Here is a 69021-nt window from a genome sequence, read left to right as displayed (position 1 = left end):
TCTCTCTCCCTCCCTCTCTCTCTAAAATTAATAAACATATCCTTGAGTGAGGATTAAAGTTAAAGAATTAAAAGAAAAACAGGAATAATTGGATAGAGTGCTGGTAGGAGTAGCTTATTACAAGACCATCTCTGAAGTCAGAATAGAATAACTCCCTCCACCCCACTGAAGTACAGCTAGGTGTGTAGGCAATGCCCTTGAGAAAACTGGTTGTGAATGGGCACACTGCTCAGAGATACAATGTGATGATAGGAGGATGGTCAAAGAATAATTTTTGTAAAGATGGGAGATACTAGACTATGCTTGTTTGCTGCTGGGAATGATCCAGTAGATATGAAGAGGATGAAGACAGGAAAAAAAAAGGGAATAATTCAGGGAAAGGAGGGGCTAGGATCTGGGGCACTGGGTCTGAGAGAGGAGGTGAGGTCCTTGGGGGCCCTCATTGTAACAGGAAGAAAAGAGGAAAGGATGAACAGAGACACTGGGAGGTTTAGAGATCCAGTGGTGGGAAGACGAGGGCCCTGTAACAATTCTATGTCTGGGGGCTTCTATTGTGTCATTGAAGAATGAGGTAAGGTCATTTTCAATAGAGAGAACAGAAATAATAATCAGTCTTTCTTGACAGCATGGTTGATAGAAATTTGTTTTTCATTACTGATAGTTTAGAATAAAGTTTCAGCCCTGGCTGGCGTAGCTCAGTGGATTGAGCATGGGCTGGGAACCAAAGTGTCCCAGGTTCGATTCCCAGCCAGGGTACATTCCTGGGTTGCAGGCAAGAACCCCCAGCAACCACACATTGATGTTTCTCTCTCTCTCTCTCTCTCTCTCTCTCTCTCTCTCTCTCCCTCCCTTCCCTCTCTAAAAATAAATAAATAAAATCTTTTAAAAAAAGAATAAAGTTTCAGCTTCACACTAATGTACATTTTTAGGACTGTTATCAAATTTGGGAAAATTTGTTTGGTTCCTTTCATATAGGAGCTGTTAAATTTCAGGGCAGTTCAATTTTCTCATACAGTGACAAATCTTCAGCACTCTTTGATCTTTCACTGTTCATTAACCAGGGGCTTAGAAGGGACCCGTGCAAATGAGGGGCTCTGAAATTTCATTGACTTCTACAAAAATCTTCCTCTGACCTCTTAGAACTACCTCCTCTGGCAGAAAACATTCTCTGCTTTTCTCAAGCTGAGATCCTCCCACAGGGCTTTATTCCTGCCACTCAGTGGGCTTTTCCCTTTCTCTCTGAGCAAGGTAGGTCAGTCTCCTTCACTATAAGGAGGGAGCTCCAGAGTAAGGAGTCAGGACACACTTACCTTGGCCTGGGAGTCAGGCAGACTGGAATTTGGTATTTTGCACCTTGGGTGCACAGACAGAATAGGATTTATCCTGATCCTCAGTTCATGATATACCAGTACTCTCACCATTGGTCCAAGCTAGGGCTTCACTCCTAGCTCTTCTGTGTGACCTTCAGCAAGTTTCTCATCACTTGGAGTCTCAGTTTTTCCATCTATAAACTGGGGATGATACTAATAATACCTACTAGATCAGAGTTGTGAGGTTTCAATGATATAATCCATGTAATGCGTGCAGTCCCTGGTACCTAATGTTTAATAAAAGCTAGCCCTCCATGTGATTGAGATGGTGTTACCAGTGTAGGATACAGTAGTGAATGACAAAGGCCTAGACCCTGCTTCCTGAGCTCATAGTTTAGTGGGCACCATACAGAAGAGTGCAGCCCTGATACATCAAAATGACTTCATCATTTGTTTCTATTTCTCCTTTTTCTTTTTTACTCTCTTCCTCCAGTTCACCATCACTGTCACCACCTCTCAGATATCCATCTATCTCTGTCTCTATTTTGCTTTCTCTTGTCTTTCTGTTTATATCTCTCTGGCTGTTTCTCTTTCCTGTTTCTAATATTCTCTCTTAATCTCTCTCCCCTTGTTCTTGCTCTTGCTTTCACTCTCACTATGTTGCCTATGTTGGGGGTATCACCTTGTCTCCATCTAACTTATGGTTCTCATTTGGTCTGTCTCCATCCTCACACATATAATACATTTCCTCATTTGCTTCCGAATTTCTGTGTTCCCGAATTTATATCTTTTCTGGTTCTCTTTCGATTTCTTTTGTCTTCTTGGCCTCTTTTCTCTCTGCCTTTCTGTCTCCATCATTCTCTATTTATTTTACCTTTGGCTGTTCCTGAGTCCTCATCTATTTGTGTTGCTGCATTCATCTGTCTCTGTTCCCCACCTTCCTTTCTCTGTTCTCACCTTTCTGTTCTAATCTCTGTCTTTACCACCCCCCAATATTTAATTTTTTCCCGTCTCTCTCTTGTGCACATACACACACCTATTTTGGTCTTCTTGCTCCCCTTTCTCTGAAAATTGATTCTCATTTTTTTCTATCACCCATTTTCTCTCTCTGTTACCATCTTGTTGGGTTTCTCTCCTCAAGTGCCTGTTTCTGGTCTCTCTCTCTCTATCCTTCCATGTATTTCATCTGTTTGCTATCTTGTCCCCAGCTCCCTATCCCTCTGTCTCTATCTCTGTCACTGACTATGTAGTCAAGAGTATGGCTGCTTGTGCTAGGTGGTTTGGATGCCAATCCAAGTTGTGCCACTGACTTGCTGTGCCTCAGTGTCCTCACCTGTAAAACAGGGATAACAGTATTTGCTTCACAGTATGACTATGAGCATTGCATGAGCTAACACGTATACAGCTTGTAAAACCGTCTCAGACATAAATGCTCAAAAGTGTTAGTTTCTATGTCATTAACCTCTTCCTCCCAATCTTCATCACCCTCTTTTCTATCTTTATTTAATCCCAGTCACTCCCGTTCTAGCTACCTGGCTGTTATCATCTCTGTCTCTGTCCCATCTCTTCTTTGATTCCTCTGTTCCTTCTGGCCTTATTTCTGCTAGTACCTCTTTCTCTGAACAGTCCACTCCATCTTTCTGTCTGCATCTTTCTTTGTTTCTTTATCCCCATTTCTGACTGTCTGCTCCCACCTTTCAGGCCCTATGTCTTGGTCTCTGTGTCTTTGCTCTCATTTCTCTATCTGTTAGAGAAATATATCTGTTCCTATATCTATCTTTATTTATCTATTTCCTTTAAAAAAAGTCTTATTCTATTTCTTTATCCTCATCTCTGCATCTTCCTCTGGCCTCTCTAGACAATTTAGATTGGAATTGGTCTGGTAGATAACGTGGAGCTATAAAAAGGTTTAGGAGAAAGAAGTGGGCCTGGCAAGAAGTGAGTGGCAGGGTGTGGAATTTCATGGCTCTGCCAAATCCTCCTGAAAGACGTGGCCTCTGAGGTCAAGGTTAGCATAAACCCCTTCAACTCAGCCTCCTGAAGAAAGACAAAGAATGCTGCAGTTATTGGGAGGACCAGGAAGGGGTATTTTTCTGAGTGAAATTCCATCCGGAAGCTGGAATCCAGAGCATTTCCTGTTGTAATGCTTATTCCAGACTTGGAAAGTCTGAACTTGCCACGTAGCATGTGCAGTCTATGCATATATTTCTACAGTGAAACACAGAGATGCATGCAGAATCCTCTGCCTTTAGAGATGCAAACATGTACAGAGACATATGGATACACAAAGAATCCCAAACCCTCACAGTTGCAGATACTCCAAGACATGAAAAAGCACACAGAATAAATCACCCACTGGTGGAGATGCAGATGTCCACAGGGACATTGAAAGACCCATGGAATTACCCCCTCACAGCTCAGGGACCCAGGCAAACAGATTAGAAAAATAGCTACATGGAGAATCATCCAGCTGATTGCCCTTTGAAAAATTTTTTTCATTCTTATATTTTTATATAAACAGAAACATACCAGAGAATTATGTATAATACACATTTATAGAAGTGTGAACATTCATATACAATCGCAAATATCCAAAGCAACAGAGAACCACTCATAGCCATTGCTTTGCTGGAAGTGCAAAAGCAGTCAATCTCCCTCTGGCTCCCAAATGACAGACATGCCGTCCTTTGGCACCCTCTCTTTGTGAAGGCACCACCAGGTACTCAAGCTAGAAACTTGACTGTTAGGAACTATACTGAAATAATTGTAAAACCAAGGTATTTTTCTTTCCTCAAAAAATATAAAATGACAAAAATGGTATAGGAAGGCCCTGGCTGGTGTGGCTTAGTTGGTTGAGTGTTGTCCTGCAAAGCACATGACTGAGTTACAGGCCAGGTCCCTGCTTGGGGCGGGGTTGTGAGAGGCAACTGATATATGTTTCTCTCCCTCTCTTTCTCTCTCCCTTCCCTCCTCTCTAAAAATAAGTATTTAAAATTTTTTTTAAATGGTGTAGGAAGAACTTGAATACTAAATATTAATGAAATTTAAATAGTAGGCAAGGACATTGTTTTCCCCCAAATCCAGGCCCAGATGGGTTTATAGGTATATTTTGCCAGACTCTCAAGGAACAGTTACTTTTCTTCTTACAAAAGTTATTGCAGAAAATGGAAAAGGGGGAAAAGCTGTCTAGCATATTAGTCTAGTATAATCTTGAAATCTTGACTCTAAAATCAGATGAGTCAATGAAAGACAATGAAAGAAAAAAAATTATATAGACTTATTTCACTTACTAATATAGACACACAAATCTCAAATGAAATATTAGTTAATCAAATCTAACAGTATGTTAAAAATATATCACGATCAAATGAAGTTTATTCCAAGAATGCAAGGATAATTTGTTCAGCCTCAGAAGAATCTATCAATGTAATTTACCTTAATAGACTAAAGGAGAATAATCATATGATTATTTCTTTTTCTTTTTTTTTTATTGATGTGTGAGAGAAACATTTTCTTTTTTTTTTCTTAAAGATTATATTTATTTATTTTTAGAGAGGGAAGGGAGAGAGAAAGAGAGAGAGAGAGAAACATCAATGTGCGGTTGCTGGGGGTCATGGCCTGCAACCCAGGCATATGCCCTGACTGGGAATTGAACCTGTGACACTTTGGTTCACAGCCCGCGCTCAATCCACTGAGCTACACCAGCCAGGGCTGATTATTTCAATTAATGTAGGAAAAGTACATTACATGCCTACTTATGATAAAAGCTCTTAGTGAACTAGGAATAGAGGGCAAATTTCTTAACTTGGTGAAGTTTACATAGCCAAACTTTACAGCATATTTTATACTAAATAAGAAAACTTAAGAAAATCTCCTTGAAGACTGAGAATGAAACTACATATTTACTCTCACCAACCACTGTTTAACATTGAACTGAAAGTCTTGGTCAATACTATAAAGAGGGAAAAAGAAATGAGAGGTATAAGGATTAAAAGAGAAGAGGAAAAACCAACAGATTGAACAGAGACTATTAGAATTAAAGAGTTCAGCAAGGTTGCCAGGTACAAAATCAACTTATAAGAATCAACAGCACAGAGGGGAAAGAGGAGGGAATTTCAGGAGAAAGGGGGAAGGGTTTATAGGAACAAGTATAAAGGACACATGGACAAAAACTAGGGGGGAGTGGAAATGGGAGGGAGGTGGGGAGGGCTGGGGTGGGCTGGGATGGGAGTAAAAGACAGAAAACTGTACTTGAACAACAATTAAAATAAATTTTTTTTAAAAAAGAGCCACCATATAGAAAAAACTAAATGAACTATTTGGCCAACCCAATATAGAGGAGAAATAAATGTAAAGTAATTTATAACACAATAAAAAAGAATCAACAGCATTTCTTCTTTTTTAAAATTTTATTGAGAGAGAGAGAGAGAGAGAGAGAGAGAGAGAGAGAGAGAGAGAGAGAGAGAGAGAGATACTGAGATTGAATTGTTGCTCCACTTATTTTATGCATTCATTGGTTGATTCTTGTATGTGCCCTGACTGGGGACTGAACCCGCAACCTTGGTGTATCGTGATGGTGTTCTAACCAAGTGAGCAACCTGGCTAGTACATCAACCATATTTCTTTACATTAGCAATAAACAACTAGAAAAAAAAGTAATAAAAATAAGATACCTAAAATTAATCACTAGACCAAAATAAAAACTTTTCTTTAGAAATGTTACGATAACTAAAAACAAACAGAACATATTGCATGGTAAAATGCTTTTAATATATAAACATATAACTAAAAAAGAAAAATACTTAAAATAATATGACTGTATTAACACCAAAACATCTTTTGTATCAGTAAGTATAAATAAAGAAAAACATTTTCCACTGGATCACTGAGCAAAATCCAACTGCTGTATTCAAGAGAGTCAACTAAAACAAATCTATTCAGAAATGTTAAAAATATAAGAAAGGGCAAAGGTATACTAGTCAAATGCCAATAAATAAAGCAGGGGCAGGGGTTGCAGTCTTAATGATCAGACAAGTTGAAACCTCAGAATGAAAGGCATTAGTTAACTGTCAAGGTCCTTATAAACAAGGAAAGACTAAGGAACTGTCACAGATTGGAGTAAATATGATGACTAAATGCAACATAGGATCCTAGGTTGGAGCTTGAAACAGAAAAAAGTAAGCTAAAATCTGAATAAAGTTTGGTGTTTAGTTAATAGCAATGTACCAATGTTAATCTGTTAGGTTTTTTCAAAAAAATTTTACTTATTTATTTTTAGAGAGAGAGGAAGGGAGGGAGAAAGAGAGGGAAACATCAATGTGTGGTTGCCTCTGGCACACCCACCACTGGGGACCTGGCCTGCAACCCAGGCATGTGCCCTGACTGGGAATTGAACCAGTGACCCTTTGGTTCGCAGGCCCGATTCCCAGCCAGGGTACGTGCCTGGGTTGCAGGCCATAACCCCCAGCAACTGCACATTGATGTCTCTCTCTCTCTCTCTCTCTCTCTCTCTCTCCCTCCCTTCCCTCTCTAAAAATAAATAAATAAAATCTTAAAAAAAAAAGAAAATGAAGTTACATTTACATGATGGACAACTAGGTGACGGGTATCTTTGCAACTGTTCTGTAAATCTAAAATTATTCTGCCCTGGCTGGCGTAGCTCAGTGGATTGAGCTTGGGCTGCGAACCAGGCATCACAGGTTCGATTCCCAGTCAGGGCACATGCCTAGGTTGCAGGCCATGACCCCCAGCAACTGCACATTAATGCTTCTCTCTCTCTCTCTCTCTCTCTCCCCCCTCCCCTTCCCTGTCTAAAAATAAATAAAATTATTCTAAAATAAAAAGATTAAAAAAGCATTAATTGAGGCAAAAAGGGCATGATTCACACAGTTATGCCTTTTTTTGTACCAAATAACAGCAGTCTTACAAAGCTGAAATGTTAAAAGGTATAAGGAGAAATAGAGAATGGATTGAAACACACTAAAAACAGGAGAAACTTAACTCATCTTTCTCATTCCAGGACAGGTCAAATCAATAACAACAAGAACAAACCAATGAAAATGTAGAAAACCTAAACAACAAAATCAATATTAAGAAGTAAATCTCAATAAATTTCAAAAGTGGAACTAATACAATATTTTCTGATGACAAGTGGATAAAACTAGAAATCAATGTAAAATGGATCTTCCATCTGAATATGTTCAAAACTCTATCAAACAACTCTTGGGTCAAAAGGGAAATTCAAACCAAAGTTGCTGAATTTCTAGACAATAATGATGATAATTAATAATTAATAATTAATAATAATAATTTCTAGACATGACATATCAGAATCTGTGGATACAGATAAAGTAGTGGTCAAAGGAACGTCCACAGCCTTAAAATACTTACATTAAAATTAGGGGAAAAGAAAAAGCAAGCATCTGACTCAAAAAGTTAGAAAAAGAAAAACAAAATAAATTTAAGGGGAATAGAAGGAAAGAATTAACAAAGAGAAAAGTTCAAATAAAGGAGTTAGAAAACATAACAGCAGAACTAATAGATGAGCCAATTCTGTGAAAAAGAAATACATAAGCCATTAAATACCATAATCAAGAAAAGGAGAAAGCACAACTATACAAATTCAGAAATGAAAAGTTGGACACAGCCATAGTACAAGGACATTTTAAACAGCATAAAATACTTCCTCATACAATGCCATACAAATTGTTTTAAAGACCTAAAAGAAATGGAAAACATCCTAGGAAAATACACCAAAAGCAAATCTTTTTAAAAATCTTTATTTATTTAAAAACTCCTCACACAAGGTTATGTTTATTGATTTTAGAGAGAGAGGGAGGGAGGGAGGGAGGGAGGGAGAGAGGGAGGGAGGGAGGGAGGGAGAGAGAAAGAGGGCGAGAGAGAACATTGTGTTGTTGTACTTATTTATGCATCCATTGGTTGATTCTTGTATGTGCCTTGCCTGGGAAGGGGATCAAACCCACAACCTTGGTGTATCCAGATGATGCTCTAACCAACTGGGCAACCTGGCCAGAGCCAAAAATGATTATAAAAGAGAGAAGTTCATATAGACCAAGTTCCAAGGAAGAAATAGAGATAGTTGTAAAGAGTTACCTTCCCCCAAAAGTACCAGACCATGATGCTCTTACAAGAGAGGTCTATTAATGCTGAAAAGCAGATAATATGAATGGTACTTTTATTTTCCTAAGCCCAGATAAAGAAGGAATACTTTCTAATTCTTTTTATGAAATAAGTATAACATTGATACCAAAATCTGACAAAGATTCCACAAGAAAAAGAAAACGATAGAGCAATCTTCACTTATGAGTATTAATACAAAATCCTCCATAAAATATTAGCAAACAAAATCCATGACTCTGTGGGGTTAATTCCAAGAATGCAAGAAGTATTCCATAGTGAAACTAATATATCACTCTGGCTGGTGTGGCTCAGTGCATTGAGTGCAGGACTGCAAACAAAAGGGTCACTGGTTCAATTCCCAGTCAGGCCTGGGTTGCAGGCCACGTCCCCAGTAGAGAGTGTTCAAGAGGCAACCACATACCAATGTTTCTCTCCCTATCTCCCTCCCTCTCCCCCTCTCTGTAAATACAAATAAATAAAATAAAAAAGAAACTAATATAAAATACTATTTAATGTCAACTGTAATTGAAAAATAAATAAGTAACCCTCCCCCAAAGAATCATTCAATATTAGGAAATTCATTAATAATGTCTAACATTTTAAATTTAAGGAGAAAAATCTTATTTTCAGAGATGCAAAAGAATCATTTGACAAAATTCAACACCCATTCTTTATTTAAAAATGTGCAATTGCCCTGACTGGTGTGGGTCAGTTGGTTGGGCATTGAATTGCAGGGCACAAAGTTGCCAGTTTGATTCCTGGTCAGGACACATGCCTGAGTTGCAGGTTTGGTGCTGGTCTGGATGCATACAAGAGGCAGCTAATCCACATTTCTGTCCTTCTTTCTCTCTTCCTTCCCCACTCTCTAAAAATTAAATAAATAAATAAATCTTTGAAACATTCAATAAAAGAGGAACATATGGTTTTCCCTTGATATAATTACGTCTGTGCGTGCATGTTTTTATGTGTCCCCAAATCCAGCTATCCATCATTTCACTTAACCAGGAAACACTAGCAGCATTCATATACTAAAATCAGACACCAGGTATGAGTATATACCCTTTCCACTACAGTTTAATATTCCTATTGGAGGCAGTAAGCATTGTAATTAGAAAAGACAAAGAAATTAGGAAGTATACCATTGGAATGAATGAGGTAAAGCTAGCATTATTCATAGATAAGATTTTATAGCCAGAAAACCCAAGCAAACTAATTGAAGAATTGCTATAAACAAGATAATTCAGTAAGGAAGAAAGATATAAAATTAATATATAGAACTCACGGAAGAGAATTTATTAGAGCAACAAATAAGATAAATACTATCTTAGACCATTGGGGCTGCTGTAACAGAAAACCACAGACCGAGTGGTTTATAAACAACAGATATTTATTTCTCCCAGTTCTAGAGGCTGGGAAGTCCAAGATCAAGGCATGGGCAGATTCAAATGTCTGCTGAGAGCCCGCTTTCTGATTCACAGACTGCCTTCTTCTACCTGTATCCTCACATGGTGGAAGGGGCAACAGAGCTCTCGGGGCATCTTTTCTAAGGGCACTAATCCCATTAATGAGGGCTCCACCCTCATGATCTAATCACCTCACAAAGGTCCCACCTCCTATTACCATCACATTGGGGATTAGGTTTCCAAATATAAATTTTGGGGGTATACAAACATTCAGTGTATAGCAGATACTTAGAAATGTCCAAAATCTTTTTAAAAAATATTTTATTTATTTATTTTTAGAGGGAAATGGAGGGAGACAGAGAAGGAGAGAAACATCAATGTGTGGTTACCTCTTGAGTGCCCCCTACCGGAGACCTGGCCTGCAACCCAGGCATGTGCCCTGACTGGGAATTGAACCAGTGACCCTTTGGTTTGCAGGCCAGCACTCAATCCACTGAGCCACATCAGCCAGTGCAAAATGTCCAAAATCTTTATGAGAAAACATTTATAAAACTCTGGAGGAACAAATGGAAAGACATCTCAATTCTTAAATAGGAAGACTCAAAGTTATGAAGATATCAAAATAATTTATAAGTTTAATATAAGCTTATTAAAATGTAATTTTCCCTTGAAACTAGACAAGCTGAATTCAATTTTGACTGGAAAAATAGCAAGCAAGCACAGCCAGGATATCTCTGAAAAGGAAGAACAGTGATGGAGGACTATTGCCACAATATGCTGTGTAAAAAACCAAAATGAACATTTATGTACCAAAACTTAAAAGAGTCTATGGGTCACTTGGGAGGTTCTACAATCTGGATCTGGCTCTGTTGATCTCAAGTGGGCTATATCCTGAGTTGGTATATCCTTGAGTGCTGGAGATTGGATGCTATAGGACGCCTTGGCTGGGAGGACCAGGCTCATTCGTACATGTGTCTCACATCCCTCCAGCAGGCTAGCCTGCATATGTTCTCATAGCAGTAGCAGGGGTCCAAGAGAGGAAGCAGAATATGTAAGAGCTTTTTCAAGTCTCTGCGTATATCAAGTTTGATATTATCTTGTTTGTTAAAGCAAGTTATATGGTCAAACTCAGAGTTAGTATGGGAGGGAAATACCAAAGGGTGTGGATACAGAGACACATGACAAATTGGAGTCATTAATGCAATGCATTGCAAAACTATCTCCTCAAAATCTAGAATTCATAAAAGAAAACAGATAATTTTTTACATAAAAATAAAATTTGCTTGGAAAAATTCATTAGCAAAGAAAAAGAATGACAAACTGGGAGAAAATACTGACAAGTGATATCATTCATAGTTTAACATTCATATTGCAGGTAGTAAACATTGTAACTATATAACAAGATTCTAGAAATCAAAGAAAGGCCAATGATCCGACAGAAAAATGGAAGAAGTCTTCAATAATACACTTTGTTGGTGAGGCTGGGGTGAAACAAATAACTTCATACATGGGTGGTGAGTGCAAAATGGTACACCAATGGTGGGAAATTTTTGGCAATATCCACCAAAGGTACAAATGTAATTGTTGGAAGTTATCCTACAGAAATATGTCTGTATGAAATGTCTAATGCACCCAAGAATTCATCAATAGGGGACTGCAGTCATTAAATAAAATATTGTACATCCACATAATGTAACATTTTGAGGAGGTACTCCACCCACTTTCATACAATTACTTTCTTTTTTTTTAAAGGAAAGAAGACGTTTGTTTGTTTTTTTAAGATTTATTTATTTTTAGAGAGGGGAAGGGAGGGAGAAAGAGAGAGAGAGAAACATTAATGTGTGGTTGCCTCTCACATGGACCACAACCCAGGCATGTGCCCTGACTGGGAATCGAACCTGCGATGCTTTGGTTCACAGCCCGAGCTCAATCCACTGAGCTATGCCAGCCAGGGCTCATACAATTACTTTCTATATGTACTGGAAGCTCTCTAATGCTCTGATATGGAAAGATCTCCAAGAAGTATTATTAAGTGAAAAAAAGCAACATGTATAACAGTAATGTGTAGTATCTCACCATTTGTGTAAAAACATGAGGGAAGTAAGAATGGGAAGTAAGAGTTGAAAGTGAATTTAAAAAATAGAAAAAACCTCCCTAAACTAATAGCTATTCATCGAATATGTGAACACACAGAAGCCCTGGCTGGTGTTGCTCAATGGATTGAGTGCTGACCTGTGAACCAAATGGTTGCCGGTTTAATTCGCAGTCGGGGCACATGCCTGGGTTGGGAGCCAGGTCCCTGGTGGGGGACGCAAGAGAGGCAACCACACGTTGATGTTTCTCTACCTCTCTTTCTCTGTCCCTTCTCCTCTCTCTAAAAATGGGTAAATAAAATATTAAAAAAATGAAAACAATGCTAAATTCACTGATATTCTCATTTTCTCTGTCAATAGTTCTCAAAATGTGGCACCTGGACTAGCATCAGCAGCTTCATCACCATTACCATCACCTGGGAACATGTTAGAAATGCAAATTCTTGGGCCCTATTCCAGACTTACTGAAACACACCTCTGGGCGTGGAGCCCAGCAACTGATATTAAAAAAAAATTTTTATCCTTATCTGAGGATATTTTAGCATTGCTTTTAGAGAGAAACACCAATGCAAGAGAGAAGCAGCAATCAGCTGCCTCCCATGGGTGCCTGGTCCTGGGATCATGTGCTCCCAAATGGGGAATCAAATCTGCAACCTTTCGGTTGCAGGATGACTCTCCAATGGAGCCACACCAGAAAGGGCAAGCAATTTTTTTTTTAACAAGCCCTTCCAGTGATTCTGCTGTTGACCAAAGTTTGAGAATCAGTTATTTAGATTTAGCCACTATTAACTTCATTGTAGATTCTTGTAGTCTTCCTAAAAAAATTATGAAATCTTTTAGGCATGCAAGTAAGTATAGAGAATATAACACACACCTGTGTACCTACTACCTAGATAAACTATTAGACAAGTAGTTAAAGTCCCCTCTGTGTCTCTCTCTCATTCTGTCCCTTTGTTGCCTTCCCCAGAGGTCATCACTGTTCTGCATTTGGTATTTATTGATACTTCGTTTTAAAAAGATTGTTTATATATTATATAATTTATAAACAACATAGTACATTGTTTTCTAGATTTTAAAAAATCTGTATGAGTAAATGGTTTAATATTTCATGTAGCCCTACCTGGTGTGGCTCAGTGTATTGAGCACCAGCCTGTGAACCAAAGGGTCACCGGATCGATTCCCAGTTGGGGCACATGCCTGGGTTGTGAGCCAGGTCAGGCCCCTGGTAGGGGGCACATCAGAGACAACCACACATTGATGTTTCTCTCCCTCTTTCTCCTTCTCTTCCCCTCTCTCTAATACTTCATGTATCCTTTTACAACGTGTATTTTATCTCAGCATTGATTTTAAAATTTACCTGTATTGATACATGCAACTGTCTTATTTTTTTCACTGCTGCATATTATTCTGGTGTGGGGCTATACCACTATTTATTTATTAATTCTCCCATTGGTGAACTTTTAGATTGCTCATATTTTTTTTCTCTTATTACAAACAATTCTGCAATGAATATTCTTGCACATGCCTCTTTGTGCATATGTATAAGAATTTCTCTAGGACTTAAAAGTCTAGAGGATGGATATACACACATACATACATATATAAATCTATGACAGTAGAATTGCTGGGTCCTAGGGCTATCTTCAACTATTCTGGATACTTTCTAATTGTTTTCCAAAGTAATAAAACCAATTTTCACTTCCATGAAAAATTTCATTACAATTTTTTTCTTATAGTTTGTGCATTTGAAACTTTGTTTAAAAATCCATACCTGTCCTGGGTTACAAAAATATTCTCAGCTCTCTTATATGAAAATAAGTAGCGATCCAGTTTTATTTTTCTCCTTATGGTGAGCCAAATTTCCCAATGCTATTCACCAAAATATCCCCTTTCCTATTGCTTTGTGGTGTAGGCCTATAATTTCACCCATTTAACAAACATTTGCTTAAGTCTTGCCTCGTACCAGTCTTGTGCTGGGTCTTGAGGGTTCGAGGATATATAGTCCTTAGTCTTAAGGGTTTCACTCTCCTGTGGAGATTCAGCTATGTAAATGGTTCCAGTATTAAGTGATTAAGTGCAACAAAGTGACTTGGGTTTCTAAGTCCATTGGGAAAATTCTTCGTAGTGACAAGAGTAAGGTATTAAAGAAACACGTTTGCTAACCCCGGGGGTAAAGGTGAAGGTGACCAGGGCTGGCTTGGGGTTCATAGGAGTTTTGTGTGTTGTCTATGGTGAAAGATCAGAAGCCTTCTATCGATGTTGAGGCAGTGAGTCCTGTGTAAGTAAGGCGTATAACTAGGCAGAAGGTGTCATTTTCTGCCTGGATTTGGTGGTGGTGGGGGCACAAACCTTGGTGTTAGAGGGGCTCGGCCCCACCCCAAAGTTTAGGCTAGAGTAAAAGGAGGAGCTGCAGTTAAATAGTCAGAAAAACATTTTCAACCTTGTATTTATGGTTTTTAGGGGGAGACCTCATACTACAGCCAGGTCAGGAACTCCTTCAGATAGTTGTTAGAAACCCTTACTTGCTCCCACTCCTGAGATACAAAATTCATTCCCTTCTGCAGGCACTCCTCCAGGTCCTAAGAGAAGGAGTGAGTAGGAGGGGGAGAGGGCAACCGGGTGGGAGAGGCTTCCAGGTGTTCAGCTCTTGGGCCTGGCCACGGACCTTAGATACTACAGAAAGAGCAGGAAGTGGATGCCTACAGGTTTGTCTGGGGTTCTGGAAGCCGGGAAGGTTACTGGGAACAGCTAACCTACTCACTTCAGGAATACTCGGCAAGACGTGTGACTCAGGCGGCCATTTTCTCACACCCTGCCCGTCGCCATCTTCCAATGTAGACAAAAGCACTGACCCCCATTCTTGTCTGATGCTGTCATGGTTGTCGCCTGGTGTTAAAATGTCGGCAACACGCGTATTTAGGCCTAAGCAGAGGACAGCAGAGAAGATTTTGGTTTACAATAGCTTATATGGTCACACCGGTCAAAACGCCGTTAACCCTTCTCGCATCCCCACTTCTCCCCTCGACTATTTCCTACCTTATGGACAAGTCGGGAAGGCGGGGCTATTGCGGCTGCGGGGAAGGGACAGGCAGGCGCGAGATGTCAATCCTAAGCTCCACCTCCAGTAGCGCAAGGCGGGCGGCGCTGCCCTGGGAGGCTGGGATCCGGAAGTCGGAACCCAGCGGCGCGAGTGCTTGCTTCCGGGCAAGAGTGTTGTGTCGCTGTTTTCTCCTCTCAGATCCCCGCCGGAAGTGGAGGTAAGAGATGACTCTTTTTTAGCGGTGAGCACTGAGGCTGCCGGCCGCACGGGGAGGGTCGCCTATTCAAGGTGAAACAAGAGGTGCACTCCACTCAGGAATAGAGAGGTAAAGAGCCAGCTCCCTTCCCGGTAAAGGGCCCAGATGAAGGGCAGGGATCGTTGCGCACGTGGACACGCGCCCAAGTGCACTCTTTCGGGGTAGAGGGGCATGGCCACACCCCATTTAGACAGCTGTAGACCCGGTACACCATGTAGAGTCTTAGACCCCCACTTGTGTGGAGAGGCGTCGAATGACCTCCTCCCTTCATGATAGTGAGGCTCCATTACGCACTCTCCGGGTGTAGACTTCCCCCGCCCTGTCCGAAGGTGTGGCGATGTCGACCCCACTCGTGTCTCTTCTCCAGGAGGCTGATAGGTGCAGACCTCTGCTGGCGCTAAGGCGCGCACAGATCCGCCTTGACGCGCCTCTACTCATAGCTTAGGACAAGAGGCTTTGATGTATTTTCCTCTGCACCCGCCCTTGGCCGACCACCAATATAGTAGAGCTCAGTAATTTAATATATAGAGGGAGGAAAAGGAACATCCTTCCCTTCGTGTGGAGACCTAGATACCTCTTAGCCTCACTCCTGTGTAATAGACAGAAGCCCCACCCCCGCTCCAGCAGAGACGGTTGATCACACCTCCCCAAGTGATTGGAGGCACAAGCCCTCAGCCTACCGAAAACTATTGAGATTTACTCCTCCTAGTCTAAGAGTATCCATTGTGGAAAGCCAAACCACCCCTTAAGGAGGTGCTGGTTTACTGAATTTGTAAGGGCTTGACCCCCAAAATGCCCCACAGCAAACTGCAATAGACCATAACCCACAAAGAGACTGTCAGATCTGCCTTGTGGGACTCCCAGGGTAGAGGGGTTTAGATTTGTTCTCCTGTTTTGAGGTAGACAGAGATCATCCCCTCGACAATGATTTTAGAATCATTAGATGTAGCAAAGAGGAGACTGCAAGGGAACAGAGAGCTTTCCCTCTCCCCAGTGTTGAGAGGCAATGACATCAGTGATCACCCACAGTTCGTGCATATGGGCTCCCCACTTACTCAGGTTAGGGGAGCTTAGTTCTCTTTCTTAACATCCAGGGTAAAAACACAGGACCCCTCCACGCCACCCTGCAAGTGCAAGAGCCAATCCATTGAATTTATAGCTAGGTTGCCCTACCCCTCAATGCAGAGAAGCAGAGGTCCTATTCCTTTCACTGTTAGTATAGTGCTGACTTCAACCCGTATAAAAGATAGATAGACCTTCCTCATCCCACCTCCCATGGAAGGGTCTAGAATAGCCCACAGCAGGCAAGGTGCAGACCTTACTCATGCAGAACTGTAATTCTCCCCTTTGTTAGTGTGGTACTAATGTTACCTTGTAGTAAAGACAGGCATATCAGTTCCACCTCACAGACCTCCTCAGGGTAAAGAGTCCTAGGACCATCATCTGTATAACTTAGGGAAGGACAGACCCACCATTTTCCCCTAGGCAGCAGAGATGCACACAACCACTGTACCAGTTTCCCCAGTTCCTCTGCACCCCTGAGTAGAGGGACAGAAAGCATTCTGTTGCTCCAGTCACCAAGAAACAGACCTCAACCCCACACGCAAGCACAGATTTTCTCCCCTCCCCCAAGATTTTGCGTTGATCTCAGTCCACATAGACACAGAAAAAAAAAAACCAAAACAAAATACCTTGTTCTCAGGTCCCTTTGCCAGGGATTTGTCTTTACCCCCTTTTAGGGTAGATCAGACACAAGCCCCTACTTAGGAAAAGAAGTACTGTTAATACCTAATGTAGAAATAGATTGTCCTTGCATACTCCCCTCAGTGTAGAGAAGTTCAGTGCTATTCTCTTACCTACAGGGTGGAGAATTGAGGACCAATGGCATTGTGGTACTGACTCCACCCAGGAAGTGAGGTTTAGACCTAGCCTCCCTTTGGGTAGTGTGACACTGCATTCCCTGTGTACCCCAGCTTCAGTGTAGCCCCCTCTCCCAGTCCCTGTAATTGTTAGGGATTCCTTACTATCATGTTATTTAACATTTTATTTTGCCTTTTGGGGACTTAGAGGATTGTGGCATTGTGGTTTCCCACTCCTGTCATTAAATTGGTTCTTCTTCCATTCTGACAGGAAGAAATCCTGCAGATTTGAGCCTATATCCTTTTAAGCTGGTCATCATGATGAAACTTAGACACAGTGAGTTTCTTTTACCACCCCCTCCCAATTCTAAGCTTTAATGAATATTCATGGCATTTCACAGCAACTTTAAAAAATTGCCCAGAATGTACCAGGTCACTGTGTCTGTATTTTATATATGGTATCATTATTGTCTTCCTAATTTCTTGTGAGGTAATGCTCCTCTTACCCCTCGTTCTCATTTTACAGATGAGAAACTGAGGCTCAGCAAGGTTAAGTTACTTGATCTGAGGTGAAGAGCAGTAAATACTATTATCACACTGCCTGGAACCCTAACACACTCTACCATTTTTCTTTTGGTACCATAAATTGAACCGGTGGCTAAGAGAATGAACTCTGGAGCCAGACTGAGTTTGAATCTTAGGTCTTCCACTTACAAGTTGTGTGGTCTTGTTCAAGTTACTTAACCTCAGTCTCTACTTACAAAATGGGTTAATAATAGTACTTAGCTAATAGCATAATAGTATCTGCCTAATAGTGTTTTGAGGCTTTAATGAGTTAAAATAGGTAAGATACTTAGAATAGTGCCTGGCACTGTGGATGGCACACTGGGTAGACTGGATGGGAATCATATAACCCCAGTAGTCCTGTATTCTTTATGAATAGTGGCCCTGCCTATGTAGGGCTTGATGAAAAAAATTCAATACATTTACTTTATATAATCATAAAAAATATCATCATGAGTCAGACTTAATACCAAAAGCAAATAATCATTTTTTCAGGTAATACAAGAAAAATGAACAAAATCAACTATAAGAACATCCAACACTGGGTGATAATAAAATTGATAGTGATAAAGAAGACCCTAATTACTAGGTTAAATAGAGTATATGCATACAAAAGAACCTGTCAATTTAAAGTAATGAGGCAGTATTATATGGGAATATTATATGGAAAGTCTGTATTGTATGGAAACTCTATTAGATGGAAAGATCTCCAGGATTTGTTAAGTGAAAAAAGCAAGTTGCTAATAACAGTACATAGTATGTTACCTTTAGCAGGAGAAAATAGGAGGAAATAAGAGTATATATTTACATTTGTGTAAAGAAACTGAATGATACATGATAAACTAATAAGTGGTTTCCTTTAAAAAATTTCTTATTTATTGATTTTAGAGAGAGATGGAAACATCGATTTGTTCCACTTATTTATGCATTCATTGATTGACTTTTGTATGTGCCCTGACCAGGGATTGAACCTGCAACCTTGGCGCATTGGATTGATGCTCCAACCAACTGAGCTACCCAGCCAGGGCATAAAGTGATTTCTTACTGTGGTGAGGGGACTACCATGGTTAGGGACAGTGTGGGAAGGGAGACCTCTCAAAGTACACCTTTTTATTTTGGAACCCTTTGACCTGTTAAAAAGAGCAATCATGCACATTTACATTAGTGGCGAAAATGGTGAACATTAAGTTGAATAGAACAACTTGTGCACACAAAATGAAGGTATTCACTGGTGAATTGCAACTAAGTATGTGATGAGTAACTAATGATTGTAGTGGTAGCTGGGGGAAATGCTGTGTGGTGCAGCTACAGATACCTTGAACCCAAATGGTAATGATAGTGATTAAATCTGGGAATGTTACTGAGGAGCCTTACAAAGAGTGTTCAAATACAATTTCAACTGTTGTACATTTTTTTTTATTTTTGTGTTTGTTTTATTTCTGTTGTACATTTTTGAATGGCTAATAAAAAGGAGGGTGTGCTTTATCACTTAAAAGATTTACACTGATCTGCCCTGGCTGGTATGGGTCAGTGCTTGAGCACTGGCCCGTTAACCAGAGGGTTGCTGGTTCAAGTCCCAGTCAGGGCACATGCTTGGGTTGTGGGCCAGGTCCCCTGTAGTGGGTGTGCGAGAGGCAACCACACATTGATGTTTCTCTCTTTTTCTCCCTCCCTTCCCCTTTGTCTAAAAATAAAATCTTAAAAAAAAAAAGATTTACACTGATCGGTGATTGGTGGTATACAATATAACCCATTGTAGTAGCAGACTGTAAATGTAAGCTACACAAGGAGGAAAGGGGGTGGATGATGAATAAGGAACACAATGGAGGCCTCAGTGTTTTGGAAGTTTCTAGAAGGTTAAACAAATGAGGGGTGCCTGAGACTGCTTTCTGAAGTACAAGGAATTAGAGATGATGGTAATAGAAGTCACATAGCAGTGGGTGGGCTGCATGGAGTAGGGGGTCCCTGCAGGTGAAGATGTTGAGGAAGTGGGAAACCAGAGTGTTGGAAGGGCTGAGAGATCACCAAAGTTATCCAGGTTGATGGTGGTAGGAGTTGGGCTGAAATTAAACCTCTGAGCCAGGAGCTTCCATAAATGAAGAAAAGTGACTCATAGGTGACAGGCATAGAAGCGATCTTAGGAAGAGCAGAATTTTCCTCCGTTTATTTTTCTTTTTTGCTTTCATTTTTTAAAATTATGCTTTATTGTTTATGGTATTACAATTGTCCCAGTTTTTTAGCCTTTACCGCTCTACCCAGTTCTCCCACTCCCTCAGGCAATCCCCACACTGTTGACCATGTCCATGGGTTATACAAGTTCTTTGGCTTCTCTTGTTTCCTATGCTGTACTTTACATCCCATGACAATTCTGTAACTATCTATTTGTACTTCTTGATCCCTTCACCTTCTTTGCCCGTCCCCCGATCCTCCTCACATCTGACAATCATCAGACATTTTCTGTATCTATGATTCTGTTTGTGTTCTGCTTGTTGTTTATTTTGTTTTTTAGATTTGATTGTTGATAGATATGTATTTACTGCCATTATGTTGTTCATATTTTTTATCTTTTTAAAAAAATATTTATTTTTAGGGAGAGGGGAAGCGAAGGAGAAAGAGAGGGAGAGAAACATCAATATGTGGCCACCCTTCACACACCCCCCACTGGGGACCTGGCCCACAACCTAGGCATGTGCCCTGACTAGGAACTGAACTGGCAACCCTTTGGTTCACAGGCCCCTGCTCAGTCCGCTGAGCTACACCAGCTGTGGCTGATCTTCTTAAAGAAGACCCTTTACATTTCATATAATAATGGTTTGGTGGTGATGAACTCTTTTAGCTTTTTCTTGTCTGGGAAGCTTTTTATTGGTACTTCAGTTCTAAATGATAGGTTTGCTAGGTAATATTGGTTGTAGGTCATTGCTTTTCATCTCTTTGAATATTTCTTGCCAGTCCCTTCTAGCTGCAAAGTTTGTTTTGAAGAAATCAACTGATAATCTTATGGGAGCACCCTTGTAGGTAACTAACTACTTTTCTGTTGCTGCTTTTAAGATTGCCTCTATCTTTAACCTCAGGCATTTCAGTTATGATGTCTTTTTGGTTTGGGCCTCTTTGGGTTCATTTTGATTGGGACCCTCTGTGCTTCCTGGACTTGTATGTCTATTTCCTTCACCATGTTATGGAAATTTCATTCATTATTTTTTTCAAAAAGGTTTGCAATTTCTTGCTCTCTCTTCTCCTTGCACCCCCGTGATGTGAATGTTGGTGTCCTTGAGGTTTTCCTACAGGCTCCTTACACTATCCTTATTGTTTTGGATTCTTTTTTCTTCTTGCTACACTGATTGGTTGTATTTTGCTTCCTTATATTCCAAATGATCTATTTGATTCTTGGCTTCATCTATTTTACTGTTGATTTCCTGTAAATTGTTTTTTATTTCAACTAGTGTATCCTTCATTTCTGTCTGGTTCTTTTTTATGGTTTCCATGTTCTTTTTTAAGCTGTTGAAGTTCTCTGTGAGTTTATCTGCTCTTCCCCTAGTAGTGAGCATCCTTATAACCTGTGTTTTGAATTCTGCATCTAGTAGATTGCTTGTTTCCATTTTGTTTAGATCTCTTTCTGGAGTTTAGTTCTGTTCTTTCCTTTGGGCAGTGTTTCTTTGTCTCCTTATTTCGGCAGCCTCCCTGCGTTTGTTTCTGTATATTAGGTGGAGCTGCTACCACTCCTTGGGTTGGTAGAGTGACCTAATGGTGTCCTGTAGGGGCCAGTGGCACAGCCTCCCCTTTCACCCAAGCTGGGTACTCAAGGTGTGCCCACTGTTTGGGCTATGTACACTCTCCTCCTGTAGTTGAGCCTTGATTGCTGTTGGCAGGTCAATGGGAGGGTTTTGTCCTGGCTGATCAGTTGCTAGGACTGGCTATGACCAGTGACCACCAACTTCTGACCATTGTGGAGGATCAGCTCTGCAGAGGCCCACTCCATATAGCATGACTTCAGGGCTTTGGTACCCTCTGAGTCCACCCCCTGAGTGTTGTGCTTGTGGAGGTGGTTGGGTAGTGGTGCTGGACATGGTCTGTAGCTGTCCACTGGGTGTTCAGGCTTGGGACTTCCTGAGAGGTGTATGCCAAAGTAAACCACTGCCTGTGTTCTGTCCACGGCCACTTTGGCACAAGCCAGAAAGCGATCTGGAGATGGCTGCTACTTGTGTTGGACTTGGAGGTGCCCAAGAGAAGCCAAGCTGTGAACCAAGGCCAGCTCGGCTAGTGCCAGGCCTGGGGCTACTTAGCAAGAGGTATGGGGCTTGCTGATGCCAGATGCTGCTTGTTTGAGAGGATTTAGGAAAATTTGAAGCATGAGCCAAGAGAAACCATTCATATGGAAAAGCCACTGGAGACAGCTTGGGTGAGAATGAAGGTTAGGTGCGGTGTAGCCTCAGGGACTTACCAGGGCAGGGCAAACAGAGTGAGCCGGGTTGATATAATCTCAGATATGGTGCCTGCCTGCTGACTCTGGGGAAGGGCTCAGAAAAGGAGCAGTGGCTTCTGCCAGCTTTCTGTCTGGGAGAAAGCGGCCCTCAGCTCTCGCCCTGGTGCCAGACACTTCACTTCCTCTCTGTATACTTCTGGTGCCTTTCAAGCTGCTGCCCTGACCCTGGAGCTAAGAGAGAGTCCAAGTAAGTCCATGTGTGGGTTATTTAAGAGGAACTGCTTGGGACTCCAGAAATTTCTGTCTTCCATAGCCTCATTTTCCACTTATTTTCACAAACAGAAGTTATGGGGACTTATCCTTCTGGCACTGGAACCCTGGGCTGGGGGGCCTGGTGAGGGCTGGGACCCCTTGATTCTGAGACATGCCCCCCAGTTTTCATCTGCCACATGTGGGTGCGGGACAAGCCAGTTCTGCATCTCCACTCCTCTTACCAGTCTCGATGTGGTTTTTCTTTAATTCCATAGTTGTTGGACTTTTATTCAGCTTAATTTCTGGCAATTTTGCATAATGGTTGTTCTGTAGTTTAATTGTAATTTTATTGTGGTTGTGTGAGGAGGCGTGCAGTGTTTACCTATGCTGCCATCTTGGCTTTCTCCTATTCTACTTTATTTTTAAGGTATATTTTATTCAGTATGCTATTACAGTTGCCCCCTTTTTTTCCTCGTCTTTGTTCCCTCCACCCACCCCTCCCACCAGCATTCCCTGCCTTTGGTTCATGTCCATGGGTCATACATATAACTTCTTTGGCTTCTCCATTTCCTACACTATTCTTAACCTCCCCAGTCTATTTTGTACCTACCAATTATGCTTCTTATTCCCTGTACCTTTCCCCCCATTCTCCCTCTCCCCGCTGATAACCCTCCATGTGATCTCCATTTCTGTGATTCTGTTCCTGTTCTAGTTGTTTGCTTAGTTTTTGTTTTTGTTTTAGGTTCAGTTGTTGATAGTTGTGAGTTTGTTGCTGTTTTACTGTTCATATTTTTGATCTTCTTATTTTTCTTAGATAAGTCCCTTTAACATTTCATATAATAAGGGCTTGGTGATGATGAACTCCTTTAATTTGACCTTATCTGGGAAGCACTTTATCTGCCCTTCAATTCTAAATGATAGCTCTGCTGGATAGAGTAATATTGGATGTAGGTCCTTGCCCTTCATGACTCCAAATACTTCTTTCCAGCTCTTTCTTGCCTGCAAGTTTTCTTTTGAGAAATCAGCTGATAGTTTTATGGGCACTCCTTTGTAGCTAACTATCTCCTTTCCTCTTGCTGCTTTTAAGATTCTCTCCTTAGTTTTAATCTTGGGTAATGTAACTATTATGTGCCTTGGTGTCTGTGTCCTTGGGCCAACTATTTGGGACTCTCTGAGCTTCCTGGGCTTCCTAGAAGTCTATTTCTTTTGCCTGATTGGGGAAGTTCTTCATTAGTTTTTCAAATGAGTTTTTAATTTCTTGCTCTTCCTCTTCTCCTTCTGGCACCTCTATGATTTGGATGTTGGAATGTTTAAAGTGGTCCTGGAGGTTCCTAATCCTCTCCTCATTTTTCTGAATTCATGTTTCTTCATTCTGCTCTGGTTGAATGTTTATTTCTTCCTTCTGGTCCAAACCATGGCTTTGAGTCCTGGTTTCCTTCCCTTCACTGGTTGGTTATCTGTATATTGTTCTTTATTTGACTTTGCGTAGCTTTCACTTTTTCTTTTTTGTGACCACACTCAACCATTTCTGTGAGCATCCTGATTACCAGTGTTTTGAAGTCTGCATCTGATAGTTTGGCTGTCTCTTCATCGCTTAGTTCTGTTTTTGGAGGTTTGATCTGTTCTTTCATTTGGGCCATATTTTTTTGTCTTGTTGCACCTGTTACGTTGTAAGGGGCGGAGCCTTAGGTATGCACCATGGTGGGCAAGTTGCTGTGTTGTGGTGCTGTATGTGGGGGAGGGGTCCAAGAGGGAACAGTGTTGCTTGCTCAGCTCTCACCCCACTTTCAGTCACTTCCTCCACTACCAATAAGCAAATTGGGTCCTGCCGGTGCTGGTTTCTGGGTGGGAGCATTTGTGCAGTTCTAGGACCCTCTGGGCCCCTCCAATGAACTCTGGTATGAGGCTGGGAGTTTCTCCTGCTACCACAACCCCCAGAGATTTTTTATCCAGAGGTTTTGAGGCTTTCTTTTCCTGCACTGGAACCCTGGATTGCGAGGTATGTCTCACTCCCCAGTTGTTCCTCCCAGTTTATGCACACACAAATGTGGGACCACCAGCTGCTGCCTTCCTGCACGTCTTCTCTGCCCTGGCTGCCTGTCTCCACCCCTCCTACCCATCTGGATGAATGTTTCTTCTTTAACTCCTTGATTGTTGGACTTTGATATAGTTTGATTTTCTTGCAGTTTTTGTTATTTTTTGTTTTTAAATTTTCTGTTGTTCTTGTGGTTGTGTGTGGAGACAAAGTGTATCTACCTATGCCTCCATCTTGCCTGGAAATCTCTCCTATTTTACTTTTTTAACAAGAGGGTGAAATAGTATTGGTTTGGTGATGGTAAATCCAGAGTACATTTCCTGTATCTACTGGCCCCAAGGTATTTGTGTGCTGGAGAAAACAACAGCCATGTTCTAGAGGCCTGCAGGTGAAGCAGTATCCTCAGAGCTGAGTCTCTATTAAGGCAAGAGGCTGGGCAATTATTTCTGAGGAGAGATGGAAGAAGTAGGAGATTGCTGAACTCCCAAGTGGGAGGTTCACGGGGTATAGTGGGAAATTTGAAGCAGAGGCAGGAGGAGGATGTTGATGGTGGAGTTACTTGTAGACTGAGTATATTGGGATGTACTGGGGCAAGAGTATGGGAGATGATAGGTAAATGGGGATCTGTGCCTTTGACTATTGGTTGATGTCAGAGTTGGTAGGTAGAGACTTTGAAACTCAGAGAGATTTGAGAAAATTCTTCCAGGTCATATAGCTAGGCAGTTATTATGCTAGAATAGGGCTTAGGTGTGGCTTGCTACAAAATGATAGCTGTTTTCTGTCTGAGCTGTTAAAAAATAGATTTCCTGACCAGTGTAGTTCAGTTGATTGGGTATCATCCCTCAAAGCAAAAGGTTGTGGGTTTGATTCCCAGTCAGGGCACATGCCTGGGTGGCAGGTTCAGTCCGTGGTTTGGAGGATGTACAAGATGCAAGCAGGGGTTGTTTTTATGTCTCACATCAATGTTTCCATCTTTTCTCCCTCTTTTCCATCTCTCTAAAAAATAAATAAATAAAATATTTTTAAAAATAATAAAAAAATATTATTTTTTAGAGAGAAGGGAAGGGAAGGAGAAAGAGAAGGGGAGAAAGATCAGTGTGTTATTGCCTTTTATGCACCCTCTGCTGGGGACCTGGCCTGCAACCCAGGCATGTGCCCTGACAGGGAATCAAACTGATGATCTTTTGGTTCACAGGCCTGTGCTCAATCTACTGAGGGCTACACCAGCCAGGGCTACAAATAAAATCTTTAAAAATAAAAAAGATTAACAGGAACTCCTGAGTGCTGCAGTGCTGTGAGTGATGACTGCACCCTTCCCCTCTTGTCTCCTTCTCCTTCTCTCCTCCTTTCTCTTCTGAAGCCGATGTTTTCCTCCTCTCTACATGATGTACTGGGTTGATCAACAAGTCCATTACATCTCTACTGGGCTTAGTTGTTTTTAACTTCATTCAAAACAATTTTGTTACACTGTAAAATGCAGCATATCAGTGTGCATTTAAAAAGGAACAAAAATTGGTGAATTTTTGTGCAGCCGTTTTTAATATTCAAGATGGAAGAAAATATGCAACATTTTCAGCATATTATGCTTTATTATTTTAAGAAAGGTAAAAACACAACTGAAATGCGAAAAAATGATTTGTGCATTGCATGGGGAAGGTGCTGTGACTGATCAGATGTGTCAAAAGTGATTTGCGAAGTTTCTTGGTACTATTGACATTTTGACCAGATAATCTTTGCTGTGGGGCTGTTTGTATTACAATATGTTTAACAGCACCCCTGGCCTTTATAGACTAGAATCCAATAGTGGGAGATAGCTGACATACTCAAAATATCCAAATTAATAAAGTTCTTGGTGGAAATGAAAAATGTGTCTTTTATTTTACAGAAAAAATGTAATAGACTTCTTGGCCAACACAATATTTTCTTTCATTGTGTGCCTGTATCCAGACCAAGCTCTCAGTTTCCATGGAAGTTAGTCAGATGGAAATTATTGAGTAAAATGTCCAGATCTGGTTCATTCCAAACCTCACATTCTTTTCATTGCAACATGAATACTTTGGAAGAAAACGAGACTTGGTGGTCTTTTTTTGTTGTTGTTGTTGCAGGGAAATTTGAACCATTCACATTTGTTGCAATATGTTTGGTCTAATTTCTACCACCTTACTTTATGTTTTTGTTTATTTCTTCTTATTCCCTTATTTATTTACTTTTAAAGAATTGATCAAGTTTTAAAAAAATCCTCCACCAGTAATTATAGTTATGTTGGTAATTACATTTATATTGATAGCAAACTTAATTAAATTTAAATTTCTCTATCACTTTACTAGGTTAAATAACAACTATTTTTATCATGCTGTTTCAAAGTAAGACTTTCAGCATGCTTTAATGCTTTGGCTTTTCCAACCCCTATTGCTTGATTCCTGGATTTTGTTGAAATAATTTGGCATTTTAGTTCTGAGCTATTTTCTTACGATATTCTTCCTGGATTTTAAAAATCCTTAATATGTATCATAGTTCTTAGCTACATGAGTAGAAGTTTTTAAAGATTTAATGATAAGTTTTGATAGATTTCCTCCCCACCATTATTTATTTTCTTTAGCTTGAGATACTTATTCTGATTTAATTTTTATTTTTGCTAGTATACTTCCTCAAGTAGTTTTACCAGAAAGGGAACAGAGGTAGTAATCTTTACACATATGAAAATGTCTTTCTTTGAAACTTCATGTAAGAGTGATCTGTTGGTCAGGTATAGGAATTTAGCTTGGAACACAGTCCCTTATCTCAGAACTTGTAATGGTTATTCTCCTGTCTTCAGTGTTCAGAGATGCAGATTTGAGAAGGCTATCCACTTTTCTTGCCTTTGCTGGAAATTTGTTCTGTTTGGAAGTTTATAAGATTTTTCTCTTTATCCTTGGAGTTCAGAAATTTCAGTCAGGCTCTCTCTGGAACATGCCCATGCCTTTGTTCCCTCTTAGCGGTGCATTTTTACTTTTCTCTCCGTGCAACCAGGTGAGCAGCAGGCAGTGGTAGCTCGTTCTGGGCTTACCCCTGAAACTGTTTCCAAGGCCCCCTTTCCTCACTTTTCAGTGAGCTAACAGCAGCCCCATCTTGGCTCACTTCTTTCACTGTAACTTTTACTTCTCAGTGAGTCCACCCAGGGTGGCTTATTCCTTTCCTATAATGTTCCTAGAGATCTAAAGCAGAGCACCGCCTAGGCTCTCTCCTGTAACTCTCCTGTTGCTTCTCCCTACGTCTTTCCTTCCTGTCACCAGCTTTTAATAAATGTACTCTCAAAATTAAAAAAAAAAAGAAATTTCACTGTGATATCACAAGGATATGTCTTTTGTGTTAATCTTGGTGCTACATGAGCATTTCTAATCTGAAACCTCAAGCCTGTTTTCAACTAAAGGAACTTTTATTTATTATTTTTTAAAAAATGCTTCTCCATTGGTACCTTTTTTTCTTTCAGGAACTTCTGTTATTTATATACTAGCTCTCCTGGGTGTATTCATTTTATAAATTTACTCAAATTTACTCATATCCCTTGTTAAATTTTTTTTGTTTGTTTTAAGCAAGCACTTCCCTTGATTTTCCAACTTACTAATTTTATTGTTAGTGATGTCCTGTTTGTACTTCATCGTTTGAATTTTTATTCAATGTCAGGTTTTGGGGATCTTTATGTCACATAGTTCCTTTGCAGTATCTTGAATCTCCTTAAGAATTTACAGTTCAGTGGTTCTCTCTTATCCATGGTTTTGTGCTCTGCAGTTTCAGTTACTTGCAGTCAACTGCAGTCTGAAAATAATAATGGAAAACTCCAGAAATAAACAATTCATAAGTTTTAAATTGCACAGCATTCTGAGTAGCATAGTGAAATCTTGTGCCATCCAGTTTTGTCCCACCTGAGAAGTGAATCATTCTTTGGTCCAGAGTATCCACACTGTAGATGTTTCTCATCCATTAGTCACTTAGTAACTGTCTCTGTTATCAGATCGACTGCTGCAGTATCACAGTGCTTGTGTTTAAGTAACCATTATTTTACTTAATAATGGCCCCAAAAATGATTCCTTTAAGTGAAAAAGTATGTATGTATAGGGGAAAAGTTAGTACAATATTTATAAGGTTTGGTACTATTTGCAGTACTATTTGTGGGGGTCTTGGAATGAATATCTTGAAGATAAGGGGGAACTACTGTAGTATTTAAATTCTCTTGTTTCCTACATTAACTCTGGTATGAACTACATGATGTGATTAGGGAGCCTGTTCTGGTAATCTCAGCTTGGCCCTATGTTTGTTTATACCCTGAACTTCCAGAATCTTCCCCTGTAGGAATTTCTTTAGCCCCCTTGCAGGTGGTGAGAATTAAGGAAAGCCATTCTTCCCTAAGAGGCCAACTCTGAAGGGATTGACAGATGGGACTTCTCATTGAAGGTAGAGAGGCCTCTTAAATTTCTGGGCTTTGTTAAGGTTTGACGGGAGAAAGTGAGCTCTCTCCTCCTTGTATCCAAGGGAGGCCAAAGTTTAGCTTAATAGGGCAAGTCCCTTTGAAGGCAATGGCCTGAGCAGGGTTGGCAGGAAGGGGCAGTTCTCTCCCCATTTGCTGAGGGCATCTACCCTGGCTTAGTCAGCTGGGACTCCTCAGATCACTGTCCCATGCTGCCAACCCCTCACTTCAGCCTGGTGCTGAAATTGTTGAGTTGCCTCCTGCCAGAAGTTGGGGCATAGAGGAGTCCTAAGCAGATATTCAGGTCACTCTCTTCGTAGGATTCCTTGGGAATCATTTCAGTTTGCATTGAAATAATGCCCCAAGCATGATAACTAGTACTTCTTCTAAAGTGTTGATGCTGTGTCCCTGTTGGTCTTCTCCTGGGCCTAGACAGACATAGTGTCAGAGGCGTTCTTAGGTCCTAGTGTGGTCTGGCCTTGATTGAAGTGTCAACAAATGTTGGGTAGGTGAGTGATGGCTCTTTTTTTTTTCCAGAAAATAAAAAGCCAGGTAAAGGTTCCAAAGGCTGCAAGAAGGTAAGTTGGCTGCACTTTCACGTAAGGTGTGCCCCATTGTTGGGGTAAGCTAGGAACACATTGCCTGCTCTAGAAGAGGCCCACAGATGTTGGGTGACTTGAGACAGAGTACCACATTGGACTCAGTGGATCTGGCTTTTCTTCCCTCTCTGGGTGACTGCAGCAGAGCATCAGCAGCATTTATTAAAAGTTTATACCACAGGCCACGTGCTACATGTTTTAGATGAAGAAACTGAGCCTTAGTGAGAAAGTTCCTAGGTTCAAGGTCGTGCAGCTGGGACTTGAGTCTGTCTGAGTCCCAAGTCCCTATCATTTGTGGAGAGGAGAAAGGCCAGAACATAATCTTTGGCTCCAGCTCCTGGACCTCCTGGTCCTGCTACGAAAGGTGTTGGACAAGTAAGACTGGGGCCAGACAGAGCAGTGGTCCTCAAATTTTAGCATCGTTAAAGTTCTCACACTTTAACCAGGGCTCCAGAATTACCTGGAGGGCTGGTTAAAACACAGATTGCTGGGCCCTACCCCTGGGTTTCTGATTTAGTGGGTTTGTCGTGACATCCAAGAATTTGCATTTCCAACAAGTTCCCAGGCGTTGTTGGTTCTGGTCCAATGACCACACTTTGAGAACTACTTAGCTTTTCCCTTGGCCTTTACTTGGAAACCTTCCCTGTTGCACCCCCCTATTTCTTGGGATTCTTCAGTCAGTCCCTGCCTGGCTATGGGAGGGATGGTGTCTCTCTAGCCAGATGGGCATACCTTTGGGTCACAGCCGTTCTTTTTGCTTGCTCTTTTCCTTCCTTTCCCCCAACAACTACACTTCTGAGGAAAGGTGATTTCCATGGCTTCATTAGCTCTGTTTGATTTTTTTCCCTATTGTGTGGTGACCATCCTACAACACAGCATGGGAAGAAAACAGCTTCCAAGGTGGCCTCTGTTCCCCAGTTTGTTCACTCCAATGATCGTGCCATCCGGGAGGCTGGATTAAAGAAGAAGAGGGTAAGCCCTTTACCATAGGAGAGAGAGAGGTCTTGGCTTGAGTACCAGATCCACAGGAGGGGTAAATGGAAGAGTGAAGGCCAGAATGGTTGGGGTTGTAGGGGCTGTCGTGGAAGGGGGAAGAGAGGGTGTTGTTTTGATACTTGATTTAGTATCTGCATTTGCACACCTTCCAGTCCATTGCTGCCTGGCTTATGTTCCCTCCACTCCACTGAAATGCCTCCCTCCCCCAGCCTCATCAGAGCATTCTCTTACATCAGATTTATGGATAGTTTTCATCCCATCTGATCTGAATTCTCTGCATTTGAAAGATGCTTTCCTTGAAACACTCTCACTTTGACTTTCTTGTCATCTCACTCTCCTAGATATCCTCCTTCCTCTGTCAGTCTCTCTCTACTTTCTAAATGGTGGGGGAACCCACAACTTTGTTATCTTTCCCCTTTGGTCTTTAGGGATTCCTTCTGTCAGGAACCCATTCTCCCTCAGCTTCCCATACCCTGCTTTCCCTTCCTGCATCTCTGTCTTTTTCTTTTTCTCATACCCCTTGTCTCCTGCTATCATATCTGCTTTGTCCCTATATCCTTGGTCCTCCTACCTCTGCCGTGTCACACTGTTTCCTCCTTCTGTCATCTGCTGTTACACTTGGTCTCCCAACCCTCCCTTAGGCTGCAGACCTAGTCAGCTGCTGTGTGTTCACTTGTTAGGTTGAGGAGATGAGGGAGAAGCAGCAGGCTGCCCGGGAGCAGGAGAGACACAGACGCAGGACCCTTGAGAGCTACTGTCAGGATGTCCTGCGACGCCAGGAGGAGTTTGAGAGCAAGGTAAGAGAGCAGTCTTTGCCCCTGGGCAGGACTGGTGTGGGTTTCCTCAAAAGCATCTTTTGCTGCTGGTCTATGAAAAGGAAAGTGAAAGGGTGTTAGATGTTTGGAAGGGAAGTAGGGAATCTGTGCAGAGTGGATGGGAAAACAGTGAGGATGGAGGGAGGAAAGGAAGGTGAGAAGGAGGTAAAGGGCTATTTTGAGTCTTTTGTGTGGCTGAACAACTCTGGATAGGTCCTTTCTCCCAAGCTGGATCTCACAGATGGGTGGGGGAAGGGGCGGTTGGAAATGGGGGTAGGGAGATATAGGACTAGGGGAAGGGGGAGAGAGGAGGGGGGCTGAGTATGACAGGAGGGACGGAGTATGAGAGAGGAGTGTATATGTGAGGGAGATGTCCTCTTCCTTCTAGGGCTTCTTATTGCCTTTTTGGCACATATTCTTGTCTTATAAAATGTGCACTTTCCAACTCATAGTCCCTTTTCTAACATAAAGTACATATTTTTCCTTCCCCATTCCATGTCTGCCATAGCTTGTTTTTCTCACACCTTCCTCTCACATTCCTAACATGCCCATGTGCACACTCACGCCTCTGGTGCTCGAACACACACTTACACATAGGCACCATGTAGGTCTGTTTCTTCTTCTAGTTCCCAGCTTTGTTGACTGGTCAGTGCTACTCTTTGGTAGGCTAGGACTCACATGGCTCCCCAGCCTCACATGTTTCCCAAGCCCTGGCTCTCACTCTCTAATTCTGTCCCTCTTGCCCCAACCCCGGACCATTCTGTCTCTTTTTTTTTTCCTTTAGGAGGAAGTTTTGCAGGAATTAAATATGTTTCCTCAGCTGGATGATGAGGCCACAAGGAAGGCTTATTACAAGGAGTTCCGTAAGGTATGGGGACACATTTTTTAAAAAGTATTTTATTTATTTATTTTTAGAGAGAGGGGAAGGGAAGGAGAAGAGGAAGAGAATCATCAGTGTGTGGTTGCCTCTTACATGCTCCCAAATGGGAACCTGGCCTGTAACCCAGGCAGACTGGGAATTGAACTGGTTACCCTTTGGTCCGCAGGCTGGCGCTCAGTTCACTGAGCCACACCAGCCAGGATGGGGACCCATGGTTTTAAAAGAGAAATAACTGATTTTAATTTAACATACAGTAAATTCTAGGCATCTTTCAGCCTATAAAATATCAAAACTGTTGAAACAAGGCATAATTTATCCCCATTCTTGTTTTTTTTAAAAGATTTTATTTACTTATTTTTAGAGAGGGGGGAGGGAGAGAAACATGAATGTGTGGTTACCTCTCACATGCCCCCCTCACTGGGGACCTGGCCTGCAACCCAGGCATGTGCCCTGACTGGGAATCAAACCAGTGACATTGTGGTTTGCAGGCTGGCTCTCAATCCACTGAGCCACACCAGCCAGGGCTATCCCCATTCATGTTACATGGCTCCGGTTACAAAAATAATTTTTTAATGAAAAAGGTAAAACAAAAACAGAAGTCAGATTTTTTAAAAAGATTTTATTTATTTATTTTTAGAGAGGGAGGGGAGGGAGAAAGAGAGAGAGAGAGAGAAACATCAATGTGCAGTTGCTGGGAGCCATGGCCTGCAATCCAGGCATGTGCCCTGACTGGGAATCGAACCTGTGACACTTTGGTTCGCAGCCCGTGCTCAATCCACTGAACTACACCAGTGAGGGCTAGAAGTCAGATTTTTTTAAAAAAGTGTATTAAAATATTTCCATGAGACTCATCAAAGTTATTCCTTATTCTACAAAATAGCACCAGTAAGATGATCAAAAGGTGTTAAAAACCATTGCAATGGCACTTCTGAAATGCAACTTGTCTGACTTCCTGTTATCCCTAAAAACAATTTATCATGTAATAAAATAAGAAAGACTTTAAAATCTCTGGAGGGAGGGTTGAACTTTTATTGTAATTTCTTCCTTGCAGTCTCTTAGATGAGGGGAAGGTGTGAGAAATATGCTTCTGCCCTGGCTGTCACTGCTTCTGAATTCAGAGAAAGCCTGAGGAATCAGGGTCACACTTCTAATCTGGGAGACTGTGTCTGCAGAAGTCTGGAGGGTACATTTGGGTGGTGGGGGTCCTTACCTAAACCTGCCCCTTTAGTCCCCTCACATAGGGAAGAGATAGCAGAAGCCGTTCCTGCCTACATAATATTTGTCAGCTTATAACCCAACCCACCCCCCTTCCTGAGCTTCCAGGAGGGTTCTGTTGCAGTCAGTGGGAGGGATTTAGCTAAGGTTAGCCCTGCCTTTGGGTCTATGGGAAGAAATAGCCCTGAATGTGAGGATAAGGTCATCCCTGCTGAAATCATCATTATTGTGGAAAATATTCTCAGTGGGCCCCCAACAGTGAATCCCAGCCCCTTATATTGGGTCCAGGGGAACATGCTGGGTAAAATTCAAGCATGATAGACATCATTTCCTCTTCTGCTTTAGAAAAAATCGTCCCAGACCTTTAAAATGTCCCTGAGCTACATGTCTACCATTGTACACTCCTGGAAGCAAGTTGCCATAGACGTTTAAAAAAAAGTCTCCCAGTAACTGTCTCAGGTGACTTTCAGCCTTAACCTGAGTATTGGAGAGCTGTTGGCACTGTGGTTTTGGTATATTAGCCATTGTTGTTGAGTGGTAAACCCAGGAGGGAGCAAAAAGCCATTTTTTTACTACTTCAAGCTTCAGAGATTTTGAAGACAAAATGAGCACTGTGTTTGGCCACTCTAAGCAGCCAAGTAGAATTGTGCACAAGAAGGTGGCTCCTTGGGCTCCCCTTGCCAGGAGGGCATCAGGTGATTCTGGCGAGGTATATGGTGTGACCCCACACAGCTGAGCTGAGAAAGGGCAGAGCCTGGGATGCATCTCCTGGCTTCTGGTTCTGCTCCATACACCCCAGTGCCCCCGAGTCCCTGGAGGAGTATCCAAGGAAAAGTAGTCCTTCAGGGGTGCAAAGAGGTGTCAGGTGACAGGCATACTCCAGGACTTCCTGAGCAGCTTCTGGTGGGCACCATGGCCCATGTGGGATACACCTGTGTAGTGTACAGGGAAGCTGAAGATCCTTTCTAGCTCAGTGTACCACAGAACATCTTCTTTGCCATTCAGGACAACAGGGAAAAGTTTTTTTCCCCTGTCTGATTGAGTTTGACTTGGTGGTTATTGTCTGTACTTTCTTTTATCTTAAGATTTTATTTATTTATTTTTAGAAGGAGAGGAAGGGAGGGAGGAAGAGAGGGAGAGAAACATCAGTGTATGGTTGCCTCTCATGTGGCCCCCACTGGGGATCTGGCCTGCAACCTAGGCATGTGCCCTGACTGGGAATTGAACAGGTGACCCTTTGGCTCATAGTCTGCGCTCAATCCACTGAGATACACCAGCCAGGGCTATCTGCACTTTCTTTAACTTTGCTGTCCTCTTGAACTCCAAGCAGTCCTGCAGCTAGAGTTTATCATTTTTTTGATGCTATCAAGGGCCTGTTCGTCTAGGGCAGGTTGTCCCAGAAGCATTGGGCCCAGTGAGCAGCAGACACTTTGGTGGCATCATTCATCACTGGATTACACTCCAGGAGCCAAGAGATGTCCCTCTTGTTGCCAGCCTTCGTGGCTACCACATTCTCAGACATCCAGAAGAAGGTCCTCACTGTCCTTGGGGCATGAGTAATTCAGGAGGTGAGGTGGTAGAACTCGAAGAAAGGTCAGCCTGTGCCCTCATAAAGGTCTTTCATGGCAGGGTTCACATTTGAGAGATCATTACACAGGCTTCCACCAATCACCAAGTCAAAGCATCCCCATTCTTCATTATTTTTCTTCGTGATGTTGCTGATGTCATTCACATATTTGATAGTGCCTTCGTGCTTAACAGTGCTGATGGCGATGGACTCTTCATGTATTTCAGAGGTGACATACTTCTCTACTTTGATGCCCAGTTCTTTGAGGACCAAGTACCCTGTGGCAGTTTAATCAAACAGGGACAAGATGCAAATGGGTTGCCTTCGGGCTGCATGAATCACAGGGTATAACCTGGGGCTTCATATTTGAGACTGGTGTCACTGGTGAAGAAGGGCTGCAGGTGCACATTCCTGTCTTTCTGGCGCTGCAAGACCTTGTGACAGTGCTGAGGGAGGCATATGTAGCAACTCCAGGGCTCCTGCAACTTGGCATGCGCTGCTGTGCCTGTGCCCCCCAGCACCTCCAAGCACTCCACACAGAAACACTGGCAGCAGCTTATGTTGCTCATAAGGAACAGCTCGTGGCCCTCACGGCACACACAGTGCAGTAGGACTAGTAGCCATCATCATCGTACATGTAGAACAGCTTGAGAAACCAGTCCTAGCATGTCTGGCAGAGCGCACCCTCAACAAGAAGGTGGAAGGACACAGGTTGTTTTTTTTTTTTTAAACCACAGGACAAACAGCTGTCTTCCAGACTACTTGTATGTGTTGGCAACGTCCAAAGCCATTTGCTCTCAATCTTGGTCCTCTTCTCGTTCTTTGCCATTGTAGCAATTTGTCTTGAGGTGCTTGGATGGGGGGCAGTAGTCAGGGGAGGTGACCAAGTCATCAGGTGTGCATCTTCGAGTCTTGTTCTCATATTTCCTTGATTCTCAGTCCCCATTGCCTGCTTTATGCACCTTCGACTTACTAACCTCTGGTTGCTTGTTTGTTAGGTTTGAGGCCCTTGATCCTGGTGGACTTGAAGCCCCCATGGCCCTACTCTAACATGGGCTTCAGCTGTCCCTACAATGCATCTCTGGGGCTGTTGGGGAAGGTCTCACCAGCCCGCACGCTGGCTTTCTCCAGAGCATGGTGCATGGCCTTCCTATAAGAGACCAGCTTATTGAAGGTTGCCAGATCAAAGTGCTGGTTGAATAGCCCCAAGGCCACCAGCTTATCTGTGGAGAAGTTAGAGAGCTTGCCGTCACCAAACCACTAGACCCACTGCATGCCATTCATGGCCTGGGGCTTGGAGGTGGCCTTTCAAGACACCACTATGGCAGGTCACCAGGAGAAACCCTTGATCTTTCCCCACACGAGGTCCCCTATTCTAAACTCCTTCCCACCCTGATACTCTGTGCCATCTGTATCTTTGCCCTCTGCATCCACCTGTGGGAAGTCCAAGTTCTCCTGTTGGCTGTCCTGGGCCAGGCGGGTGTAAGGGGTACTGCTGTTTTGGGGCACTACATTGTCATCTGTGAGGTTGATGGTGAGGTAGGGGCTGTCCAGGGCATAGCCATTGTGCACCTACTGAGGAAGCTGCCTGCCGCCTCAGGGACCAGGTAGCTAAGAACTCCACCAGGGACTCTTCCATGTGATGTGATTGTAACCTTGTCAGCCTCTGGTAGAATGTAGGGAGAGCCTGTGCTTCTTTTGGCTAGAGGAACTGGTGTTACTTGGGGTTCAGACACCTGGGCTTTCAGACAGTCCTGGTTTCACAAAGAGTTTGGCATCTCTTGCATGGCAGAGCCATCTCCGCCTTCCCCTTCATCTCCATCACCCGTTAGATCCTGAGTATAACTTAGTAGGCTAGAGATCTCCCTCTTGGACAGTTGTGAACTTGATTTGTGGCATCCCATTTCTGGGGTGCTGACAGCCTCCAGGATTGGGTATGAGGGTGTGTCCTTGGAGTAAGAAGACTGGTCACTGCAGCCCTCATTGGTGATGATGGAGTCCTCCCTCCTGCTGGTGTCCTCCTCTGTTGAATTGTCTGGTGTCTCCTCCCTTCATTGTTTCCTGCCAAGAGGCTGACTTGGGCATGGCTCCCATGGAGCCATGGTCCTGACAGGCTCGCACGAGGCCAGTGGGAGGCTGTGCACAGTGCTTGGCTTACGAATCTCCAGTGATCACCTTTTACTTGGGCCACTTAACCCCCGTGCTGCTGGCCAGGCATGGCCGCTCCCTTATCAGCCTGCCAGTGGACTGGTAGTATAGGTCAGAGATACTTGGAGTGTTGTCCACGTGGCCTGTGGCCGGTAGGGTGGGGGGCAGCTGCTGCAAGGAAGTAGCGCGGGCCAGACAGGGCAGAGCAGGAGGCTTGGACACCCATTTCTTAAGGCCCTTTAGGGAATGCACCAGTCTAGTTTCATTTCCCCCATTTCTATTTCTGCCGACTGAGATGTAGACCTTTTTTTTTTTCATGGGCCTGTGTGGTTACTACCCAGTCCTTTCCCTGCCTTCATCTCTCATCCTCTGCCCTGCAGGTGGTGGAGTACTCTGATGTGATTTTGGAAGTTCTGGATGCCAGGGACCCATTGGGCTGTCGCTGCTTCCAGATGGAGGAGGCTGTCCTGCAGGCAGAAGGCAACAAGAAGCTGGTCCTGGTCTTGAATAAGATTGGTGGGTATTGAGAAGGAGTAGGTAAGGCAGGGCAGGGGCCAGGCCTCCTTGAAAGATTAGCTCAGACCAGATCCTGAGACCGAGCAATTCAGTGGTATGCTTAAGAGTTGTGCAAGGTAGGAATTTTTGTTCCAGTTTTTAAAGCCAGGTATCGGGGAGGTGAAATCATTTGTCTAAAGATGCACACAGAGTGTAGCAGAAGTGGGGAATGGAGTTCAAGCCTTTGTGCCTTTGATTTCCCCCTTCTTGCCATTTTGAGCTATATCTAACTGGCCAATCCTGGAAAGTTTCTGTCTTCCCTAAGCTGGAACCCCAGGACTAGGGCATGGGCTCAGGAGTCATTCAGGTCTAGGTTTGATACCATTTGTGCTATATTTTTTCAAATTAAAAAAAAATTATGGTTGACACTATTACAGATGTCCCCCATTTGGCCTCTTTTCCCACCACCAAGCCCCCCACTGCAATTTTTTTCTTTTTTAAAAATATATTTTATTGATTATGCTATTACAGTTGTTCCATTTCCCCACTTCACTCCCCCTCACCCTGCACACCCCCTCTCACCCACATCCCCCCTCTCCTGCTTTAGTTCATGTCCATGGGTTGTACATACAAGTTCTTTGGCTTCTACATTTCCCATACTATTCTTACCCTCCCCCTGTCTATTTTCTACCTACCATCTATGCTACTTATTCTCTGTACCTTTTCCCCCTCTCTCCTCCTCCCACTCCCCTGTTGATAACCCTCCATGTGATCTCCATTTCTGTGGGTCTGTTCCTGTTCTAGTTGTTTGCCTAGTTTGCTTTTGTTTTAGGTGTGGTTGTTAATAACTGTGAGTTTGCTGTTATTTTACTGTACATGCTTTTTATCCTCTTTTTCTTAGGTAAGTCCCTTTAACATTTCATATAATAAGGGCTTGGTGATGATGAACTCCTTGAACTTGACCTTATCTGAGAAGCACTTTATCTGCCCTTCCATTCTAAATGAAAGCTTTGCTGGATAGAGCAATCTGGGATGGAGGTCCTTGTCTTTCATGACTTGGAATCCTTCTTTCCAGCCCCTTCTTGCCTGTAAGGTCTCTTTTGAGGAATCAGCTGACAATCTGATGGGAACTCCTTTGTAGGTAACTGTCTCCTTTTCTCTTGCTGCTTCTGGGATTCTCTCCTCAATTTTAATATTGGGTAAACTAATTAAGATGTGCCTTTGTGTGTTCCTCCTTGGGTCCAACTTCTTTGGGACTTTCTGAGCTTCCTGGACTTCTGAAAGTCTATTTCCTTTGCCAGATTGGGAAAGTTCTCATTTATTGTTTGTTCAAATAACTTTCCCACTTGCTCTTCCTCTTCTCCTTCTGGTACCCCTATAATTCGGATGTTGGGAAGTTTAAAGATGTCCTGGAGGTTCCTAAGCCTCTCCTCGTTTTTTTCAATTCTTGTGTCTTCATTCTTTTCTAATTGGATGTTTGTTTCTTCCTTCTGGTGCGCACCGTTGATTTGAGTCCGTTTCCTTCCCATCACTCTTGGTTCCCTGTACATTTTCCTTTATTTCACTTAGCGTAGCCTTCATCTTTTCATCTAATTTGTGACCAAATTCAACCAATTCTGTGAGCATCCTGATCATCAGTGTTTTGAACTGTGCATCTGATAGGTTGGCTATCTCTTTGTTGCTTAGTTGTATATTTTCTGGAGCTTTGATCTGTTCCTTCATTTGGGCCATTTCTTTTGTCTTGACGTGCCTGTTATACATGGTGAGGGGCAGAGCCTTATGTGTTCACCAGGGCAAGGGAACCCACATGGCTGTGTTGTGATGCTGTATGTGGGGGAGGTATCTGAGAGGGAACAATGGCACTTGCTCAGCTCTCTGCCGGATTTCATTCACTTCCCCTGCTACCCACAAGCAAATTGGGCCCTTCTGGTGTTGATTCCTGGGTGGGTGGGTTTGTGTGTGTTCTAGGACCCTGTGGGTCTCTCCATTGAACTCTCCTGTGAGGCTGGTTGTTTCTCCTGGCACCTCAACCCCACAGGTGTTTTCAATCAGTGTTTTGAGGCTTTATTTCCTGGTGCTGGAGTCCTGGGTTGCGTAGTCTATCCTGCTACCCAGTTGTTTCTCTGCACATGAATGTGGGACTGCCCAGTCTGCAATCCACCATGTCACTGGATCTGTACGCTGCTGCCTTGCTGGCCAGCTACAGCCTTGCATGCCCCATTCCACAATCAACCACCTCCCTGGGTCCACCAGACGCCGCCTTGCCATGAATCCTCTCTGCCCGGCTGCCTGTCTCTGCCCCTCCTACCAGTCTGAATGAATGTCTTCTTTAACTGCTTGGTTGTTGGACTTCCATACAGTTCGATTCTGTCAGTCCTGGTTGTTTTTTGTTTTTAAATTGTTGTCCTTCTTTTGGTTGTGCGATGAGGCACAGTGTGTTTACCTATGCCTCTATCTTCCAAATTTTTAATAAAAATTTTGATAAGAACATGTTCCAAGTGCATAAGTAAATGGCCGCATAATGTTAGATGGATGGGTGTAGCACTAGTTAGTGAACTAATTTCATATTGATAAGTATTTAGCCACAGGAAGCATTCTTGTACATTTTCTCACTCATGTGATAAGCATCATAGGAATAAAACATAGAAATGAAATTGCTGAATCAAAGAGTGTTCCTCTTTTAACTGTTACGTTATACAACCTGCTTTCTAGAAGAATTGTATGAACTTACCTTTCCAGAATGTGAATACCCATTTTCTTTTTCCTATCATTTTTTTATTGATGTTCAAATACAGTTGTCTCCATTTTCCCACCACTACTTTCCTCCTCCCCACCCACTCCCACTTTCAATTCCACCCCCCTTCAGCTTTGTCAATGGGTCCTTTATACATGTTCTTTGATGACCCTTTCCTTTCTTTCCTCTGTTATTTCCCTTCCTCCTCCCCTCTGGTTACTCTAAGATTGTTCTTAATTTCAGTGTCTCTGGTTATATTTTGCTTGGTTGTTTGTTTTGTTAATTAGGTTTGACTTATAGGTGAGATCATATGGTATTTGTCTTTCACTGTCTGGCTTCACTTAGCATAATGCTCTCCAGTTCTATCTATCCTGTCACAAAGGGTAGGAGCTCCTTTCTGCTGTGTAGTATTCCATTGTATAAATGTACCACAGTCTTTTGATCCACTCATTTCCTGACGGGCACCTAGGTTGCTTTCAGAACTGGGCTATTGTAAATTGTGCTGCTGTGAACATTGGGGTGCATAGGTTCTTTTGAATTGGTGATTCAGGATTCTTAGGGTATAATCCCAGCAGTGGAATTGTTGGGTGAAAAGGCAACTCCATTTTTCGTTTTTTGAGGAAATTCCATACTGTTTTCCACAATGGCTGCACCAGTCTGCATTCCCACCAACTGTTCACTAGGGTTCCCTTTTCTCCACAACCTTGTCAGCATTTATTGTTCATTGATTTATGATGGCCATTCTGACCCATGTGAAGTGGTATCTCATTGTGGTTTTAATTTGCATCTCTCTAATGGCTAGTTATGCTGATCATCCTTTCATATGTCTCTGGGCCCTCTGGATGTCCTCCTTGGAGAAATATCTGCTCAGGTCCTTTGCCCATTTTTTAATTTGATTGGTTGTCTTTGTAATGTGGAGTCGTGTGACTTCTTTTTATATTTTGGAGATCAAACCCTTGTCAGAATTATCATTGGCAAATATATTTTCCCATACAGTTAGTTCCCTTTTCATTTTGCTGATGTTTTCTTTAGTTGTACAAAAGGTTTTTATTTTGATGAAGTCCTATTTGTTTATTCTTTCCTTCATGTCCCTTACTCTAGGGGACATATTAGTTAAAATATTGCTGCATGGAATATCTGGGATTTTCCTGCATATGTTCTCCTCTAGGACTTTATGGTATCATGACTTATATTTAAGTCTTTTATCCATCTTGAGTTTATTTTTGTGTATGGTGTAAGTTGGTGGTTGAGTTTCCTTTTTTTTCATGTAGCTGTCCAGATCTCCCAACACCATTTGTTGAAGGGGCTATTTTTACTCCATTTTATGCTTCTGTCTCTTTTGTTGAATATTAATTGACGATAGAGATTTGATTACTGCTTCAATTTCTTTTGCTGTTATTGGTTTGTTCAGGCTTTCTGCTTCTTTTCCATTGAGTTTTGGAAGATTATACTTTTCTAGAAATTTGTCCATTTAATCTAGGTTTTCAAATTTCTTGGCATATTGTTCTTCATAGTAATTTCTTACAATCCTTTGTATTTCTGTGGTATCAGTTGTAATCTCTCCTCTTTCATTTCTGATTGTGTTTAATTGGGTCCTCTCACTTTTTTTTTCTTTTTATTGATTTTACAGTTTTCTGTCTTTTACTCCCATCCCAGCCCACCCCACCTCCCTCCCATTTCCACTCCTCGCTAGTTTTTGTCCATGTGTCTTTTATACTTTTTTTCTTGATGAATCTGCTTAAAGGCTTGTCGATTTTGTTTATGTTTTCAAAGAACCAGCTCCTGAATTTATTGATCTTTAGATCTGTACTTTCAGTCTCTGTGTCATTTAATTCTGCTCTGATCTGGGTTGTTTCCTGTTTTCTACTTGCTCTGGGCTTTGTTTTTTGTTGTTCCTCCAGTTTTTTTCTATGTAGGGTTAGGTTATTTATTTGAAATGTTTCTTTCTTTTTTAGGTAGGTCCATATTGTTATGAACTTACCTCTCTGGACTGCCTTCGCTGTGTCCCATGAGTTTTAGAGTGTTGTGAGTTCACTTTCATTTGTTTCCAGAAACATTTTGATTTCTTCTTTGATCTCATTCTTAACCCATTCATTGTTTAGTAGCATGCTATTCAATCTCCATGAGTTTGAATGTTTTTGAGTTTTTTCCTTGAGGTTGTTTTCTAGTTTCAGGCCCTTGTGGTCTGAGAAAGTACTTGATATGATTTCAGTTTTCTTGAATTTATTGAGGCTTGTTTTGTGTCCTTTCATGTGGTCTATCTTTTAAAATATTCTGTGTGCATTTGAATAGAATGTATATTTTGCTTCTTTGGGAAGTCCATTTGATCTAGGGCATTGTTCAATGCCACAATATCCTTGTTGATATTTGTTTGGAAGATCTACCCATTGTTGACATTGGAGTGTTGAAATCTCCTAGTGTAAGTGTGTTGTTGTCTATATCTTTCTGAAGTCTTCCAAGATTTTCCTTATATATTTGGGTGCTCCTATATTGGGTGCATATATGTTTTAATGTTTATGTCTTCTTTTTTTTAAGATTTTATTTATTTATTTTTAGAGATTGGAGAAGGGAGGGAGAAAGAGAGGGAGAGAAACATTGGTGTGTGGTTGCCTCTCACGTAGGCCCCACTGGGGACCTGGCCTGCAACCCAGGCATGTGCCTTGACTGGGAATCGAATTGGCAACCCTTTGGTTTGCAGCCCGCACTCAATCCACTGAGCTACACCAGCCAGGGCTGTTTATGTCTTCTTTATGGATTCTTCCCTTGAGTATTGTGAAGTGTCCTTCTGGGTTTCTCTTTATGGCCTTTGATTTGAAGTCTTTTTTTGTCAGATATAAGTATTGCTACCCCGGCTTTTTTTTTCTGTCTGTTTACTTGGAATATTTTTTTCATTCTTTCACTTTCGGTCTGTTATAGATATTTTGTTCTGTGGTGAATCTCTTACAGGCAGCATAAGTGTGGGCCATGTTTTCTTATCCATTCAGATACCCTATGTCTTTTGAGTGAAGCATTTAATCCATTTACGCTCAAGGTTGTTATTGATAGGTACTTATTCATTGCCATTTTACTCCCTTCATACCTATGTTCCTCTCAGTTTTTCTTCCTCTTCTAAAAGCAGTCCCTTTAGCATATCTTGCAGTGTTGGTTAGGTGGAGGTGTATTGTTTTAGCCCCTTGACTTGGAAGGTCCTTATTTGGCCTTCCATTTTAAATAAGACCCTTGCTGGGTAGAGTAGACTTGGTTACAGGCCTTTGCTTTTTATTACTTGGAATATTTCTTGCCATTCCCTTCTGGCTTGTAATGTTTCTTTTGAGAAGTCAGCTGCTAGCCGTACTGGGGCTTCCTTGTATGTTACTTCCTGTTCCTCCCTTGGTGCCTTTAAGATTCTGACTTCGACTTTGAATATTTTCATTTTAATTATGATGTGCCTTGCAGTGGGCCCTTTTTGGTTCCTCTTGATTGGGACCCTCTGTGCTTCCTGAACTTGTGTGGCTTTTGCTCTCATCAAATTAGGGAAGTTTGCCATCATTACTTTTTGAAACAGCTTTTCTATCCCTTGCTCTTCTTCTCCTTCTGGTATCCCTATTATATGGATATTCTTATGTATCATGTTGTCCTGTGGTTCTCTTAACCTCTCTTCACTCTTTTTGAGTCTTTTTTCCTCTTCTTGCTCTTTTTGGGAGTTTTTTTCTACCTTGTCCTCCTTTTCGCTGATTCAATCCTCCGCTTCATCTAGCTTGCTTTTGATTCCTTCTACTGTATTCTTCAATTTAGAAGTTGTATTCATTTTCTCTTGGCCCTTGTTAATTGTTGCTATGTCCCTTTTTATGCTGATATAGTTTGTAGTAAGTTCCTTGTAGTTTCCCTGTACTTTTTGGTAATTCACACTGAGCTCATTGAGCTTCCTTACAACCATTGCTTTGAATTCATTATCTGATAGTTGACTTGCCTCTATTTCATTCTGAGGATTCTTCCTTTCCTTTTGATTGGGGTTTGTTTCTTTGTCTTCCCATTATTTGTAGGGCCCTTCTTGCTTGCTTCTGCTTTTTAAATTGATCTGTTTTGACTTTTTGACTTTGTGTTATGAACTTCTATGGTAGGAGGCGTGTGAGTTTCAGTGGTGCAGTCTTCTTGATCTCCTGAACTTGATGCTCTTAGGATGCCCTTTATACATTTTATGCTGGTTCTCTGGATGTAATTGGGTTTTGATTATTGTTGGGTCATTCTTTAGTGGGTCCTTTTCTCCAGCTCATTGTCTAATGGTCACTACACCCACCATGTCTTATGTGCTGTTGTGCAGGTGCTGCTAGTACAAAACCACACAGCCCAGGAAACAAACCCATACTCACAAATATAATTACCCCCCACAATCCCACTATGAACAGCAAATGAGCCAGGTTAATAAGGGTGTCAAGAGATTAAGACAGTTATAAGAAGCGAGAGCAATATGAGATGACCTACTGAAAGAAAAATGATTCTGATAATGTAGGGAGAAACAATAACAAGAGTTGGAACAATGGTATGAGAGAAGGTATAATTTACCTCATGAATAAAAAAGGGAATGAAGAATGTGGAATGGAGTGTGAGAAGGGAATCACATAGTATTAGGTTTAAACAGAAACTAAAATAATGTAAAATAAAATAAAGTAAGAGAGAGAAAGAAAAAGGAGAAATAGTAAATAATTAATAAAAATATAGGAGCTGCATTGGAGAGAAAGATCCGCCATAGTACTATCAACAACAAATGAGCTAAAAGTAATATAGGTGGTATGGGAATAAGAGTGGAAAAAAGAAACAAATTGTAAGAGATGTTTAGAGGAATGGGAAGTGATTTTGAAATGATAGAGGTAGAGGGAATACTAAGAGTGAGGAAGAAAAACAAGGCTAAGAGAGGGAAAAATTAAAATTTGGGATGTAATTAAGAACAGAAAAAGAAAAAGATTAAAGAAAAATAAAAAGGCAGCATGAAAGAGAAATAAAGACAAAAAAACAGGCTAAGACAGCAAAATTAAAATTTGAGATGAAAAAAAAAAGTGTAGGAGAAGGGGACCAGTAAAATTTGGTATTTGAAATATAGAATAGTGAAGGTCTAGAGATAAAATTTGAAAAACAATGCAGTAACAACTACCCTACTCACAACCAACTAGTAGAGATTGTTAAAGGTGGAGAGAGAACGTGGGTATTTTAAGAGTGGGAAAAAAGGATGTGAGATGATTATTAACAAGAATATTGGTTTTGTGTGTCTGGACTGGGGAGAAATAGTAAGAATGCGGAATGGAAACAAGTTGTAGCAAGAGAGAAAACAAAATTTGAAATGAAAATAATGCAAGGAAAGAAGGTAAAATAGGCTAAGAGGAGGAAAGGGCAAACTATGTTAATTGAAATACACTGTAATATAAAATCTAGTGACTTAATATGTACAAATTTGCTTGATGAGAAATGAATGTGAAAAAGCTATGCATGAAAGAAAATATCACAAATCATGGAGAAGACCACAGTGGTTTTCATCTCAGGAGCCTCTAGTATTTACCACTGTTTTTTCTTTCTGGATCTGCCTCTGGTGATGTCAGATGTTGACCCCATCTGACCTTAGGTAGCCTGTGGATACTTCCAGTGATTTGTTGTCCCTAGCTATCTCCTTCAATTGTTAATGTGGTCACTCTGCACTCATCAGTCAGGCTTAAGCATCAAAGGGCCAGGGCAGAGACCATCCTGGCATCAGGCTACTGTTTCCCCTCAGGCTGCTGCAGCTTGGAGGGGAGTGGTCTGCCTGAGCATGATGGCTGCTGCATATGGGGGATGACTCAGTACCTGATCCTGGCGTCTACTCTTGCAGTTCTCTCCCTTAAGCTTTAGTCCTTAGTCTCTTCTCAGGTGTCACCAGCCCACTCTGCTGCCACCTTTGCCAGAGCTCAGGGTAGTGGCTGGAAATGAAAATTTGTGCATTGACCTTTTAAATGGCTCTTGCATCTCCAGCAATCTATCTCTGCAACCCTGCCGCTTCTTGCTGCTGGTTTGCTATCTGTGTACTTTTTGGACTCTGGTGCTCTAGGCTGGGAATCTTAGTTTAGGGGTTAGACCCCATTCTTCTCGGGGGTCCAACTGGGTGCTTAATTATCTCTGCGGTGCTGCTGCCCGTGGGCACCCAGCTAACCCTCTCAAGTCTCTGCTGCACTCCTTTCCACTCAGGTTGTTCCGAAGCTGATCCCAGTTGAGCTGTTTTGTCTGGAATCTTGGACAAATTATATCATCCAAGAGCTTCCATTTCTGTAGCTGTAAAATGGGCTGTGATTTTCCTAACCACATAAGGTTTTTATGAGAATAATAAATTTCTTGGTATATGTGTGGTCAGTACCTCACAAATGGTAGTCATTTTTGTCCATGCTATTCTTGACATTTGGTCCATACTAGAATGATTCAGAGTAAGGATGGGAAGCATAATCTTTGGGAGGCCTCTGGCATGCTGGGCACCCTGGCTTGGAAGAAAGGCATCTGGGAACAACTAGTTTTCCCATTCTCCTTGATGGAATAGAGGTCCCACCAAGAAAGGCCAGCTGGTCCCCTAGAATAGGATGTCCTTTCTAACTCTGATGTTGGGACTGGACAGGGAGTGGCAGGGTCAGGGAGATATCTGTTGGCAGGAGGTGGGCCTAGCCTTGGCTACAGGTAGATGCCTCTTTGGAGTGAGCCATTGAGCTCATGTTCTTACTAGTTCTATCTGTTCCTGTTTTCCCCAGACCTGGTCCCCAAGGAGATTGTGGAGAAGTGGCTGGATTACCTTCGGAATGAGCTGCCAACCGTGGCTTTCAAGGCCAGCACTCAGCATCAGGTCAAAAACCTGGTAAGCTGGACCCAAGGGACATCTAGATCCTTTCAGGGTAGTCTGGGGCCAGGGATGGGGAATCATGACTTGGACTGGGGTCTCCAGCTCTGTGGTAATTGAATTGGGCCTTCAACTTGGAGATTTTTGCTTTACTGAATGACTTAATATTAGTTTCATTCCATTTCTTCCTACATTATTACTCTTTAGGTTACATTTTTTTAAAGATATAAGGGTAATACAAATTGGAAAATACAGTTAGTTAACTTTGTTAAATTTTAAAATACATGACTATTTGTTTTCTCTTTAAAACATCACATTACTTTCTAATTGTATCATTAACACAAATACATTTTTATTGTAAAATATTAAAGTATACTGAAACATTGGTTGCTTCTAGGGGGAGAAACTGGGTGCTGGGGACATTTTTTCAATTTTGTACCAGGTGTAAAACTTACTTATTAAAAAGTAAAGTAGAACAAATAAAAACTAATATAGCTAAAACTTAAATACCTCTTCAACATTACCCCTAATTCCAATCTCCTTTATCCATATATAATCAGAAGTAACCACCATTGTCAGTATGAAGGGATCCAGATATTTTTCTGTATTTTATATATTACAGGAAAGTATATATAAAGGGAAAATAGTGTTTGTAGGTATAATGTGTTATCCTACAGCTTGCTTTATTTTCCTTGGAGATCTTTTTATAGAGATCTACCTTTTGATGCTCAATAAAATTAATTTCCCATTTTTTATTGTTATAACCAGTACGTCAACACACACTCTTGCACATGTTTGTATAGGTTACGTATTGAGGTGGAGAGGCTGGGTCATAGGCTTTATGCATTTTATATTTCCCTAAACACTGACAAATTGCACCCCTCAAGTGACTGTACCATTTATCTCCCTGCCAATGGGGTAGATGGATGTGTGAGAGGGCCTATTTCCTTCTGTGCTTGCCAACATTTGATATCATTAAATATTTTAATCTTTGCTAATCTGGAAGACATGATATCATTAAATTTTTTTGACTTTTTGATGGCAAAAATGTAAGAATTCTTTGCTATCAGGTTTCTTTTAGTTGTTTTCTACTTCAAAGTTATATCTCATTAACCTGTTTCTTATTGATGGATATTTAGGTTAATTTCAATTTTGCAGTGGTGTGGTGGGTGAGTAAGGAAAGAGACAGATGGAAGGGCATTCTGGTCAGAGGAGGTGGTATCAGGAGTAAAGAGATGGAGGCTGGAATGGCCTTGTCCTTTGCAGGCAGGGGTGATGGGCATCGCTGTTGTGCAGACGAGGGCACCAAGGCCCTGAGAAGGGAAGCAGGATTTGCTGGGCACACACCTGTGAGAGGAAGAGTTGGAAGTCCATTCTGGCCTGGCTTGAGGCTAGGATGTCATCCTCTTCCTGCTAAGGGCAGCAAGAGACATGTGTAGGCAGAGGCAGGGACAAAGAAGGCAGTGGAAAACAGAATTTGTGGGTCTCTGAGGGCAGTAGAGAAATGGCAGATGTCTAGAACCTGGGTGAGAAATCTACTTTGGGCTGGGAATCTCTACGATCACAGACAGACCCTGAAAATTTCTCTGAAATTTGAAAATCTGGGCTCACACCACATCTCTTCCACCTGATGCCTCTTCTGTAATATCCCTCCTTTTCTAGAATCGTTGCAGTGTGCCAGTGGAGCAGGCCTCTGAGTCACTGTTGAAGAGCAAAGCCTGCTTTGGAGCCGAAAACCTCATGAGGGTTCTGGGGAACTATTGCCGCCTTGGGGAAGTGCGCACCCATATCCGTGTGGGTGTTGTGGGTAAGGAGGTCACAGGGCTCTTCCTCGGCAAGGGGCTTCTTTGGGGGAAAGGATTCTGGAAACTTCATATCACCTTTTTTGGGGAAGAGTGAAGCAGTTCAGTAAGGGTTTCATGATTTGTAATTTGGGTCAGCAGACACAGGAACACATACTCAGAATCACTACTGTGCACTGAGTTTTAGAACCATGGACCAAGTATACGGGACTAGGCTTGGAGTTGACACCATCTTATCCTACCAGAGCTGGGGGAAGGAGTGGTGAACATTTCCCTTTTACAGATGAGAACCCTGAGGCCCATAGATGACAAAGGGATTTGAAGGACTTAGCTCTGTGTGAGGCAGTGCAGAGCTGAGGCTCAAACCTGGGCCTGTCTGGATCCCAGGGCACCAAGGGAAGGATGGTAAGTTTGAAATAGGGGAATGGAGAGAGACGGAAGTAGACCATCAGGGAGAGGAAGTGAAGTCAAGAGAGAAGGACATTGGAGAGAAAGCTGGACATTGAGAAAAAAAGGTATAGATATACATACCTGAATAGGCACAGAAAAGGAATTGGGAAGCCAAGTGGTAAGGTTGGTGGCCAGTGGAAAGGGGAGACAGATTTAAACGACTGAGGCATGCAGAGTGATGGACATATGATCAGAAAGAAATACCAAATGGACATAGAGACAGATGTGCATAGAGTTCTGCAAGGAGAGACATAAGAGGGCTAAAGACACCACATGTATATGGAGAGGCAGACACATACACATACCCAAAGAATGAGAGACAAACAGGGACAAAGAGACAGATTTAGAGACATACATGTAGAAACAAGCAGGAACAAAGATGGAGACACAGGAACACACAGGCCTATGCACACATATAGATCCATAAACACAAGTGCGGACCCACATGTGTAGAGCCAGAGGAGGCACCTCTAGAGACAGACAGACCGACTGACCCAGGAGCAAAACACATGCAAACCAAGCCCTTCCTACACACTCACCCCAACTCTGCTTCTTTCAAGCAAATAGAGTGAAAGAGAGACACATGTGCCCAGATATACTAGGCCCTCAGACACAGCCACACACCCAGATTCACAGAGACAAATACACAGACATGTCTATGATGAGATAGATATATATGCATAGAGAAGAGAGGGAGAGAGGGGAGAATTAGGGAGGGGGTTCGGGACGGGGAGAGAGAAAGAGACAATGAAACACAGAAGAGCATACATGAAGACAGACCAGCCCACTGACAGAATGAAGGTGAGTGGAGTTGACATGGAAGAAATTATACAGAGAGGCAGAATTGGTGGGGTGGAGAGGAGAAGAGAGGACAATGGCTACAATGAGAGACAGTGAGACAAACTGGTAAAGAGATGCTTATAAACAGAGATGTACAGAGTTGTGATAGACTGAGTAGGAGAGAAAGTAAAATAATGGAAAAAGCACATATTTAGAATGAGAACAAACAAGGTGCACGTGTGCATGCAGACACACAGGGAGAGGGAGAAGGAAATGGAAATATGTAGAGAGACTTGCGCGCATACAGGCACATCTGTGAAAGAGCAGTAGATGTGTAACTTCTAGGACACAGAGAATTGTGATAATGTGAGACCCTGGAAGGGAGAAACAAAGACATCCACAGGTCCGGAGGTGCTCATAGATGCCCAAACAGTAAAACACTACAAGCAGACAGCTTCTCAGAGAAATAGACATCTGGAGATGAGCCTCCCACCCCTACCCTACCCCGGTTAATTACATACCAGTACAGACAGTTTTCTGTTTCATGGACACTTCCCAGTGTGCATCCTCTGTTGGATCCTGTCACAAAGGCTTTGCATTGAGCACCTTTCCCAGACTGGTTATAGGTGGGAGGGGTCACTTCTGGAGAGAGAGACACATTGACCCAGTGTGTTTACAAATGGAGGGGAGGGTAAGAAGGCCATGTAGGGACTTGCTCAGGGCCTGGGGCGGGAAGGCAAGAGTCCAGGCTCTGATTTCGGCTTCCTTGTGTCCTGGTCACTGCCCTGGCCTGTGCCTACACACAGGCTGGCCCAGGTGTTCCCGAGGGCCCTTCCTGCACTGAGCCACCTGCCACTCTTTTGTAGGCCTTCCTAATGTTGGGAAGAGCAGCCTGATCAATAGTTTGAAGCGTAGCCGTGCTTGCAGTGTGGGAGCCGTTCCTGGGGTCACCAAGTAAGCACATGCCTGCTCCCCCACTTCCACTGACTCTACCTTTCCCCCTACTCTCATGCCTTCGGCCCATGCCCCTTTCCTTATTTTGGAGTAGCATCTGATTCTTCCCTGGTCATGGGAGTCTCATTAGTAGTCCGTATTTACCTGGTACACCCTAGGTGTGGTCTATGCACCCAGCTGTATGGCCCCTCCCTGTTAGTTCCTTGAAGCCTCCTAACAGCCACACCAGAACAGGCTATGAATTAAGCAGCTTGACTTCCTAGGTGAAGCAACTGAGGCTCAGAGAGTCAAACACTGACCCACGGTCCTGCAGTTCAGTCCCCAGTGGCAGGGGCTAGACTAGACTCAGTTCCAGGTCTGTAGGACCCCAGAGGCTCTGGCCCCACATCTCTCCACCATCATCTGTATGCCATGCACTCCTCACACCTTCTCCCAAATGTGTGCCTATAGTCTAGAGGATGCCAGACATGTCTGGACTCATCAGTGTCCTGCATCTTCTGATATCTCTCCTGCGCAGGTTCATGCAGGAGGTCCACCTGGATAAGTTCATCAGGCTGCTGGATGCACCAGGCATTGTCCCAGGACCCAACTCAGAGGTGGGCACCATTCTGCGCAATTGCATCCACGTTCAGAAGCTGGCAGACCCCGTGACCCCAGTGGAGACCATCCTGCAACGCTGCAACCTAGAGGAGGTATGCAGGGCTCTGGCTCATGTACTACCCCAATATAACGGCCCTTTGTTCTCCTTTGTGATTTCTTTCCTTCCTCTCTTTACCAGATTTCCAACTATTATGGTGTTTCTGGGTTCCAGACCACTGAGCACTTTCTGACTGCAGTGGCCCAGCGCTTGGGGAAGAAGAAGAAGGGAGGCATATATAATCAGGAGGAGGCAGCCAAAGCAGTCCTGGCTGACTGGGTGAGGTGAGGAGGGGTAGGAGGAGGGGTGAGGCTCCATGAAGTGACTGAGTTGTAGCACTGTGAGTCGGGTTAACCAATGACTCAACCTCTTGTTCAGAAGCCACCGGCTGGGTTTGGTTGTTCACCCTCACTGTTTCTGACTTGGGAACTCATTCTGTCTTTGATTGGTGATTTGCTCTTAATGACATCACTACCAATTTCTTCCCACCTCCTAATACAGTGGGAAGATCAGCTTCTACACACTTCCACCAGCCACCCACACTCTGCCCACCCATCTTAGTGCTGAGATTGTTAAGGAGATGACTGAAGTCTTCGACATTGAGGATACAGAGCAGGCCAACGAAGACACCATGGAATGTAAGTGAGGGCGAGTGGACTGGCCTATGCTGCACTTGGTCTTGCTGTAGTGGAGCCACATGGACCCGACAGCAAATTCTGTATTTGATCTCCCCCTTCTCTGGCCCTACTCTGGCTTTCACAAAATTGTTTAACCAGCTCTAAGCTTAATGCTTTCACCCATAGGGTGGAGAATTCTTATTTGGGCCATGGGGAAGTTGTGAGCTCTTGGTATATAGGGAAGAAAATTAACACAGTACTGTGTACAGAGTGAGTTGTTCAGGAAATGCAAGCTTCCTTTTCCTGTCTCTTGGGACCTGGAGTGGACTGAGACTCTTCCCTCAAAAACCCCTTCTCCTGCTGCCATAGGCCTTGCCTTAGCCACAGCATGTCTAATTCCTAGATTTTCATTCTCACCTCCATTGTTGAGTGAGGCATCTGAGTCACAGACAGGTGATATTTGCTGAATGATGCATAGTCAGTGGCAGGCAGAGGTGACATTCAAACCAGCTTTCCTGCCCTGTTCTTGAAGATTCTCCCAGGTCAGAGTAGCTCAGTGATTAAAAGGATGGACTGCCTGGATTCAAATCTAAGTTTTGTTTCTTGTTAGCTGTGTGATGCTACTACACAGGTTACTTCACTTCTTTGTGTCTCAATGACATAATTTGTAAAATGGGGACAATAACATCTATTCATTATTTAATATATAAAAACAGAACAGTGCCTGGCATGCACATATATATTTAATTACTTTCTTGGTAAATATTAGCTGTTACTGAACCATGTGGCTTTCAAAAACTCTGGAAGAAAATTTGTTTTCTTCAGATACCACCATTGGCAGCCCTGGCTTACGGCTCCTTCTCTACCCTACCAAAGAAAGGTACCCAGTGCTCTCTGGGCCTGTCTGTGGACACTCTGGGGTAGCAGAGAAAGCCCTGGCTGGCCTGCCTTCTAGTTTCTCTGTTTTTCTTAAGGACAAATAGTTTCCCTTCTCTGGGCCTGTTGGTGTCCTTGGATTACAAATAAGGATAAGAGAACTTGACTGCTTTAGAGTTTATTTCCCAGATGGCTTTGGGCAAGTCAGCCTCCCCTTTCTGAACTTGACTTTCCTCTTGTATTTGGGGGTGGTTGGGAGGAATTCCCACTCCCATTCTTACAATGATGCTTGGCCCTGGCTGCATATGAGGGCAGGAGGGGCTCCGCCACTGAGAGTGGACTTGGACAAAAGATAAAAGTCTGGGCAGTTGAGAAGAGGGAGAGGTTACCAGTGAGTTTCCTAAGGGAAATGGCTGTACTATTGGATCTTGAAGAATGACTAGGGATTAGCGGTCCAGGGAAGGGAATGAATGGAAAGGACATTTACAAGCAAATGTGAGGGTGGTGTGGGCCCAGACAATGGACGCATTTGCAGTTTGCAAGGGAGGCCACCTTCAGGCAAGGGGCCAGAGGGAAGGAGAGAGCGGCCTGGTCCTGGGGAGGGCATACCAATGCTTGTCATTTACAGAGCTGTGTGTCAGGTGAGCACATTGCAGGCAATCTTCTGCTCTGACTCATAGCAGCTCTGTGTCATAGGGCTTGTGGCATTCTCATTTTCCAGATGAGGAAGCTGAGGCTCCAAAACCAGCTCCCAGCAGGTGATTGCCCTACTGTAAAACCCATTCTTTTAATCCTTTGTCCTACGGCCTCCCTCCTGACTCCCCTGGGCAGTGTCTACATATCCTTTCCACTGAGGTCTGACCAGGAGGCTAGCAGCAGGGTGGAGCCAGGGCCCTGACAGTGGTGTTGGTTGTGTTAAAGGTTTGGCCAGTGGAGAATCTGATGAGCTATTGGGTGACATGGATCCGCTCGAAATGGAGATCAAGTGGCTCCATTCTCCGATGATGAAAATAGCAGATGCTTTGGAAAATAAAACCACCATCTGTAAGGTACTTGTCTCATTTCTTCATGGCAACCCTCTCTATTTAGGGCTCTGTGAAGTGGTCTCTCCCTTCTATCTAGCTCCTATGAGGTCTGCCTATAATGGTGGGGAGATGAGCATTGTTCATTTGTTCCCTGTGGCCTCCCTGGGCACCTGGTGGGTTGCATCCTTTGGTAAACAGTGACAGGTCCAAGGAGGAGGCTTGCTCTCTCAAGCAGCTTTCCTAGCCTGGTTCTAGCCCAGAGAACAGGTATGCCTGTCTAGCCACCTAGTTGTTCAGGTGGCAAAGCTGGGTATCCCTGATTTTTTCTTTCCTCAAGCTAGTATCTGGGATCTCATACACAGTTGGTCACCAAGTCTCATGGCTTATTCCTCTTAAGTCTCTTGAGAAGCTGTCAGCTTCTGTCTGTCTCTACCATTCCTATAAACCAAGTCTAAATTTCCAGTCCTTTGTCACCTGGACATGTGTCCCTTGGTTTCTTATGGCCCAATCTGACCATGTCACCTCCCTTTTCATGGCTTCCCCTCCCCTGTTAATTGCTCCCCAGAACCTATTGGACTAAGTGTGTTGTGCTCTGACTCCTGGAAGCTTTTTCAGCCTCCTCTTCTGCCGGTTTCCTCATCTCTGCCCTTTGTGAGGTCATACTTGAGGGTGTTTCAGACACACATATCTTCACTGTGATGGGATACACACAGGCTAGGGGTGGGGGCAGAATTTGGGAGAACATGGATCTAAGGACCCTAATCTCTACTGCTTGTGGGTCAGGGAAGCCTCTTGAGGGCTGAGGAATTCTCTGAGGGAGGGTGTGGCAGCAGTCTGTGTATAGGGGCTCAGCCTTTGCTCATGCCAAGGTCCAAAAGGGTGAAACTGGGATGTTTGGGAAAGTTACTAGGACTAGGGCTGTTGGGTGGCTGGAGTGGAGTGGAGGCAGGGAAAGATGAATCCGGAGTCAAATCACACAAGGCCTTGAGTTTGACTTTAAGCCATGGGTATTAGGAAAACCCTGAAAGTTAGTTATTTTCTTATGGGTCAAGGAGTTTTATTTTTTTCCATTTTGTTTATTTAAAATATTTTCTCTTATTTATTTTTCGACTAGGTAATACATGTACCTAATATAAAATTTAAAAGGTACCAAAGGGTATAGAGTGAAAAGTGTCTCTCTTCTGCTTCTGTCTCCCAGCTACTCTGCCCCCTCCTTGGAAGCAGTCCCTATTAGTAGACTTGAGTATCCTTCCAGAACTATTTCATCTTTATACACACACACACACACACACACATATACACATAAAAGCAGATACAGAGATCTATTTTAATTCAAATAGTAACATGCTATTCATATTCTGCATTTTGTATATTTCACTTATGAATTCATCTTGTAGATTGTCCCACATGATTACTTAAAGAGCTATCCTTCATTTTTGATGGCTACATAACATCTGGAAGAATTTCTTAAGCAACATGGTCAGGTTTGTTAGAAGAATTACTCTGGCAGCTGGGGTAAAAATCAGGTAAGAAAGAAAGGGGTCAGGTGGAGGCAGGGAGTGTAGGAAGGAAACCGTCATCTGCATTCTCTAAGAGATGATGAAGCTTCACTTCTGGTCAAGATGGCAGTGTAGGCAGACATGGCTCACCTCTTTGAATAATTACATCAGAACTACAACTAAAGTATAGAACAACCATCACTCAGAACCATCAGAAATTGAGTTGAATGGAAGTCTGACAATTATGGAATTAAAGAAACCACATCCATCCAGACTGGTAGGAGAGGCACAGACATGGAATGAGCTGCTCCCACAACCACATGGATAAAATTTCAGGAGGTATACCTTGGGAGTGAGGAGTCCCAGGCCCACACCAGGCTCCCCAGCCGAGGGTTCCAGTGCCAGGAAGATTAGTCTCTATAGCTTCTGGCTGCAAAAACCAGTGAGGATTGAGTTGGTCAAAGAAACTGCTGGACCCCTAAGCAATTCCTCTTAAAGAACCCACACACAGACTCACCTACTTAGACTCACTCTCTCTGAGCTCCAGCACCAGGGTAGCAGCTTAAAAGGCACCACTGGCATACAGGGAGAAACTGAAGTGTCTGGCATCAAGGCAAGGAGAGACCATTGTTGCTTTTCTAAGTCCTACCCCCACAAAGCCAGAAAGCTAATGCCAATATCTGAGACTCCATCAACCTGTCAGGCCTGCCTTGGAGATCCCCAGACTTCATCCCACCCAATTTATGACCCACCCTTGCGTCTTTTCCATAAGAATGGCTGGTCTTGGATTATGTTTCACAACTTCCTAAATCCTCTCAAACAAACAACAGCTGGCTTCAGTGAGCCTGAGGCTGGAATTAGCAGCAGCCTGTCTAGATTCAGAGCTTGGCTTCACCTGGGAATTTCCAAGCCCAGCATGTGTAGCAGCCATCTCAGATTGCTTTGCAGCTAAGCAGGGTGGCCCCAGGCAAAACACAGGTTGGGAATGACCTTGGCCTGTACCACCTGGGAAACCCCAGGGCCAGTGCACCCAGTGGATAGCTACAGTCCACGTTGGAACACCATGACCCTGTCCCTGCACAGCTGATCCTCTACAGAGGGCAGAAGTTGGTGGTCAGTGGTCACAGCCAGTCCTTGCAGCTAACTGTCCTGGGTACATCCCTCCCATTGATTTGCCAACAGCAACCAAAACTCAACTATGAGAGGAAGATATACTCAGCCAACATGAAGGGAGCATCTCAAGTATGCAGCCTGGGTGATAAGGGAGGCTGTGCCACTGGCCTCTACAGGACACCTAGTACATTAGGACACACTACCAAGACACAGAGTCATAATACATAAAAACAAACACAGGGAGGCTGCCAAAATGAGGAGACAAACATGGCCCAAATGAAAGAACAGATCAAAACTCTATAAAAAAAAACTAAATGAAATAGAGGTAAGCAATCTATCAGATGCAGAGTTCAAAACACTAGTTATGAGGATGCTCAAGGAACTTAATGAGGACCTTGACAGCATAATGATGATTCAGTCAGAAATGAAGGGTACACTGATTGAAATAAAGAACAAATTACAGGGAAACATCAGTAGAATGGTTGAAGCCAAGAATGAAATCAATGATTTAGAGCATAAGGCAGCAAAAAGCAACTAATCAGAACAACAAGAAGAAAAGATAATGTTCTGGGACAACTTGAAGAGGTCCAACATTCATATCATAAGGGTGCCAGAAGGAGAAGAGAAAGCCAGAAATTGGAAATCTACTTGAAAAAATAATGAAAGAAAACTTATCTAATTTGGTGAAGGAAATTGACATGCAAGTGCAGAAGCACAGAGAGTCCCAAACACGATGTATCAAAAGAGGCCCACCCCAAGACATCATAATTAAAATGTCAGAGGTTAAAGATAAAGAGAGAATTTTAAAAGCAGCAAGGGAAAAGAAATTAGCTGCCTTTAACAGGAGAGTTCTCATAAGACTGTCAGCTGATTTCTCAAAAGAAACTTTGCAGGCTAGAAGGGATTGGCAAGAAATATTCAAAGTCATGACAAGCTGAGACCTACAAGCCAAGATTGCTCTACCCAGCAAAGCTATCATCTAGAATTGAAAGGCAGCTAAGGAGCTTCCCACACAAGAAAAACTAAACGAGTTCATGATCATTAAATCATTATTATATGAAATGTTAAAGGAACTTATTTAAGAAGATCAAAGCTATGAATAATAAAATTATAAAAAATACAAATCTATCAACAATTGAATCAAAAAAACTAAGCAAAGAAGAACAGAGATAGAATCATGGATACAGAGTGTTTTGATGGTTGTCAGACGAGAGGGGTGTATGGGGAAATGGGTGAAGAGACGAGGGGATTAAGAAGTACAAATAGGTAGTCACAGAACAGCCATGGGGATGTAAAGTACAACATAAGAAATGGAGTAGCCAAAAAACTTACACACTTGACCCATGGGCATGAACAGTAGTGGGGGGATTTTTTTGATGGAGTGGGGGTTGCTGAGTAGAGGGAAGCTAAGGGGAGAAAGTGGGGACAACTATAATAGCATAATCAATAAAATATAATAAATTAAAAAATAAAGGTGAGGTTTAAAAATAAAAGATGATGGAGTCCACACTGGGGCAGTGGCAGGATTTCCAGCCATTCCCATCCTCACTTTGTTTCAAAGGTTCCCCTGGTGCTTATAGGAAGATCAGTGTGAAGTTGTGTGTTTAAGGGCATCCCCTGATAATATTTCTCACTGATCCCATAAGCTCCAGAACAAGCAATTTTTCCTCAGGGACCTATAATAGTTCCCCAGTATATACTAAAAATAGTTAATATGTGTGTGTACATGTATACATATGCATATATATTTTGTGTGTGAACACATACATGTGCTTAGAATGGTACATGGCACATAGAGAAGTTTCTGTTACTAGCTTTTACAACAAACATGTACCTTCAATTCCAGGCAAACAGACACCTTTCTGGGTGCCCAGGTATGTTCTGTGCTTTTCAGTGTTTAGTCAGGAGTGACTCTCCTATCAGTAGAAGTATGTTGATCACCACCATTCCCTCAACTTCTGCCACTTACACTGTGTCTGTTTAGTTGGCTCTTACTTACTCTGACTTGTAGTATTCTTGGTTGTATCCTTTTTAGCCTGGCTTCTTGAAGATGGGACTGCATGTGACTCATTTCTCCAGTATGTCCCTGCACAGCGCTGGGCACAGAATAGGTATCAGAAGACATTTGTTAAATTGACTTAAGACCTTGAAGGGTCACTTGAGCAAAGAATCATTGTAATATCAATTGTCACTGATTAAGTAACTCCCCTTTTTAATTTTCTTTTTTTATCTCTGTATATATTTTAATAGTTTTTGGTTAACCAGTTTTTTTTTTAAGATTTATTTATTTTATTTTTAGAGAAGGAAGGGAGGGAGAAAGAGAGAGAGAGAGAAACATGATTGTGCGGTTGCTGGGGGCTGTGGCCTGCAACCCTGGCATGAGCCCTGACTGGAATCGAACCTGCAACACTTTGGTTCACAGCCCAGACTCAGTCCACTGAGCTATGCCAGCCAGGGCTTGGTTAACCAGTTTTTAAAAGGCATAGCACAGCACAATAATATACTTTATCTGATTCTCCCAAAAGCCAAATTTTTAAACAAGACAGTAGTATAAAATTAAATAAGCTTATTATGGTAAAGTAAGTTTTGAAAACATTCTCACCATGCAAAACCAGACTTTAACTTAGTTATTACATATAACCACAAATATTTTATCCTGCCATTCGTGCCACTGGGTGAATTGATGATGTCTCCTTGAGAATCACTGACTGATTCTATTGTCAGACACAGGCTAACCTTCAAAAATAACGGTACTCACATGAGAGTAGTTCACCCTCCCTTTTACACATTAGCCTCTGCTCAGTAGAATAAATCCTTCCTCAACCCACACCACAGCCAGAGGGTGTGGAAAGCATGGTTCTGAATTCCCCTAGTGGTCAGCTGGCCCTGTGCTGCTCCTTGGCCAGGCTTCCCTTGGTATGGCTGGGAGAGGAGGCCTGCTTTGGTACATGCAAGTTCTCCCCATAGGAGAATTTCAAGAAATGTGCCCAATTAAAGAAAATGTGGGAGGGTAACACTTTTTCATTTTATTTGTGAAAGCCATGCAAGCTCCCCATTATCCACCCCCTTTGACAGATGATCAGAATGTGGCTAAGGGGTTAACTAAGCATCTGCTAGTCTATGGTGGAGCTAGAGTTGGAGCTAAGTTCTGCATGGTTCCAGTCTCCCTGTTCTTATCTAAACCTGTTCCTGCCTCCTCTGCAGATGTCTTTGGGGGCCCAGACCTCACTGCTTTTCTCTCTCACCAGACTGGAGAGCTCACTGAGTATTGCACTAGTTCGAACCATCATCAGAAGGGGTGGGCTAAGCGCAATGTGGATGACTGCCCCAGGAACGTCTGCCCAGTGGATCGCCGCCCAGTGATACAGAGGATCATGGAGACGGACCCCCTGCAGCAGGGCCAGGCTCTGGCATTCGCCCTGAAAAATAAGAAGAAGATGCAGAAGCGTACAGGTGGGGTTACCAGACAATACCCGCGTGCTCCAAAAGGGTCCACCTTGGGCCTTGATTAGGGGCTCCTGAGTGAGCACCTCCAGGCAAGGGTTAGGGAGCAGGGATGGGTTAAGAGGCTCCCCTATGGGCACAGTGGTTCTCAAACTTGAGGTTATTTTAGAACTGCCAGAGGACTTGTTAAAAGACAGATTTCTGGGACCCACTCCCAGAATTTCTAGTTGAGTAGGTTAGCCATGGGGAGTGAGAATTTGTGATTCTAACTGCTTTCTATGTGATGCTTTTGTTACTCCTCTGGGGACTACAGTTGGAGAACACTGGCCTAATTTGTGATAACCTCCAGTTATTTATCAGATGCTTCCTATGTAATGGGAAGCTTATAGGCTATATATAATGTTTACTTTACCAATAGGCAGTATATTCAAAATCCAAATTGTAGAAAAGGATATGCAGTAAAATGTCTCCTTCTAATCCCTTAGTCATCCAGGCTGTCCTCCCAGAGGTGACTGTTATTTGTTTGTATCTCATTCCTGAGATAAGTACACAGGCAAACATCTACATACTTTTTATTCTCTTCTATACAAATGCTGGTCTACTGAACATACAGTTTGCCACACCATTTTACATTCAATATATATATTAGAGATATTTCCATGTCAATTTGCATGGAAATTTCCTCCTTCGTTTTAGTGGTGGTCTGTTGTGTGGCTAACACATTTATGTCTTCATGCTATCCTAATCTCCACTAACTCAGTGCAAAAGTCTCACTTACATTTGATAAGTGAGGAAACAGAGCCCTACAGACATTAAGTGACATACTCAGGGTAAGACAACTAGTATTTAATGGAGCCAAAACGAAAACCTAGGATTGATGGGCCCCATAAATTCTGTTTTTTGAACTAGGTTGTGTTTCTAACCATTCACTCTTGGCTTGGTTCCACACGGAGACCTGGGAATCCTGAAATAGCCCTGGAACTCCTGGTGTTATTGGGGAGTGGGGAGGAAAACAAGAAAACAGACATTGACAAAACAGAGTGTTCACCATGAAGATACTGAAAGCACAATGAAGGAGCCTAACCCAGTCTGGAGATGGTAGTGAGGTAGGGGTGAGCAGAGAAGGCTTTCCTGAGGACCAATAGGGTGTGGCTGGAGGATGGGAAGTGAGAATTTAGGCTCTAAGTCCTTACTGTCCCTTTGCTTTGAGAGCCTTGAAGGTAATGACAGAATGCTAGTAAGTTCAGTTCAGTAAAAAAATGGATGTTTTGATTCTAGGAAAGGATAGAACTACTTGGAATTCAGTGAGTCTGACATTCTAAGGTAGAATCTGTGTTGGGGCGATCATTTCACACATAGACAAATGGATCTTCCTGAGGTTGAGCAGCAGCTGCTAGCAGCCCACCAATTTTATTTAATGTTGGGGGTAAGTGAGCCAGTTTGGGAGTTTGGTGGAGCTCCTGCAGGACCCCTGTTGACAAGCCAGCCACCAAGTGACTCCCCACATTTCTCCATCTACAGATAAACTCGCCAGTAAGCTGTCTGATTCCATGATGTCTGCCCTCGACCTCTCTGGCAATGCTGATGACAGTGCTGATGACTGATTGACTGATCTCACCCCTTCCACTCTCCACATGCCAGTTCCAGTAGGATGGGGGAATACAGATGAAATAAAGTGGTTTGCTTTTCCCTGAAGCACCTGTATATTAAAAGAACCCCTCCACCACTCCTCCCCTGACACTATTCCCTCCATGCTCCAGGGGAAAGAGTCCCAAATAGCTGGAACTGGCCAACCAATACCCTTTATTTAATCCCCACTGTGTTTTACAAGAGAAATAAAAGCAATTAATGATAACAGATCTGATGCTAACAATTTATCCCCCACCCTGTAGGTTGGGCTGGTTGGGGGTGTGGGGGTCTGACCCCTTACCAAATCCTCTTGGACACCTACCGAATTTTTTGGACTGTAAGACTCACCAGACCATAAGATGCACCTAGGTTTTAGAGGAGGAAAATAGGGAAAAAAAAGTTGAAGCAAAAGATGTAAAATATTTAATAACATAAATAACATAGGCCTCCGTGCCGCCCCCCCCCCCACCAGTGAGCCTGGTAAGCTACGTTTGGACTATAAGATGCACCCCCCCCCCCAATTTTGGGGGGGAGTGTGTCTTATTGTCAGAAAAATATGGTAAATATGCAACTAGAGGCTAGGCTGCTGGTAGACCTGGGGGTCACTGGGAGCATGATGATTTCTTTACCAGTCCACAACAGATCTCAGTGGCAAGACATTTCTGCAATGGGCTGCAGGTCACACATCTTTCATCCAATTCCACAAATCCTCACCTGGGTGGCAGTGGGAGGAGTAGGGCGAACAGTGATAAGCTTTCTGTGTCTGGAAGGCTCTGGGGATGGGATAGAGCATAGGTGGCAAACACGCCCACAGGCTGAATCCTGCCCCACACCTTGTTTCTATTTGGGGACAGTGCTGATGTCCTTGCCCCTAGTTAAGGAGTAGTTACATTTATACAGACCTAAAATTATATTCAGCCCTTTGAAGGCAACTGCAAGGCTGATGTGGCCCCTGGTGAAAATGAGTTTGACACTCCTGGGATGATGGAGAAGAGAACACAAGCCTGGCTGGTGCTAAAGTGTAAGCACTAGCTTGTTCATGTGAAGGGAAAACAAGGCACCTGTTGGTAATGTGGCTAGGTGTGTGACCTCACCTTAGGGCACTTCTGGGCAGACTGGGTTGGAGGAATCCCCTAAACGGAAGCACTCTTGAGTGGGCCTTGCCTTTGTATGATGAGTCTCATCCAGCACCAGCAATTGAATTCCATGATCCAAAAGGGTTCTGGTACATTATTCACAGGTGGCAACCTCAAGATAGGTGTCAATCAAGGGTGCACCACCCAACTCCTTTTCTGGGGTCTAGAAGTTATACCCCATTATAATGAGCCACCTCTGGGGGAGTCTACCCCATCAGACAAGTGCAGAGAAGCCCAAGCAGTGTCAGGGCCCCTCACAAAGGGACTGGGGAGGATGATGGCAGCAAAGACAATCAAGCTGGTGTTGCTGGGGTTAAGCATGTGGCTTCAGTTCCTAGCAATCTACCTGAGACTGTACACATTTGAAGGGAATGGATATTAGATTGCTTCAGTCTTTGTCCCCCACCTCAAACTTCCAAGCATCTTTAGACCCAGAGTCACATCTGTCACCCCCAAATTTACCTATTCAAGTCTTAAGAGTGGAACCACAGGAAGGACTGGTGAGCCCTTGGCTACAGGCTGATTATCAGGAAAGTGCAGACTACTGCATTCTGGACCAGCAGGCAAGGGAGAGAATTATGCATCACTTGAGCACAAACCACCAAACCCTGGAAACCTGGTGTTCTGTTATTCTTCAATACAGTTCTACCAGTAAGTGATTAGTCTCCTCATATGTGAAAAATAAACAGGCTCAGATAGTTGTCAGGACATACCCAAGACATACTAAGCGGTAGTGACAGGATTAGGATTAGAAGGAACCCAGGTGTGATAAAAACCAGCAGGCTATTTCCTCTGCATTGCAATGTCCCTTCGATTGAGCACTTGCTGTGTGCCAGCCTGTAATATCAGCCCTTTAAATACATTCTCTTTTTTTGGTTTTAAAAAATAGGGTCTTGCTAAAATTTCACTGAGTCTTCTTGGATGGGGTCCGAGTTATTTTACAATATCTTGTTATCAAACTCTCCTGGTCGATACGATGTTATGAAAAATTGGGATACCAGAACAGCTAAGGCCATTTTATAACCATATGACAATTGATAATTTAACATTTAAAGTTAAAGCATTTCCTACTACTCCTAAGAGGTGCTAGTTACTAAGTACTAGAAACAGGAGGTATCTTGATTATTAAGAAATACCATGGGAACATAAATTGGCCTAAATCAAACAGAAGACCTGAGGCAGTGATTGTTGAGGTAAGAATTTGGGACTCTAGATTCTCTATAGAAGAATATCACAACTTTTTAAAAAGCTGTTTCTTGAGTTTTTTCCCTCTTACTTTAAAAAAATTAAAATATAATTTACATAAAATAAAGTTTACCCCTTGATTTGCCTATTACAAAAATAGTCATGGGGATTAAAGCACAACATAGGGAACATAGTCAATAATATTGTGATAACTATGTGGTGTTGGGTGGGTACTAGATTTACCTGGGTGATCACTTCATAAGGTATACAAATGTTTTAATCACTAGTTATACACCTGAAACTAATACAGTATTATATGTCAAGTGTAATAGAAAAATTTAAAATATTTTAAATTTACTCTTTATAGTGTGAGTTCTGTGAGTTTGGACAATGTACACAGTAGTGAGCTAGCATCGTAATTAACATAAGCAATAGTTACATCACCCCCAACAGTAGTCAACTCCCATTCCTACCCCCAGATCCTGGGAACCACTGATCTGTTTTCTGTCCCTATAGTTTTGCTTTTTTGAATATCATGTAAGAAGAATCATTTAGCCCTGACTGGTGTGGCTTGATCGGGTGTAGTCCCACAAAGTGAAATGTCACTGGTTTGGTTCCCAGTCAAGGCATATACCTGGGTTGTGGGTTTGGTCCCCTGTCAGGATGCAGATGAGAAACAACTGATTGGTGTTTGCCTTCCTCTCCTTTTCCCTCCCTTCCTCTGTCTCTAAAAATAAGTAAGTAAAAATCTTTTAAAAAAAGAATCATACAGTATATAGGTCTATTGTGTCTACAGGTTTTTAAATTTTTATTTTAAAATTTACATAGAATAAAAATAAAATAAAATAAAATTCCCTCTAGTGTACAGTTCTATAAGCTTTGATGAATGCATGTAATTGTGTAACCAACGTAATCAAGGTGTATAACAGTTCCATTACTCTCTAAACACCGCCAAATTCATTCCTGCTATTTTATTGTAAAAACCACCCTACGCCTAACTCCTGGCAACCTGATTTGTTCTTTGTTCTTATAATTTTGTCTTTTGGAAAAAGTCACATAAGTGGAATTATACAATTGTAGCCTCTGATACTGGCTTTTTTTCACTAAGCATAATACATTTGAGATTCATCCACATTTTGGGGTTTATTTTGGGTTCCTTATTTCTGAGCCATACTTTATTGTTTGGATGGATGTACCACTGTTTGTTTATCCATTCCTCATTTGAAGTCACATTAGGTCGTTTCCAGTTTTTAATGATTACAAATAAAATGGCTACAAGCATCTACTGCAAAACTTTTTTGTTTTCATTTCTCTAGAGTAAATACATAGAGTTGGGTTGCTGGGACATATGGTAAATATATGTTTAACATTCTCAGAAACTGCTAACCTGTTTCTTAAAGTGTCTCTACTGTTTGGCATTCCCATCAGTATGTGAAAATTTCAGTAGTTCCATATCCTTTCCAGCACTTGGCATTATCAGTTTTTTGATTAGCTATCCTAGAAGGATGTAGTGTTATATCATTGTGGTTTTGATTTCCACTTCTCTTCTAATGATTTGAGCATATTTTCATGTGCTTATTTGTCATTGGTATATCTTTTTTGGCAAAGTATTAAAATCTCTTGCATATTTTGCAATTTTTTTTAACATTTTCAAATTCCCAGTCCATGCCTTTTCATTCTCTGAAAAGTACATTCTTCAGCCCTGGCTGATGTGGCTCAGTGGATTGAATACTGACCTGTGAACCAAAGAGTCACCAGTTCTATTCCCAGTCAGGACATGTTCCCAGTAGGGGGCATGCAAGAGGCAATCACATATCTGTGTTTCTCTCCTCTTTCTCCCTCTCTTCCCCTCTTTAAAAATAAACACAATCTTTAAAAAACATTTAAAAATGTATCTTCTCATTCTGAAAGAGCTTTTTTTTAACAGATTATTTAAAAAATTTTAAAGATTTTGGCAAAATACTTATAACATAAATTGTACCATCTTAACCATTTTAAGAGTACAGTTTGGTGGCATTAAATGCATTCATATTGGTGGGCAATCATTATCATAATCTATATTCAGAACTCTTTTCATCTGGTAGAACTGAAACTGTATCCAGTAAACACTAACGAATTCCCCCAGCCCTTGGCAACCATCATTCTACTTTCTGTCTCTATGAGTTTGACTACTCTTGGTACCTCATATAAGTGGAATCATACAGTATTTGCCCTTTTGTATCTCGCTAATGTCATTTAGCATAATGACTTCAAGGTTCATCCATGTTGCAACATGCATCAGTTTCCTTCCTTTTTGAGGCTGAATAATATTTCATTGTAGTAGATAACATATTTTGTTTGCCCATTTATTCGTTGATGGACACTTGGGCTGCTTCCACCTTTTGGCTATTGTGAATAATGCTGCTTTGAATATGGTTGTACTTCTGAGTCTCTGGTTTCAATTCTTTTGGGTCTATACCTAGAAGCGGGATTGCTGGATCTTATGGTCATTCTATTTTTAATTGTTTTTGAGGAGCCACTATACTATTTTCTATAGTTTTTGCACCATTTTACATTCCCACCAACAGTGCACCAGGGTTCCAGTTTCTCCCTTGCCAACATTTCTTTTCTTTTTTCTAGTAATCACCCTAATAATTTTGAAGTGATGTTTCATTGTGGTTTTGATTTGAATTTCCTTAATGATTAGTTATGTTGAGCATCTTTTCATGTGCTTATTGTTCGTCTGTATATCTTCTTTGAGTAATGTCCTTTTGCCCATTTTTAAGTTGTGTTGTTTGTTTTCTTATTGTTTAATTGTAGAAGTCCATATATTCTGCATATTGACCTCTTATCGGATATATGATTTGCAAATATTTTCTCCCATTTTGTGAGTTGCTTTTTAATTGTGTTGATTGTGTCCTTTAATTTTTTATTTTGATGTAGTACAGTTTTTTGTTGCCTGTGCTTTTAGTGTCATATCCAAGAAATCATTGCCAAATCCACTGTCATAAAGCTTTCCCCCTATGTTTTCTTTTACAAGCTTCATAGTTTTAGCTCTTACTTTAGGTGTGGGATCTATTTTTCTTAAACTTATCCATTTTAGAGAGGGGAAAAGTGACATCAATGCAAGAGAGAAACATCTATTATTTGCCTCTCATACGTAACTGGAATAAAACCCATAACCCAGGTTATGTGCCCTGACCGGTAGTTGAACTGGTGACCTTTTGCTTTGTGGAGTGAGGCCCATACAACTGAGCCACACTGGTCAGGGTGGTCTGTGATCTATTTTGAGATAATTTTTGCATATGAATATCCAGTTTTCACTACACTGTTTTTTTATTTTTTAAATGATTTATTTATTTATTTATTTATTTATTTATTTATTTATTTATTTTTAGACAAAGGGGACGGGAGAGAGAAAGAGAGGGAGAGAAACACCAATGTGTGGTTGCCTCTCACTTGCCCCGCATTGGACACCTGGCCTGCAACTCAGGCATGTGCCCTGACTGGGAATTGAACCAGCGAACTTTAGTTTGCGGCCTGCACTCAATCCACTGAGCTACACCAGCCAGGGCTTACTACACTATTTGTTGATCTAACACTGTCTTCTAAGGAGAAAAAAAATTTAATTTTGATAGTTTAATTTATCATCTTATTTTTTATGAATCACTTTTGGTGTCATATCTAATGGATCTTTCCCTATTATAAGATTACAAAAGTTTTCTACATTTCATTTTATGAGTTTTATAGTTTTAGGTGTATTTGGGGTTAATTTTTTGTATATTGTACAAGATATGCATCAGTGTTCATTTTTTAGCATATAGTTACCTAGTTGTTCTAGTAGTATGAGTTGAGAAGTCTGTCCTTTCTCTAATGCATTGCCTTTCTGTTTTTGTCAAAAATCAGTTGTCTATATATGTGTGGGTTTATTACTGGAACCTCTATTCTGTTTCATTGATGTATTTGTCTTAATGCAAGTATCACAATATTTTTAAAATTTCATTTTACAATTACAGTTTACATTCAGTTTTATTTTGTATTAGATTCAGGTGTGCAGCATTGTGGTTAGAAAAACATATACTGCATAAAGTGTACCCTCTGATATTTCCAGTACCAACCTGGCACCATACATACTTATTTAAATATTACTGACAATATTCCATATGCTATACTTTATACCCCCATGACTATATACCACAATATCTTGATTACTGTAACTTTATAACAATTCTTGAAATCAGATAGTTTTAGGTCTTCAACCTTGTTCTTTTTCAGAATCATTTCACCTCTTTGTGGGTCTTTTTCATTTCCACATGAATTTTAGAATCAACTTGTCTATATCTACAAAAAATCCTGTTGGGATTTTGACTGGGATTGCAGTGATTTACAGATCAATGTGGGGGGGAGAATTGACACCTTAACAATATTGACTCTTTGATTCATGAACAAAATATATTTCTCCATTTATTTAGGCCTTCTTTAATTTTCATAGCAATATTTTGTACAGATTTTTCACATTTTTTCATATTTATCTCTAAATATTTTATATTTTAAATGCAATTATAAATGGTATTTTAAAATTTTCAGTTTCTATACTGCTGGTATATAAAAATACAATTCATTTCTGTATATGAATATAATACCATGAAACTTTGATAAACTTACTTTGTTCTATTAGCATTTTTGTTGTTTTTAAGATATATTTTATTGTTTATGCTATTACAGGTGTCCCAATTCTCCCCCTATGCCCCACTCCACAAACACCCCTTAATCCCTCAGGCAATCCCCATACCATTGTCCATGTCCA

The 69021-nt window shown here is 42.1% G+C and overlaps 1 protein-coding gene, 1 long non-coding RNA gene and 1 pseudogene across 3 annotated transcripts; 1 reads left to right on the top strand and 2 right to left on the bottom strand.

Moving 5' to 3' along the window:
- Positions 1–9249: 9249 nt before the first annotated feature.
- On the bottom strand, positions 9250–15090 carry LOC123814808. The gene is made up of 3 exons (XR_006784994.1): positions 14983–15090; positions 14708–14868; positions 9250–9315 (listed from the first exon to the last, which is right to left on the bottom strand). It is a non-coding gene; the product is annotated as an uncharacterized LOC123814808 (long non-coding RNA).
- Positions 15091–15096: 6 nt separating this feature from the next.
- On the top strand, positions 15097–62144 carry GNL3L (G protein nucleolar 3 like). 2 transcript variants are annotated; one of them, XM_045832844.1, is made up of 16 exons: positions 15097–15203; positions 17373–17438; positions 29354–29394; positions 30292–30387; positions 31092–31208; positions 32011–32094; positions 37417–37552; positions 47003–47106; positions 48751–48895; positions 50987–51074; positions 51592–51766; positions 51853–51995; positions 52213–52349; positions 54126–54253; positions 60090–60294; positions 61807–62144. In XM_045832844.1, exons 2-16 carry the CDS (start codon positions 17420–17422, stop codon positions 61887–61889), a joined length of 1701 nt encoding a protein of 566 aa, XP_045688800.1. In that variant the 5' UTR covers positions 15097–15203; positions 17373–17419; the 3' UTR covers positions 61890–62144. The 2 variants fall into 2 exon arrangements, with proteins under 2 accessions (XP_045688800.1, XP_045688809.1); XM_045832853.1 differs by having other exon boundaries at positions 15192–15311.
- On the bottom strand, positions 32964–37354 carry LOC123814523 (annotated as a pseudogene).
- Positions 62145–69021: the final 6877 nt, after the last annotated feature.

The sequence above is a fragment of the Phyllostomus hastatus genome, unplaced genomic scaffold (assembly GCF_019186645.2).
Source record: "Phyllostomus hastatus isolate PE091 unplaced genomic scaffold, TTU_PhHast_1.1 phas_contig_10, whole genome shotgun sequence".
NCBI lineage: Eukaryota > Metazoa > Chordata > Mammalia > Chiroptera > Phyllostomidae > Phyllostomus > Phyllostomus hastatus.
Note: the sequence above shows the minus strand (reverse complement) of the source record. Positions and strands in the feature narration are given on the sequence as shown.

What these genes read in the sequence shown, in the direction of transcription:
- GNL3L (XM_045832844.1), top strand. An exon ending in ATTACAAGGAGTTCCGTAAG is followed by an intron (nt 32,095 to 37,416) that starts GTATGGGGACAC and finishes TCTGCCCTGCAG; the next exon opens with GTGGTGGAGTACTCTGATGT. An exon ending in ATAAAACCACCATCTGTAAG is followed by an intron (nt 54,254 to 60,089) that starts GTACTTGTCTCA and finishes CTCTCTCACCAG; the next exon opens with ACTGGAGAGCTCACTGAGTA.